Below are 57,303 nucleotides of genomic sequence, written 5' to 3' on the forward strand. Positions count from 1 at the left end.
GGTGGCTGTGTGATTTCAGGACAGGAGATAGGGTCTAGTACTTTAATGATATGAGAATTGCAATGTTGTGATTTTTCACATTCGTTGGATACAAGTAAATTGCTATTTCTGGGGGGAAAATGTAGCTTAAATAAAGAAACTTCACAAGGTTTGACTTGGATACTAGCTAACAGGGCATTGCATTTATGTTGTATTTAGAGGGGTCTACTATCTGAACTGCTGTACCTCTTCCCTCTGTGTGCAGGTGTTTAAAGTGAGGGGCCTCAGCTTGCCCATCTTTGTGACCTTTGCCCTGGCCTTCGCTGCAGTCTGATCCCCTGCCAGACAGTCACCATGGTGCTCGTTATCACACGTAAACATCATACTTCTTGTCTGATTAAAAGTATCCAGGAGGACTTGTCTAAGTGAGGTAGCCTTGATAGCAAAGAAGAAAACCACTTCAGAGATGATCTGTTAGGCACGCAGCCTGTTTTAACCCAAACCATGCTAAATGCTCTGCCCGTTGACCAAATCCGGTAAAATAGTAGTCTTGGACACTTGCTTCTTCCACTGAGACAGGTATTGGTCTTTCGAGGTACAAGGGACACAATTATAGTAATATGATTCATGCACTTTCACATCACTTGGCAGTATGAGGTTGTGTCCTAAATAGAACCCTATTCCCTATACAGTTTGAACTGGGTCCTATGGGTCCTGGTCAAAAGTAGTGCACTATAAAGGGAATAGGGTGCCACTTGGGATGCAATCTGTGCCAGCTGTAATGTATCCTAACCACAAGGGGTGTTCCAACCCTGCACTGGAAGAGAGCTCTTTGAAGGAAGTTGTTGGCCAGTAGGTTGTCTGGAGGCTTTATAACTGTTGCTCCTTGTGGTTCAGGTCTCTACTCAACCAGGAAGCAGAGTGACGAGTCTCTCTGTGTCCGAAAAATGCTGACTGTCAGTGGGCAACATTCTGACCAGTGGAGGTACTGTAGGGTCATGTACAGCTGAGAAAACACGCAGGTAGAGTTGCCCAGAAAAGCAGAGGTTTATTGGCGAACTCTAGTGAATGATAAACATGGTTTGTATTTACAGTACCAGTCAAAGGTTTGGACACACCTACTCATTCTTCAAAGTAGCCACCCTTTGCCTTGATGACAGCTTTGCACACTCTTGGCATTCTCTCAACCAACTTCATGAGGTAATCACCTGGAATGCATTTCAATTAACAGGTGTGCCTTGTTAAAAGTTAATTTGTGGAATTTCTTTCCTTAATGCATTGTGTTGTGACAAGGTAGGGGTGGAATACAGACGATAGCCCTATTTTGTAAAATACCAAGTCTATATTGTGGCAAGAACAGCTCAAATAAACAAAAATAAATGACAGTCCATCATTACTTTAAGACATGAAGGTCAGTCAATCCAGAAAATTTCAAGAAATGTTCAAGTTTCTTCAAGTGCAGATGCAAAAACCATCAAGTGCAATGATGAAGCTGGCTCTCATGAGGACCGCTACATGAAAGGAAGACCCAGAGTTACCTCTGCTGCAGAGGATAAGTTCATTACAGTTAACTGCACCTCAGAAATTGCAGCCCAAATAAATGCTTCACAGAGTTCAAGTAACAGACACCTCTCAACATCAACTGTTCAGAGGAGACTGTGTGAATCAGGCTTTCATAGTCGAATTGCTGCAAAGAAACCACTACTAAAGGACACCAATAATAAGAAGAGACTTGCTTGGGCCAAGAAACATGAGCAATGGACGTTAGACCGGTGGAAATCTGTCCTTTGGTCCGATGAGTCCAAATGTGAGATTTTTGCTTCTAACTGCTGTCTTAATGAGACGCAGAGTAGGTGAACGGATGATCTCTGCATGTGTGGTTCCCATCGTAAAACATGGCAGAGGAGGTGTGGGGGTGCTTTGCTATTGACTCTGCCAGTGATTTATTTAGAATTCAAGGCACACTTAACCAGCATGGCTACCACAGCATTCTGCAGTGATACGCCATCCCATCTGGTTTGCGCTTAGTGTGACTATCATTTTTTTTTCAACTGGACAATGACTCAACACACCTCCAGGCTGTGTAAGAACTATTTGACCAAGAAGTAGAGTGACGGAGAGCTGCATCAGATGAGCTGGCCTCCACAATCACCTGACCTCAACCCAATTAAGATGGTTTGGGATGAGTTGGACCATAGCGTGAAGGAAAAGCAGCCAACAAGTGCTCAGCATATGTGGGAACTCCTTCAAGACTGTTGGAAAGGCATTCTTTATGAAGCTGGTTGAGAGAATGCCAAGAGTGTGCAAAGCTGTCATAAAGCCAGAGGTTGGCTACTTTGAAGAATCTCAAATATAACATATATTTTGATTTGTTTAACACTTTTTTGGTTACTACATCTGTTATTTCATAGTTTTTATGTCTTCGCTAGTGTTCGTTTAAAATATATATATATATATATATATATATATATATATATATATATATATATATATATATATATTATTTAACCTGAGTAGGTGTGAGTCGGTGTGTCCAAACTTTTGACTGGTTCTGTATATACACCTGGCAGGAGCACATGCTGTGATTGGCTGTTTGTAAGATGTAAAGTTTTACACTGTCAGCAGGTCCTTAGCAGGGCCTGCCAAGAATCCGATCTCTCATTTCTGTATTAGTATGAGTGATGCCAGTTCAACTAAAATGTGACACGTACATCTCAATTCCAAATGCTTGTTTGATTCATTTACAAAATGTAAGCAGGAATGGCAAATTGCACCATTCATAAAATACTTATTGTTAAGCTGTCCACTGACCTAAACTTTCTATTGCTCAAAATAGAGTACAGAAACTCAGGCCCTTCAGCTCGCCAACTCAGGAAATACAGTATGTTCCATGCATGGATATTGTTTTCAAGAGCGCTCCAATTGGATGGGGAAAAGGGAAAAGCATGGTTTGTAGTTTATGTTTTTTCACATGGGCAGACTGCCCTGAAGGAAGCAAGAGTTCAATCCAGTAGCTCCTATCGTGGACCATCCCATCCCCGGTCCAGCACTGAGTAGTTGTTTCAGACCGGACCATTGCAGATTCAGAAGTGGTTACTCTGCTGTTCCATGCTGCCTAAGGCTGTGCAAAATTTCCCCCACCCACTTTGTGGCTCTGGTAACCAACAACTCCACATGAACAAATACAATAGTTTACTATGGTATAAATACTGTGGTATTTCTCCCTCACGACGCCAGGACAGCGGAGTCAATCACCACCTTCCGGAGACACCTGAAACCCCACCTCTTTAAGGAATACCTAGGATAGGTTAAGTAATCCCTCTCACCCCACCCCCCCTAAGTTTTAGATGCACTATTGTTAAGTGACTGTCCCACTGGATGTCATAAGGTGAATGCACCAATTTGTAAGTCGCTCTGGATAAGAGCGTCTGCTAAATGACTTAAATGTAAATGTATTACTATATTTATATACTGTAGTGTTCCCTGTAGTGTTTTTGCAGACATGACTGTAGTATGCTGTAGTATTTACTATAGTGTTTTTGTTTTATTATTTTTGAAATGGAAATGGTGTCTTTGTCCTTGAGGAAACCGACCTGACAAATACAAAAACAGCTAATTGTCCATAACCAGTAGGTAGGTCTGGAGTCTAAACAGGGAGTTTAGCACTTCTGGTCCTTTCAATGATCTTTAGGAAAAATACAAAAGATCAGTGTTGTCTATACTTAGCATGTATGTTTCTCATTCATGGGTGGCAGGAATTGGGGGAGGGAATGGGTGGGGTATATGCAAATTAAATACTGTAGCATTACTGTAGTAAAAAAAACTGGAGTGTTTTGAGGGAAACTGTACTGTTTTTGCAGACATTTCTGTAGTATTTACTACAGTCTTTTTGTGGATAATACTGTAGTATTTACTATAGTATTCTACAAAATTATGTAAGTACAACACATGATTAAGGGACACGACAGTGTGGAGTATAGCATTCTACAGTGTACTACAAAATTATATAGTGAATACCACACATGATTGAGGAATACTATAGTTTTTTTTACAGTATACTATGGTTCACTACAGAATTTGATAGAATTCTATAGTACGTACTATAGTATTTTATAGAAAACTGTAGTATTTTATTTTTCACTCTCAACTACTGTGCAACACCCATCATATCTGGAATGGATGCTGTGCATAATTTACTGACCACTTCGGTGAGCTAATTGCCATAGAAAAACGGGTGTCTGCAGTCTTTTCCTCAAATCACAAGGGACTGTCATGGACTGCTTAAGCGATGGCTCAAAAAACACATTTCATCTACAGTATATCCAGATCTCTTCTTTTGAACCTGTGATCCCATTTTTAGGTTAGAGAGACTGGAAATGCACTGTAGTGGAAATGCAGTGCACAGCTCCCACAGTGAGTGTGAGTGGGTACGAGAGGGTTGTAGGTCACACTGTCTGCCCGTTTTAGCATGAGTGTGCATTTTGCTCACATCGTTAAACTCTCTTAAACTCACATTTTCACAAAGACCCTACTGTCTATAAACGCGGAAATGCTCTCCATCCAAGAGAAACTCGCTGCACATTAAGGACCAGTTGAGGGCTAGGAAGTTCCCCTGTGAAATGTAAAATGGTAAACCAGATGTTGTTTTCTTTTTTTGCATTCATCCAGTCCCAGGTTCCACCCCAATTAGTGACAATAGAGAGGGATATATGGCACATATTTCCATCAAAGTGCATGTCCTCATCTGTCAGGAAAGTGTTGATCAGGAAATAACTGGGGTACTCAGTTAAAGGATTGGATCTCTTGCAGGCATCCTCTTTTACTGGGAGGCTATGTGAAAGAGTTTATTTAGAGGGGATATAAGAGCCTTTAATAGGTTTGAATTCTGCTGGCAAATGACCTTAGTGGCTTTTCAGGGAACATAATAGAATATAAGGGATCAGAATGGAGTAGAGTAGAATAGAATAGAATCAATAGAATAGAATAGAATAGAATAGAATAGAATAGAATAGAAGGGATCAGAATGGAGTAGAAGTCAACAGAGTAGAGTAGAATAGAAGTCAACAGAATAGAATAGAAGGGATCAGAAATAGAGTAGTATAGAAGTCAACAGAATAGAATGTAAGGGATCAGAAATGGAGTAGAATAGAATAGAAGTCAACATATTAGAATAGAATATACCAAATATGCTAAAGTATGATAGGTTTGAATGAATCTGTGCCATTAGAAGTTTGAAGTACGGTATATGCCATTCAACATTCAACAGACACTTTTTTTTATCCAAAGCGATTTACAGTTGAACTAAAGCAGTTGAATACAATTGAATAATGTGGCCTCACAGAGGTTGGCCTGCTGCATACAAATATTAATACTACTCCTACCATAATTCTTTGCGGCACCCAATTTTTTTTGTAATCGCTCTGCTCCACGCCCCTGCCCACTACCTAAGCATTGGGATATGTAGGAAATATCCGTGGAGAGATGGGCTGAAACTCCTTTCGGTTCATCCTAAAAGATCTCTCAAGCGACCGATAGGATTTCCGAAAGAACATAAATATGTAAGTATTCACAAATGTTCTTTATTGTGGGAGCATTCGATGTTGGGATACAATGTAGATTGGTATGCGCATGTAGCGCGCGCGAGGCACTATGAACGCAGCCTGAATGTAAATATTCTTAGCCACTTTTCCAGTAGCGGACTTCAGTCGATCATACACAGTATCAAGACACGTATCAGCAGAATATATCTTTAGAATTGAAGTTACTTCATAAATCATCATGTTACACTCATGTTTATTGAATGATATAAATCGATGTGTTGCTCGTCATATCAGGAAAGTGTTATGGTTGTGTGGAATGCTGAACTATCCTCCGTCTGTTATTGTTACGAACTGCTATAACAGTAGACTGACTATACATCCTACACATTCACAAACAACACGTTCATGCGCTGTAGCCTAGGCTATTTAGGCTACTATACTTACAGTATGATCTGTGTTAGCTTATCTGATGTCAATACCAGCCAGCCATACCTCAATCTGTATCAATATGCCAGATTCTCCCCCTTTTATATGTCAATTGGTAGATTTGTTTCTCATAACAAGAGTTTGATTAAATATCATGAGCTCCAGATGTTTCACTTGTGTAATAGCATAGTTAGGCCTATTGTAGCTAATATTATTATGTTAAACGTACAGGTAACTGCCAAAATAAAGGAAACACCAACATAAAGTGTCTTAATAGGACGTTGGGCCACCACGAGACGCCAGAACAGCTTCAATGTACCTCGTCATAGATTCTACAAGTGTCTGGAACTCTATTGGAGGGATGTGACACCCTTCTTCCTCGAGAAATTCCATAATTGGAGTGTTTTGTTGATGGTGGTGGAAAATGCTGTCTCGGGCGCCACTCCAAAATCTCCCATAAGTGTTCAATTGGGTTAAGATCTGGTGACTGAGACACACACGTGCACACACTCTTTAAAACCCCCCTATGCTCCTATGAGACGCCTCTTTCAAAGTCACTGTGACCTCTTCTAGCCATGCTAGCCAGAATAATGGGCAACTGGGGAATTGTATACATGATATGTTTTGATAACTTTTTTTTTTATACAGGTCTCATTAACAAGTGAACATGACCCTAAACATTATGGGATGTTTTAATTTGTTAATTAACTCAGGAACCACGACTGTGTGGAAGAACCTGCTTTAAATATACTTGGTATCCCTCATTTACTCAAGTGTTTGCTTTATTTTGGCAGTTACCTCTACTTGTGATGTTTTTTCTAGGTGATTGGCCTTTAATGTTTATGGTGACACCAACCACCCACTCATACAACTGGTTCACATTCAAGGATGTGTTATTTCCCTTTCCTGTCACCGAATACAATCATTGGCTTAGTTGACTGTATATGAAGACGTACTGCTACTGCTGGCTTTGGAAGGTTTGAATTACCTCTAGGTGCTCTCGGGGCAGTGTGCTATGTAGGCCTTCATAAAGGGATGCAAATTCTGTGGTTTTCATTTGCACCCAGCTCCATACAATGGCAGAGAACGTTAATCCGTTTCAGGTGATAGAGGATGGCTACACATAAGCCTTCTCATTGGTTGATTGCACACATTGTATGAATGTGTGTTTGTTTTATCTTCGTGCCTAGCAACTCACCGTTTAATGTCTCCTATTTGTCAGAATGATGAGATGGCCTTTAAAATGTATGACATCTATTTCCCTATTGCTGTCTTGTTGTCATACAGCTCAGAGTCAGACCCATGTTTATTTTGGGCTTGTGGTTGGTTTGCCTAAACTCCAAACACTCACACCCTCTCCCCATGTTTATAATGTCAATACGGGGGGTGCTACTTTTGACCAAACCCTAGTGCATAATGGGAAATAAGATGTCATTTGAGACAGGATTGCTGTCAGATTATTATTTTTATTATTTTTTAGCTCGCATTAGATTAGATCACATTAAATTAGGTCACACATTTTGCAGTCCATAGACTCGTGTTTTGCGGACATAACTGTAGTATACTATAGTATTCACTAGTGTTTTTGCTGTCTTTACTACAGTATTCACTGTAGTGTTTTTGCTGTCTTTACTGCAGTATTCACTGTAGTGTTTTTGCGGTCTTTACTACAGTATTCACTGTAGTGTTTTTGCGGTCTTTACTGCAGTATTCGCTGTAGTGTTTTGCAGACATGACTGTAGTACACTAGTATTCAATATAGGGTTTTTGCAGACATGACTGTAGTATATTGCAGTATTCACAAGTGTTTTTGAGGGGGTGAATGTAGTATACTGCAGTATTATTATTTTCTGGTCCACAGATGCCAGTACTTGTCTTTGTACCAGCAGTGCACAACTAGCTAGGCCTAAACAGCAATGTAATCTCTTCAACATTATAAGCCTCCTCCTCGGCCAGAGGTGTGAGGATTAGGTTAGCCTCAGCAGAATTCAGATGCATAGCGTGCCGTCTGTATGTAATTAACTACCAGTGTAGAATTGAACAGTATTAGAGCAGATATCCTTTTTCCTCTTTCTATTCTGTAACGGTATTTGGGGCAACCTCGCTCACAAGGAACGAACCAATGTGTTCAGCTCAAAAGACAAGACTTGAGTATTCTGTTGTTTGTCTCAATTCAGCATTTTGTCATCTGAGATTTTGGGTGAATTAGCATTTATTCGATTCCGAATTGTTCAATTGTTTGTTGTTTGTTGTATTTTAAAGACGCTTCCAGTTGATGTGGAAATACAAATCTTGAGGCACTATTCAGAGCAGAGGTGTCTTCTTCTAGACCCCAAACATGCACAATGCTATAACATAGTAGACGCACCACTGTTATGGTTTGGGGTTTTCAGTTATTCAAAGAGTCACTGTGTGTTTTTTGGCCAAAGAAATGAGCAACATACTAGTGCAGGTATGAAGTAAGAGGAAATGGAATTTGGCCGAAATACCCTCTTCACTCCCTTCAGTGTTGCATTGATTGGCCCTGAGCTTATAGTATATACTGTAATTCATAAACCACACCTTTTATTGCGCTGTAATTCCTTTTCCCTTATACTGTCCCTATCAGTGACAAGCCAAAGTAAGCATGTGACAATGTAGGAGTGTGTGTGTTGATAGGTATTGGTTACAGAGCGGTTGGAAACAAGAACATGAGTAAAAGTTCAGTGTGTGTGTGCCTTGTACGTGTGCTGTGGGTGCGTGCGTGTGTGTGTATGGTCGACTATGAAAATGTGGAAGGTCACCTCAGCCACATATTCAGGTTCTCTATTTTCTTTTTCGCTCTCTCTCTGTTTTCTGGTCCTAAAAATAATACCAAAAGCCCAATCCCCTAGAGGGCATGTGTTCAGGCAACCATGAGATTTGGGAGGCTAGGACTGAGTCACAGCTGTACACACACACACACACACACACACACACACACACACAGACAGACAGACAGACAGACAGACAGACAGACAGACAGACAGACAGACAGACAGACAGACAGACAGACAGACAGACAGACAGACAGACAGACAGACAGACAGACAGACAGACAGACAGACAGACAGACAGACAGACAGACAGACAGACAGACAGACAGACAGACAGACAGACAGACAGACAGACAGACAGACAGACAGACAGACAGACAGACAGACAGACAGACAGACAGACAGACAGACAGACAGACAGACAGACAGACAGACAGACAGACAGACAGACAGACAGACAGACAGACAGACAGACAGACAGACAGACAGACAGACAGACAGACAGACAGACAGAGGTGTAAGTAGGGATAAAGTCAGAGGGAGGAGGGAAGCAGATGGAGAGAGGGAAGAAGTGAGCTAGCCCTCTGAGTGTATTGCCAAGGGAATCCAGTGAATGGTCCATTAACACCCGAGCTGTAATGGATCTGTGCTGTTAGCATTCATCCCCATATCCAGAGACCCAGTCAAGGAGCATCATGTCACGACTGAATGGACACATGGAGTGGTTTTATGGTTTCACCTATCTGTCCAAAAGCCTCAGACCTGTCTTCTTGACACACTAACCCCGTAGAAATGTCTGGAGAATGAGAACGACTGAGCTCTGGGCAGTTCCATGTGAAGGAGCAATGAGCACCAACATGGGATGTTCATAGGAGCGTATCTAATTGAGTGTCAAATGAAAGCTAAGAATTTATTTTGAGGAAATTAAGACATTCTTCAACCATTATACATATTAAAAATGAGGCATAATTAATGGCTTTGATTTCTGGTTGAACAGATTGAAAAGGGTGTTGTGGAAAAATAGAAAGAGAACAAATGTGAACGAAGATGGTCACTGATTAAGATGAGTCCAACGACTTGCAGGTGCCGAGGCCCAGCGTGAGGGCTCAATCCCGATTTATGGCATTGTCTGGATGGCAGACCATATGATGGATATCATAAAAGTTTAACACAGCCTTATCCATGGCTTTCTCCGAGGCGGGAGGTTCCCATAGATCCCTGGGAGCACGGACACCTTCGGGTGTGTTAAGACCGATGAAAACTTGAATTGACTAAATGAATGTTACTTCGTGAATTAAATTGTCTTGTTTGGATTGTTTCAAGAGTTCATAAAGAGTTCATAAAGTGCTATGGATTTATTTTTGCAGTGTTACTGTGTTATTCTGCCCATCGGACAGTGGCAGTGGTGGAAACAGTACTCAATTGTCATACTTGACTAAAAGTTAAGGTATCTTAATAGAAAATGAAAGTCACCCAGTGAAATACTACTTGAGTAAAAGTCTAAAAGTATCTGGTTTTAAATGTAAAATAAGTATATTGGCAGAAAAAAGTAATGAAGTGTCATACTTGAGGGAAAGTAAATGGTAATCAAATTCCTTATATTAAGCAAACCAGATGGCAGTATTGTGTTATTTATTTTCATTAACGGACAGATGGGGGCACACTCCAACACGCAGACGTAATTTACAAAAGCAATATTTGAGTTTAGTGAGTCCACCAGATCAGATTCAGTAGGGATGACAACACGTTCTTTTAATAGGTGTGTGAATTGGACCATAATGCTATCCTGCCTGAGCATTCGAAATGTAACAAGTACTTTTAGGTGTCAGGGAAAATGTATGGAAGTAAAAAGAGGACATCTTTTCTTTAGGAATGTGGTGGAGTAAAAGTAAAAGTTGTCAAAAATATAAATAGTAAAGTATAGTAGATACTAGAGGTCGACCGATTAATCGATTTAAATAAAAAAAAATACAAATAAAATATTTTTAATACTTTTTATTTAACTAGGCAAGTCAGTTAAGAACACATTCTTATTTTCAATGACTGCCTAGGAACTGTGGGTTAACTGCCTTGTTCAGGGGCAGAATGACAGATTTTCACCTTGTCAGCTCAGGGGTTTCAATCTTGCAACCTTCACAGTTAACTAGTCCAACGCTCTAACCATTGCACTCCACGAGTAGCCTGTCTGTTACGTGAATGCAGTAGAAGCCAAGGTAAGGTTGCTAGCTAGCATTAAACTTATCTTATAAAAAACAATCAATCACAATCACTAGTTATAAATACTAATCCAGTTTAGCAGGCAATATTAACCAGGTGAAATTGTGTCATTTCTCTTGCGTTCATTGCACGCAGAGTCAGGGTATATGCAACAGTTTGGGCTGCCTGGCTCATTGCGAACTAATTTGCCAGAATTGTACGTAATTATGACATACATTGAAGGATGTGCAATGTAACAAGAATATTTAGACTTAGGGATGCCACCCGTTAGATAAAATACCGAACGGTTCCGTATTTCACTGAAATAATAAACGTTTTGTTTTCTAAATGATAGTTTCCGTATTCGATCATATTAATGACCAAAGGCTCGTATTTCAGTGTGTTATTATGTTATAATTAAGTCTGATTTGATAGAGCAGTCTGACTGAGCAGCAGCAGGCCCGTAATCATTCATTCAAACAGCACTTTTGTGCGTTTTGCCAGCAGCTCTTCGCAAGCACAGCGCTTTTTATGACTTCAAGCCTATCAGCCTAATTGCTGGTGTAACCAATGTGAAATGGCTAGCTAGTTAGCTGGGTGTGCGCTAATACTGTTTCAGACGTCACTCGCTTTTAGATTTGGAGTAGTTATTCCCCTTGCGCTACAAGGGCCGCGGCTTTTGTGGAGCGATGGGTAACGATGCATCGAGTGTGGCTGTTGTCGATGTGTTCCTGGTTCGAGCCCAGGTAGGGGCGAGGAGGGGGACGGAAGCTATACTGTTACACTGGCAATACTATAGTGCCTATAAGAACATCCAATAGTCAAAGGTATATGAAATACAAATGGTATAGAGAGAAATAGTCCTATAAATACTATATTAACTACAACCTAAAACCTCTTACCTTGGAATATTGAAGTCTCATGTTAAAAGGAACCACCAACTTTCTTATGTTCTCATGTTCTGAGCAAGGAACTTGGACATTAGCTTTTTTACATGGCACATATTTTACATGGCACATATTTTACATGGCACACATTTTTACATGGCACATATTACTTTCTTCTCCAACACTTTGTTCTTGCATTATTTAAACCAAATTGAACATGTTTCAATATTTATTTGAGGCTAAATTTATTTTATTGATGTTTTATGTTAAGTTAAAATAAGTGTTAATTCAGTATTGTTGTAATTGTCATTATTACAAACAAAACATTTTTATGAAAAATCGTCCGATTAATCGGCATCTGCTTTTTTGGCCCCCAATAATCGGTATCGGTGTTGAAAAATCATAATCGGTCGACCTCTAGTAGATACCACAAAAAAAATGTCTAAAGTAGTACTTGAAAGTATTTTTACTTAAGTACTTCACACCACTGAATGGCAGTCAGTTCAATGGGGGAGTGACAGAGATGTGCGCCCCTATCATTCAGATAAGAGTTCTGCTTATTGTTTTGGCCTAGCATAGTGATGTTATTTAGACAATGGGAGGTACTGAGATTTGGCGCTCTGGGGAAAATAAAAGATTGGTGGAAACTTTGTTCATGGAGTCATTCTAAACCAATCTCCAGTGTCTGCTAAATGACTAAAGAATATTTAGAATATTGTGTATTCTTTTGACATTGAAGACTTCTGTTATGCCATTGTATTCTTATTGCATAACTGTAATAAATCGGATTACTTTTAAATGGATACGAATGGTTGTCCTCATATTTCTGAGTAATATTCCTTGAATTATTATTTTATGTATGATGTAATGGTAAAAGACTACACATAGCATATATGCTCGGCCTCTAACTGTGAAGCTCTGAGCTGAGGTTAACTCAATCATTTAATGCTGGGACATTGATCGCAAGATATTAGCTCTTTGTCTCTCAGCCTGTTAATATTAGGGTTATCTTGGACACGTAACTTATAGTATTCCGAGTGGTGACGCAAGGCTCGCTACTTTGACTAGAACCTTCGGATTCGCTTATGGGCCTATAGCATTCACATGATAATGGAGTCCGATTGAATATTATATTATGGTCTTATTGCTCCTACACTCATCTCTGTCATCAGACGGAGTGGAAGTGCACTCTTTTACAGGGGTCTTAGAAAACATCGATCACAAAATGTCATAAAAAGTATTAGAAGTACATCAAAACACAATACTGTGGAAGTAAAGAACCCTGCTAACTAATATCAACACTTATTATTTCGTTTTGGAGAAGTGTTTTGGAATATGGGTTGGAATAATACACTATGGCCTTTCTCTTGCAGTTTTTGTTCTTCTTTGTATTATCTTTAACCAGATCTATTGTGTTACATTCTACTACATTCCTTTCACGTTTACACAAACCTCAAAGTGTTTCCTTTCAAATCGTACCAAGAATATATGTATATCCCTGCTTCAGGGCCTGAGGCTACAGGCAGTTAGATTTGGGTATGACGTTTTAGGCGAAAATTGAAAGAAAAGGGCGGATCCTTAAAGATGCAGTAGGCCCAGAACAAAGAGGCACGTTTTACTCTTCATTGTATTCAGAGGGTGAATATCAATAGTATGCATGCCAGTGTCTCTTGGCTAAGAGTTGAGGGAAGCCTGCATCGCTTCTTGTTTGTATTAGAAACATGAATGTGTTGGAAATTCCAAATAGTTTGCATAGTCAACTTACACACATCACTGACACACACACTTCCCCTACCAGACATGCCACCAGGGGTCTTTTTCACGGTCCCCGGGTCTAGAACAAATTCAAGGAAACGTACAATATTATAAAGAGCCATGGATCTCCATAACTGTTTTCTTTCTCTATCTGTCATCTGTCGGTCAAAGCAAAACTGGGAAAATGGGAAGCATAGAATAGATGAACAACCCCTCAGAAAAATCTGTAATGGAATTACTGCAATTGAATTGGCTAAATTGTTGTAGTCACAAACTACAGTTGGGTACCTGCTGTCCTCTCTTCCACTGGCATACTGTTATATTCAGCTCATAACTGTTTTCTTTCTCTATCTGTCATCTGTCGGTCAAAGCAAAACTGGGAAAACTGTATGAACAACCCCTTCCTCTCACTCTGCCTCTCTCTCTCTCTCCATTTAATGTTACCTCTCCAGACTCGTACTGACACCGACCCATGAGCCTCCTCTCTTTCCATTTACTGCATTTGTCCCCACTGAGCACCGACCAACACCGGACGTCCATGGACATTGAAAAATAGTTTACATTTGGTCAGTTTGCCTTGGCTTTGATTTCAACGACATCAGATGTTTTTTGGGTCAGATCGGCCTAGATTTCCATGTTCACCCATGTTGATTTTTGGTCCATTCCGGCCTTGATTTGGTGCGAATGTAGACCAAATCTGAACCAATCATAGATGTCTATGTTTCACCAGTTTAGACATTAAAGTACAGCACAGCACACTAGAGTAGAGTACAGATAATGTACTGTATTGTACTGTACTCTACTGTATTGTTTTGTACTGAACGATACTTTACTATACTCTACTCTACAGTACTGTCCAAACTTGTGAAACATAGACGTCTAGGACTGATTCAGATTTCCAAATTCGGTCTTGTTTAGGGGCGGAGCTCATTAGAATAATACCCAAATATGCAATGGAGGATATTGCATATTTTTACCTTTGTGGACCTATTCAGATACATAGCCATGAAGAGAATGACATTCAGATCCACAATTATACAGATCAGCGACCTATGATGTAATTCCTTTTCGGTAATTCAGTTACTGGGTGTAAATCCATTCCACTTACTGTAGTTCAATAACCAAAATATATTTTTTTAAGCTCAAGGTGTCATGTCATAGCTGACACCCCATTCCTTCTACAGAAATCTTTGAATCTTAATTCGGAGCAGATATGGCCAGATGGTGCCGACAGAAATTGTCACCTCGCTTCAAGTCCTGAGGAAACTATGCAGTAATTTGGTTTGTTTATGTATTATTTCTTACATTGTTAGCCCAGAAAATCTTAAGTGTTATTACATACAGCCGGGAAGAACTATTGGATATAGAGCAACGTCAATTTACCAACATTACGACCAGGAATACGACTTTCCCGAAGCGGATCCTTTGTTCGGACCTCCACCCTGGACACGGGGTCTAATCTCAGAGGCCGACCAAAAACAACGTTGTCACCGCAGGAGAAGCAGATCGAGCGGCCTCCTGGTCAGACTGAGAAGGCGAGCACACCAACCACCGCTTCCGAGCATATTAGTCGCCAATGTCCAGTCTCAAGACAACAAGGTGGACGAAATTAGGGCACGAGTTGCCTTCCAGAGAGACATCAGAGATTGTAACATTCTCTATTTCACGGAAACATGGCTCATCCGGGATATGTCGTCAGAGTCGGTACAGTCACCGGGGCTCTTCATGCGTTGCGCCGACAGAAACGAGGGGTGTGTGCCTCATGATTAACGACTCATGGTGTAACAATAACAACACACAGGAACTCAAGTCCTTTTGTTCACATGACCTAAAATTCCTTACAAATACATGCCGTCCACATTATCTCCCAAGAGAATTCTCTTCAATTATACTCACAGCCGTGTAGAACTTCACTGGACTCTATGTAAACTGGGTGCATTTGTTGTAGCTGGGGATTTTAGCAAAGCTATTTTGAGAACAAGGCTACCTAATTCTACCAGCACATTGACTGTTGTACCCGCTCAAGCAAAACAATGGACTACTTCTACTCTAACTTCCGCAATGCATACAAGGACCGCCCCCGCCCTCCCTTCGGCAAATCCGACCATGACTCCATCTTGCTCGTACTGTCCTGTAGGCAGAAACTCAAACAGGATGTACCCGTGACTAGAACCATTCAACGCTGGTCTGACCAATCGGAATCCACGCTTCAAGATTGTTTTGATCACGTGGACTGGAAAATGTGCCAGGAAGCCTCAGACAATAACATTGATTTATACACTGACTCTGTGAGTGAGTTTATTAGGAAGTGCATTTGAGATGTTGTACCCACTGTGACTATTAAAACCTACCCCAACCAGAAATCGTGGAAAGACGGCGGCATTCGCGGAAAACTGAAAGCGCAAACCACCGCATTCAACCATGGAAAGAGTTTGGGAATATGGCAGAATATAAACAGTGTAGCTATTCCCTCCGCAAGGCAATCAAACAAGCAAAATGTCAGTATAGGGACAAAATGGAGACGCAATTCAATGGCCCAGACATGAGACCTATGTGTCAGGGTCTACAGGCAATTACGGACTACAAAAAGAAAACCAGCCACGTCAAGGACACCAACGTCTTGCTTCTAGACAAACTTTCTTTGCCCCCTTTGAGGATAATACAGTGCATCCGACACGACCCGCTATCAAGGACTGTGGGCCCCCCTTCTCCTTCTCTGTGGCTGACGTGAGCAAGACATTTAAACGCGTTAACCCTCGCAAGGCTGCTGGCCCAGACGGCATCCCTTGCCGCGTTCTCAGAGCATGCGCAGACCAGCTGGCTGGTGTGTTTACGGACATATTCAATCACTCCCTATCCCAGTCTGCTGTCCCCACATGCTTCAAGATGGCCACCATTGTTCCTGTACCCAAGGCAATGATAACTGAACTTCTGTCATCATGAAGTGCTTTGAGAGACGAGTCAAGGATCATATCACCTCCAGCTTACCTGCCACCCTAGACCCACTTCAGTTTGCATACCGCCCCAACAGGTCCACAGACGATGCAATCGCCATCACACTGCTCACTGCCCTATCCCATCTGGACAAGAAGAATAACTATGTAAGTATGCTGTTCATTGACTACAGCTCAGCATTCAACACCATAGAGCCCTCCAAGCTCATCATTAAGCTTGAGATCCTGGTTCTCAACCCTGTGCAGTTGGGTCCTGGACTTTCTGACGGGCCGTCCCAAGGTGGTGAAGGTAGGAAACAACATCTCCACTTCACTGATCCTCAACACTGGGGCCCCACAAGGGTGCATGCACAGACCCCTCCTGTACTCCCTGTTCACCCATGACTGCGTGGTCATGCATGCCTCCAACTCAATCATCATGTTTGCAGACGACACAACAGTAGTGGGCTTGATTACCAACAACAACAAGACAGCCTACAGGGAGGAGGTGAGGGCACTCGGAGAGTGGTATCAGGAAAACAACCTCTCACTCAACATCAACCAAACAAAGAAAATGATCGTGGACTTCAGGAAACAGCAGAGGGAGCACCCCCCATCCACATCAATGAGACAGCAGTGGAGAATAAATTTTAAGTTCCTAGGCGTACACATCACGGACAAACTGAAATGGTCTAACCACACAGACAGCTTGGTGAAGAAGGCTCAACTTCACCTCTTCAACCTCAGGAGGCTGAAGAAATTTGGTTTGTCACCTAAAACCCTCACAAACTTTTACAGATGCACAATCGAGAGCATCCTGTTGGGCTGTATCGCCGCCTGGTACGGCAACTGCACCGCCCACAACCGCAAGGCTCTCCAGAGGGTAGTGCGGTCTGCACAATGCATCACCGGGGGCAAACTACCTGCCCTCCAGGACACCTACTGCACCCGATGTCACAGGAAGGCCAAAAAGATCATCAAGGACAACAACCACCCGAGCCACTGCCTGTTCACCTCGCTATCATCCAGAAGGCAAGGTCAGTATAGGTGCATCAAAGCTGGGACCGAGAGACTGAAACAGCTTCAATCTAAAGACCATCAGACTGTTAAAACAGCCATCACTAACATAGAGAGGCTGATGCCAACATAGAGACCCAAATCACTGGCCACTTTAATAAATTGATTTAATAAAGGTATCGATAATCACTTTAAATAATGCCACTTTAATAATGTTTACATATCCTACATTACTCATCTAATATGTGTGTATACTGTCTTTCATACCTTCTGTTGCATCTTGCCTATGCCGTACGACCATCGCTCATTCATATATTTATATGTACATATTCTTATTTCATCCCTTTAAGGTAGTTGTATAAGGTAGTTGTTGTGAATTTGTTAGATTACTTGTTAGATATTACTGTGCTGTCGGAACTAGAAGCACAAGCATTTAGCTACACTCGCATTAATACCTGCTAACCATGTGTATGTGACAAATACAATTTGATTTGATTTGATATTTAAGTTTTTGGAAAATGTGGTCGCATAAGAAACTGAGGGAGATTTTACCATAGTTCTCTTACCAAACTTTTTATCTGCACAGTTCTTCCAGTCAATGTGTTTTTATGAAATGTTCTGTGCATATTGTTCAAAATAGTCCTTGTGCATAGAGTTGTTAAACTTTGAAATCAATAGCTTTTGTTTGGAATGCATTTTAAAGTGGAATTGCCCTTCTCTTTCTCTTACCTCTTACTACACGTGCTTCTGCTTCCTCATCTCACACACACACACACACACACACACACACACACACACACACACACACACACACACACACACACACACACACACACACACACACACACACACACACACACACACACACACACACACACACACACACACACACACACACACACACACACACACACACACTGAGCTGCATTGTTTGTAACCTCACTGCAGACTCTTTCTTCCTCTTTTTCTTCATTAACTTCACCCAGTGGTGGAAAAAGTCCCCAATTGTCATACTTGCGTAAAATTAAAGATAACTTAGAAAATTACTCAAGTTAAAGTGAATGTTACTGTCACGTTCTGACCTTAGTTCCTTTGTTTTGTCTTTGTTTTAGTATGGTCAGGGCGTGAGTTGGCGTGGGCAGTCTATGTTCTTTTTTCTATAATTTGGGATTTCTGTGTTTGGCCTGGTATGGTTCTCCATCATAGGCAGCTGTCAATTGTTGTCCCTGATTGAGAACCATACTTAGGTAGCCTGGTTTCACCTTTGAGTTGTGGGTGATTGTTTTCTGTTGAGTGTTTGTGTATTCACCAGACAGAACTGTTTTGGTTGTGTTTGTTCACTTTGTTGTTTTTGTTCAGTGTTCTTTTACTTAATTAAAAAGATGGACACTTACCACGCTGCGCATTGTTCCTCACCTTCTTCCACCGACGACCGTTACAGTTACCCAGTAAAATACTACTTGAGTAAAAGTCTAAGAGTATTTGGTTTGAAATATACTTAGGTATCAACAGTAAATGTAATTGATGAAATATACTTAAGTATCAAAACTGAAAGTAAAAGCATAAATCATTTCAAATTCCTTTAAGCAAACCAGACAGCACTATTTTCCTGTTTTGTTATTTACGGATAGCCAGGTGCACACTCCAACACTTAGACATCCTTTACAAACAAATAAGTTGTGTTTAGTGAGTCCGCCAGATCAGAGGCAGTAGGGATGACCACTTCGCTCCGCAGGTAGTATAACTTTTTCATTACATTTCATTACATTTCATTATAGTACAACGGTTTGATTTGTCTAATCTTAGCAATTTCTTCTTAGCTAGCTACATAGCCGTCTTTGTATCAAAGATAATTGCGGAATTATCGTATTTCGTCGTCCTAACGTAGTCTTCACTGCTCTGCCCGGCAGCTAGCCAGCTAGCTAGCAAACGTCCACCGATTAGCAGCACTGTAGAAACTATTACACTCAACTGAACGACTTGATTAGTGTAGTGTTAGCTAGCTACTTAGCTGTCTTTGCTGTCTTCGTATCCAAGATAATTGTGTAGTTTAGAGTGTGTAGTCTTAGAGTGATTATCTTAATTTACCGAGGTTAGCTAGCCAGCTATTTGTCGTCCTTAACGTAGGAGACTCTGCTAGCTAGCCAACAGGTAGCCAACAGCTAGCCAACGTCTTCCGAATAGAACTCAACAACCCGGTCGCAATTCCGCTTCGCTCCACAGGTAGTATCACATTTTCACTTCATTTCATTACAGTACAACGGTTTGATTTGTTTGATCGTAGCTAGCTACATAGCTAGCTACATAGCCGTCTTTGTATCAAAGATAATTGTGTAGTCTAGAGCAATTTTCTAGGTTAGCTAGCCAGCTATTGTCGTTCTTTTAACGCAACGTAACGTAATCAACACTGCTAGCTAGCCAGCTAGCCCCCGAATAGCAGCACTGTAGAAACTATTACACTCAACGGAATGACTTGATTAGTGTAGTGTCAACAACGTAGTGTCAACAACGCAGCCACTGCCAGCTAGCCTACAAAGTCAACAACGCAGCCACTGCCAGCTAGCCTACTTCAGCAGTACTGTATCATTTTAATCATTTTAATCAATAAGATTCTTGCTACGTAAGCTTAACTTTCTGAACATTCGAGACGTGTAGTCCACTTGTCATTCTAATCTCCTTTGCATTAGCGTAGCCTCTTCTGTAGCCTGTCAACTATGTGTCTGTCTATCCCTGTTCTCTCCTCTCTGCACAGACCATACAAACGCTCCACACCGCGTGGCCGCGGCCACCCTAATCTGGTGGTCCCAGCGCGCACGACCCACGTGGAGTTCCAGGTCTCCGGTAGCCTCTGGAACTGCCGATCTGCGGCCAACAAGGCAGAGTTCATCTCAGCCTATGCCTCCCTCCAGTCCCTCGACTTCTTGGCACTGACGGAAACATGGATCACCACAGACAACACTGCTACTCCTACTGCTCTCTCTTCGTCCGCCCACGTGTTCTCGCACACCCCGAGAGCTTCTGGTCAGCGGGGTGGTGGCACCGGGATCCTCATCTCTCCCAAGTGGTCATTCTCTCTTTCTCCCCTTACCCATCTGTCTATCGCCTCCTTTGAATTCCATGCTGTCACAGTTACCAGCCCTTTCAAGCTTAACATCCTTATCATTTATCGCCCTCCAGGTTCCCTCGGAGAGTTCATCAATGAGCTTGATGCCTTGATAAGCTCCTTTCCTGAGGACGGCTCACCTCTCACAGTTCTGGGCGACTTTAACCTCCCCACGTCTAACTTTGACTCATTCCTCTCTGCCTCCTTCTTTCCACTCCTCTCCTCTTTTGACCTCACCCTCTCACCTTCCCCCCCTACTCACAAGGCAGGCAATACGCTCGACCTCATCTTTACTAGATGCTGTTCTTCCACTAACCTCATTGCAACTCCCCTCCAAGTCTCCGACCACTACCTTGTATCCTTTTGCCTCTCGCTCTCATCCAACACCTCCCACACTGCCCCTACTCGGATGGTATCGCGCCGTCCCAACCTTCGCTCTCTCTCCCCCGCTACTCTCTCCTCTTCCATCCTATCATCTCTTCCCTCTGCTCAAACCTTCTTCAACCTATCTCCTGATTCTGCCTCCTCAACCCTCCTCTCCTCCCTTTCTGCATCCTTTGACTCTCTATGTCCCCTATCCTCCAGGCCGGCTCGGTCCTCCCCTCCCGCTCCGTGGCTCGACGACTCATTGCGAGCTCACAGAACAGGGCTCCGGGCAGCCGAGCGGAAATGGAGGAAAACTCGCCTCCCTGCGGACCTGGCATCCTTTCACTCCCTCCTCTCTACATTTTCGTCCTCTGTCTCTGCTGCTAAAGCCACTTTCTACCACTCTAAATTCCAAGCATCTGCCTCTAACCCTAGGAAGCTCTTTGCCACCTTCTCCTCCCTCCTGAATCCTCCTCCCCCTCCCTCCCCCTCCTCCCTCTCTGCAGATGACTTCGTCAACCATTTTGAAAAGAAGGTCGACGACATCCGATCCTCGTTTGCTAAGTCAAACGACACCGCTGGTTCTGCTCACACTGCCCTACCCTGTGCTCTGACCTCTTTCTCCCCTCTCTCTCCAGATGTAATCTCGCGTCTTGTGACGGCCGGCCGCCCAACAACCTGCCCGCTTGACCCTATCCCCTCCTCTCTTCTCCAGACCATTTCCGGAGACCTTCTCCCTTACCTCACCTCGCTCATCAACTCATCCCTGACCGCTGGCTACGTCCCTTCCGTCTTCAAGAGAGCGAGAGTTGCACCCCTTCTGAAAAAACCTACACTCGATCCCTCCGATGTCAACAACTACAGACCAGTATCCCTTCTTTCTTTTCTCTCCAAAACTCTTGAACGTGCCGTCCTTGGCCAGCTCTCCCGCTATCTCTCTCTGAATTACCTTATTGATCCAAATCAGTCAGGTTTCAAGACTAGTCATTCAACTGAGACTGCTCTTCTCTGTATCACGGAGGCGCTCCGCACTGCTAAAGCTAACTCTCTCTCCTCTGCTCTCATCCTTCTAGACCTATCGGCTGCCTTCGATACTGTGAACCATCAGATCCTCCTCTCCACCCTCTCCGAGTTGGGCATCTCCGGCGCGGCCCACGCTTGGATTGCGTCCTACCTGACAGGTCGCTCCTACCAGGTGGCGTGGCGAGAATCTGTCTCCTCACCACGCGCTCTCACCACTGGTGTCCCCCAGGGCTCTGTTCTAGGCCCTCTCCTATTCTCGCTATACACCAAGTCACTTGGCTCTGTCATAACCTCACATGGTCTCTCCTATCATTGCTATGCAGACGACACACAATTAATCTTCTCCTTTCCCCCTTCTGATGACCAGGTGGCGAATCGCATCTCTGCATGTCTGGCAGACATATCAGTGTGGATGACGGATCACCACCTCAAGCTGAACCTCGGCAAGACGGAGCTGCTCTTCCTCCCGGGGAAGGACTGCCGGTTCCATGATCTCGCCATCACGGTTGACAACTCCATTGTGTCCTCCTCCCAGAGCGCTAAGAACCTTGGCGTGATCCTGGACAACACCCTGTCGTTCTCAACTAACATCAAGGCGGTGGCCCGTTCCTGTAGGTTCATGCTCTACAACATCCGCAGAGTACGACCCTGCCTCACACAGGAAGCGGCGCAGGTCCTAATCCAGGCACTTGTCATCTCCCGTCTGGATTACTGCAACTCGCTGTTGGCTGGGCTCCCTGCCTGTGCCATTAAACCCCTACAACTCATCCAGAACGCTGCAGCCCGTCTGGTGTTCAACCTTCCCAAGTTCTCTCACGTCACCCCGCTCCTCCGCTCTCTCCACTGGCTTCCAGTTGAAGCTCGCATCCGCTACAAGACCATGGTGCTTGCCTACGGAGCTGTGAGGGGAACAGCACCTCAGTACCTCCAGGCTCTGATCAGGCCCTACACCCAAGCAATGGCACTGCGTTCATCCACCTCTGGCCTGCTCGCCTCCCTACCACTGAGGAAGTACAGTTCCCGCTCAGCCCAGTCAAAACTGTTCGCTGCTCTGGCCCCCCAATGGTGGAACAAACTCCCTCACGACGCCAGGACAGCGGAATCAATCACCACCTTCCGGAGACACCTGAAACCCCACCTCTTTAAGGAATACCTAGGATAGGATAAAGTAATCCTTCTACCCCCCCCCATTAAAAGATTTAGATGCACTATTGTAAAGTGGCTGTTCCACTGGATGTCATAAGGTGAATGCACCAATTTGTAAGTCGCTCTGGATAAGAGCGTCTGCTAAATGACTTAAATGTAATGTAAATGTTCTCTCGATAAGTGTGTTAATTTGACCATTTTCCTGTCCTGCTAAGCATTCAAAATGTACTTTTGGGTGTCAGGGAAAATGTGTGGAGTAAAAAGTACATTTATTTTCATTTGGAATGTAGTGAAGTAAAAGTTGTCAAAAATATAAAAAGTAAAGTACAGATAACACAATTATTTTTTTTACTTACAGTGCATTCAGAAAGTATTCAGACCCCTTGACTTTTTCCACATTTTGTTACGTTACAGCCTTATTCTAAAATGGATAAAATATTTTTTTCCCCCCATCAATCTACACACAATAGCCCATAATGACAAACAAAAACAGTTTTTTTTAAATATCACATATACATAAGTATTCAGACCCTTTACTTAGTACTTTGTTGAAGCACCTTTGGCAACAATTACAGCCTAGAGTCTTCTTGGGTATGATTCTACAAGCTTGCCACACCTGTATTTGCTCTCCCGTTCTTCTCTCAAGCTCTGTCAGGTTGGATGGAGAGTGTAGCTGCACCTCTATTTATAGGTCTCTCCAGAGATGTTCGATTGGGTTCAAGTCCTGGCTCTGGCTGGGCCACTCAAGGACATTTAGATAGGCCACTCCTGCGTTTTCTTGGCAGTGTGCTTAGGGTCGTTTCTCCTGTTGGAAGGTGAACTTTCACCTCAGTCGGCGGTCCTGAGCGCTCTGGAGCAGGACCTTTGCTATGTATTTTGCTCCGTTCATCTTTCCCTCGATCCTGACTAGTCTCCCAGTCTCTGCCTCTGAAAAACATCCCCACAGCATGATGCTGTCACCACCATGCTTCACTGTAGTGATGGTGACAGGTTTCCTCCAGGCATGACACTTGACATTCAAGCCAATGAGTTCAATCTTGGTTTCATCAGACCAGAGAATCTTGTTTCTCATGGTCTGAGAGACTGAGGAGTGGCTTCTGTCAGGCCACTCTACCATAAAGGTCTGATTGGTGGAGTGCTGCGGAGATGGTTGTCTTGGAAGTTTCTCCCATCTCCACAGAGGAACTCTGGAGCTCTGTCAGAGTTACCATCTGGTTCTTGGTCACCTCCCTGACCAAGGCCCTTCTCCCCCGATTACTCAGTTTGGCCGTGTGGCCAGCTCTAGGTAGGGTCTTGGTGTTTCCAAACTTCTTCCATTGAAGAATGATGGAGGCCACTGTTCTTGGGAACCTTCAATGCTGAAGAAATGATTTGTGAATGGTGTTGTAGAATAATGTAATAAGATACTGTAGTATGATGCTGTAGTAGGATGGTGGTGTGTGTGTGTGTGTGTGTGTGTGTGTGTGTGTGTGTGTGTGTGTGTGTGTGTGTGTGTGTGTGTGTGTGTGTGTGTGTGTGTGTGTGTGTGTGTGTGTGTGTGTGTGTGTGTGTGTGTGTGTGTGTGTGTGTGTGTGTGTGGCATCTCCAGGGTGCCTGATCAGGATTCATTTGTTAATCCCAGTGTGTTAACTTACCAGAACTATACTGTTCCTGTCCATCAGCCTGAAACCTCAACCTTAACGCTGCATGTTAGTTATTCCCCCTGGACCAGAGGTCACGTCATTACCTAGCAGAACTTCTGAACACCAAACTCTCCTCCAATGTGGGGGGGCGACATGGGAAACTGGCCTTGGAGTGATCCCATGGAGTGGCTTGTTTGTATATAGGCCCAGGCCTTAGCCATGCTCACACTTCCTCCCCCTGGACGGACCAAGGCGGCAGGAAATGTGGACCGGTGGTCTGTGTGCCAACGTTGTGTGTGTGTGAGTGGGTGGCTGGGTGGCTGGGACTAGCTTTGAGTACCATTAACCTCTCAACACCACAAACAGGAGCTGGGGACTCAGGGGACTCAGGGGCCTGGGCCCTTTGATGTCTAAAGGCTTTGGATGGTTTGGCTATACAGGGCCACATTGGTACACAACACCACAGGGACACCATATAGCATTTTTTAAATAGTTTTAATCATTTTCGTTGTTGTACATAAAACACTGTAAAATCACCAGGAAATTAGCTGTGAAAGGAGATCTGAAGTGAAAGGAATTCTGTTCCCAAGTATTCCCACGCATAAATAGAGAGGCATATGTGATCGTATCCCAATGTAATCACTAATCAAGGTTAGAAATGATTCTGTTTTTGTTTCCGTTGTAATTGGGATTCTTGCAGTCAATTTTCAGTGTACCCTGCCAGTGTACCCTTTATCCCTGCCATAAAGGCTACCCCACCTGAATGGCCTCACTACAGCACCATGGTCATGTTCTTGGCCACATAAAATGTTAAAACGTTTTGCAACTAAAATGAGCATGTCTTATTGGACAGTTCCAGGTAGTCCCTCCCAGTTTGGTCTGTTTTCTTCCATTTGGTACCAAATGAACACGACCCTGGTTTGGACAGCCTCTGGTATTCAGAGTGTCATTTTAAAACCAATGCATTTTTGGGGAATCTAATCGCCAACATATCATCAAGATCATTAGCAGATGCACTTCTTAAATCTTTACACAGTGAGACAAGGACAAGGACTGTGCCGGGAGAAGTTGGGCCGTAGTTCGTTCGACTAACCTAAGGGGGAAAGTGGAGAAGGTCACTGAATGTTACCACATTAACATTTAGATGACCTGTTTTTCCTGCACTTCCTCTATACTTTATGGACAGAAACCATTTTTTCCAGAGAGGAAATTATAAAGATAGTTGGGCTTAGCCTTTGTTGAACTCATCAGTGGGGTGGAGTGATGGAGGGAGGTAGAGTCTGATGGAAGTGAAGGAGGGAGGGAATGTTGACTGTGCATGTTCCATAAAGAGTAGGAATGATGTAGTAGAATGGTGTAGTAGGATGGTGTTGTAGAATGATGTAGTAGGATGGTGTTGTAGGATGGTGTTGTAGGATGGTGTTGTAGAATGATGTAGTAGGATGGTGTTGTAGGATGGTGTTGTAGAATGATGTAGTAGGAATGATGTAGTAGGATGGTGTTGTAGAATGATGTAGTAGGATGGTGTTGTAGAATGATGTAGTAGGATGGTGTTGTAGAAGGCGGTTGTAGAATGATGTAGTAGGATGGTGTTGTAGAAGGCGGTTGTAGAATGATGTAGTAGGATGGTGTTGTAGAAGGCGGTTGTAGAATGATGTAGTAGGATGGTGTTGTAGGATGGTGTTGTAGGATGGTGTTGTAGGATGGTGTTGTAGAATGATGTAGTAGGATGGTGTTGTAGAATGATGTAGTAGGATGGTGTTGTAGGATGGTGTTGTAGAATGATGTAGTAGGATGGTGTTGTAGAATGATGTAGTAGGATGGTGTTGTAGAATGATGTAGTAGGAATGATGTAGTAGGATGGTGTTGTAGAATGATGTAGTAGGAATGATGTAGTAGGATGGTGTTGTAGAATGATGTAGTAGGATGGTGTTGTAGAATGATGTAGTAGGATGGTGTTGTAGAAGGCGGTTGTAGAATGATGTAGTAGGATGGTGTTGTAGAAGGCGGTTGTAGAATGATGTAGTAGGATGGTGTTGTAGAAGGCGGTTGTAGAATGATGTAGTAGGATGGTGTTGTAGAATGATGTAGTAGGATGGTGTTGTAGAATGATGTAGTAGGATGGTGTTGTAGAATGATGTAGTAGGAATGATGTAGTAGGATGGTGTTGTAGAATGATGTAGTAGGAATGATGTAGTAGGATGGTGTTGTAGAATGATGTAGTAGGATGGTGTTGTAGAATGATGTAGTAGGATGGTGTTGTAGAAGGCGGTTGTAGAATGATGTAGTAGGATGGTGTTGTAGAAGGCGGTTGTAGAATGATGTAGTAGGATGGTGTTGTAGAAGGCGGTTGTAGAATGATGTAGTAGGATGGTGTTGTAGAAGGCGGTTGTAGAATGATGTAGTAGGATGGTCTTGTAGAAGGCGGTTGTAGAATGATGTAGTAGGATGGTGTTGTAGAAGGCGGTTGTAGAATGATGTAGTAGGATGGTGTTGTAGAAGGCGGTTGTAGAATGATGTAGTAGGATGGTCTTGTAGAAGGCGGTTGTAGAATGATGTAGTAGGATGGTGTTGTAGAAGGCGGTTGTAGAATGATGTAGTAGGATGGTCTTGTAGAAGGCGGTTGTAGAAGGCGGTTGTAGAATGATGTTGTAGGATGGTGTTGTAGAAGGCGGTTGCAGAATGATGTAGTAGAATGATGTAGTAGGATGGTGTTGTAGAAGGCGGTTGTAGAATGATGTAGTAGGATGGTATTGTAGAAGGCGGTTGTAGAATTATGTAGTAGGATGGTCTTGTAGAAGGCGGTTGTAGAATGATGTAGTAGGATGGTGTTGTAGAAGGCGGTTGTAGAATGATGTAGTAGGATGGTCTTGTAGAAGGCGGTTGTAGAATGATGTTGTAGAATGATGTAGTAGGATGGTGTTGTAGAAGGCGGTTGTAGAATGATGTAGTAGAAGGCGGTTGTAGAATGATGTAGTAGGATGGTGTTGTAGGATGGTGTTGTAGAATGATGTAGTAGGATGGTCTTGTAGAAGGCGGTTGTAGAATGATGTAGTAGGATGATGTAGTAGAATGATGTAGTAGGATGGTGTTGTAGAAGGCGGTTGTAGAATGATGTAGTAGGATGGTGTTGTAGAAGGCGGTTGTAGAATGATGTAGTAGGATGGTGTTGTAGAAGGCGGTTGTAGAATGATGTAGTAGGATGGTATTGTAGAAGGCGGTTGTAGAATGATGTAGTAGGATGGTGTTGTAGAAGGCGGTTGTAGAATGATGTAGTATAAGGCGGTTGTAGAAGGATGTAGTAGGATGGTGTTGTAGAAGGCGGTTGTAGAATGATGTCGTAGAATGATGTAGCAAGATGGTGTTGTAGAATGATGTAGTAGGATGGTGTTGTAGAATGATGTAGTAGAAGACGGTTGTAGAATGGTGTTGTAGAAGGGTGTTGTAGAAGGCGGTTGTAGAATGATGTAGTAGGATGGTGTTGTAGAAGGCGGTTGTAGAATGATGTAGTAGGATGGTGTTGTAGAAGGCGGTTGTAGAATAATGTAGTAGGATGGTGTTGTAGAAGGCGGTTGTAGAATGATGTAGTAGGATGGTGTTGTAGAAGGCGGTTGTAGAATGATGTAGTAGAATGATGTAGTAGGATGGTGTTGTAGAATGATGTAGTAGAAGACGGTTGTAGAATGATGTAGTAGGATGGTGTTGTAGAATGATGTAGTAGAAGACGGTTGTAGAATGATGTAGTAGGATGGTGTTGTAGAAGGCGGTTGTAGAATGATGTAAATCAAATCAAATTTTTATTTGTCACATACACATGGTTAGCAGATGTGGTTAGCAGATGTTAATGTAGCGAAATGCTTGTGCTTCTAGTTCCGACAATGCAGTGATAACCAACAAGTAATCTAACTAACAATTCCAAAACTACTGTCTTATACACAGTGTAAGGGGATAAAGAATATGTACATAAGGATATATGAATGAGTGATGGTACAGAGCAGCATACAGTAGATGGTATCGAGTACAGTATATACATATGAGATGAGTATGTAGACAAAGTAAACAAAGTGGCATAGTTATAAAGTGGCTAGTGATACATGTATTACATAAGGATGCAGTCGATGATGTAGAGTACAGTATATACGTATGCATATGAGATTAATAATGTAGGGTAAGTAACATTATATAAGGTAGCATTGTTTAAAGTGGCTAGTGATATACTTACATCATTTCCCATCAATTCCCATTATTAAAGTGGCTGGAGTTGGGTCAGTGTCAATGACAGTGTGTTGGCAGCAGCCACTCAATGTTAGTGGTGGCTGTTTAACAGTCTGATGGCCTTGAGATAGAAGCTGTTTTTCAGTCTCTCGGTCCCAGCTTTGATGCACCTGTACTGACCTCGCCTTCTGGATGATAGCGGGGTGAACAGGCAGTGGTTCGGGTGGTTGATGTCCTTGATGATCGTTATGGCCTTCCTGTAACATCGGGTGGTGTAGGTGTCCTGGAGGGCAGGTAGTTTGCCCCCGGTGATGCGTTGTGCAGACCTCACTACCCTCTGGAGAGCCTTACGGTTGAGGGCGGAGCAGTTGCCGTACCAGACGGTGATACAGCCCGCCAGGATGCTCTCGATTGTGCATCTGTAGAAGTTTGTGAGTGCTTTTGGTGACAAGCCGAATTTCTTCAGCCTCCTGAGGTTGAAGAGGCGCTGCTGCGCCTTCTTCACGACGCTGTCAGTGTGAGTGGACCAATTCAGTTTGTCTGTGATGTGTATGCCGAGGAACTTAAAACTTGCTACCTTCTCCACTACTGTTCCATCGATGTGGATAGGGGGGTGTTCCCTCTGCTGTTTCCTGAAGTCCACAATCATCTCCTTAGTTTTGTTGACGTTGAGTGTGAGGTTATTTTCCTGACACCACACTCCGAGAGCCCTCACCTCCTCCCTGTAGGCCGTCTCGTCGTTGTTGGTAATCAAGCCTACCACTGTTGTGTCGTCCGCAAACTTGATGATTGAGTTGGAGGCGTGCGTGGCCACGCAGTCGTGGGTGAACAGGGAGTACAGGAGAGGGCTCAGAACGCACCCTTGTGGGGCCCCCGTGTTGAGGATCAGCGGGGAGGAGATGTTGTTGCCTACCCTCACAACCTGGGGGCGGCCCGTCAGGAAGTCCAGTACCCAGTTGCGCAGGGCGGGGTCGAGACCCAGGGTCTGATGACGAGCTGTAGTAGGATGATGTAGTAGAATGATGTAGTAGGATGGTGTTGTAGAAGGCGGTTGTAGAAGGCGGTTGTAGAATGATGTTGTAGAATGGCGTTGTAGGACGGCGTAGTAATCGTGTACCCCTGACAAAAACTGTAGACGACTCACTCATCTCTTCTTTGGCTGCTTAGCTGAGAGACAGACTCTCACTCCTGCTCGCTCTCTTGTCTCTCTCTGGCTCTCGTCTATCTTTCTTCCACCCCCCACCCCCCTCTCTCTCTATCACCCCCACTCCTCTTACACTTATCGTCTCATCTCTCTCTCTTTCTCCACGTCCACTTCTCTTTCTCTCATCTATTTATCTCTCTCTCTCGTCCTCTCCTTATGTCCTCAGCATACAGTGGAATGAGCAGGCTGAGGTGGGGAGATGCCTTACGTGGATCGGCAGAACCGGATCTGTGGCTTCCTGGACATTGAGGAGAATGAGAACAGTGGCAAGTTCCTCAGACGCTACTTTATCCTGGACACCAAGGAGGGTAGCCTGGTGTGGTACATGGACAACCCACAGGTAGGACAGCAGGGTGGTAAACACACACGCACACACGCACACACGCACACACACACACACACACACACACACACACACACACACACACACACACACACACACACACACACACACACACACACACACACACACACACACACACACACACACACACACACACACACAGAAGCTGACAGAAGCACACGCACAAATATGCAGAACAGACATAGTGTAGTTATTGACTACATACAGTACCAGTCAAAAGTTTGGGCACACCTTTATTTTTACTATTTTCTACATTGTAGAATAATAGTGAAGACATCAAAACTATGAAATAACACATGGAATCATGTAGTAACTAAAAATGTGTTAAACAAATCCAAATATATTTTATATTTGAGATTCTTCAAAGTAGCCACCCTCTGGCTTGATGACAGCTTTGTACACTCTTGGCAGTCTCTCATCCAGCTTTATGAGGTAGTCACCTGGAATCCATTTCAATTAACAGTTGTGCCTTGTTAAAAGTTAATTTGAGGAATTTATTTCCTTCTTTTTGCATTTAAGCCAATCAGTTGTGTTGTGACAAGGTAGGGGTGGTATGTGGAAGATAGCACTATTTGGTAGAAGACCAAGTCTATATTGTGCCAAGAACAGCTCAAATAAGCAATTACTTTAAGACATCAATACTTTAAGACATAAAGGTCAGTCAATCCGGAAAATTTCAAAAACGTTGAAAGTTTCTTCAAGTGCAGTCACAAAAACCATCAAGTACTATGATGAAACTGGCTCTCATGAAGACCACCACAGGAAAGGAAGACCCAGAGTTACCTCTGCTGCAAAGGATAAGTTCATCAGAGTTACTGGCCTCTGAAATTGCAGCCCAAATAAATGCTTCTCAGAGTTCAAGTAACAGACACATCTCAACAATCAACTGTTCAGAGGAGACAGCGTGAATTAGACCTTCATGGTTGATTTGCTGCGAAGAAACCACTACTAAAGGACACCAATAATAATAAGATAATTGCTTGGGCCAAGAAACACGAGCAATGGACATTAGACTGGTGGTAATCTGTCCTTTGGTCTGATGAGTCCAAATTTGAGATTTTTGGTTCCAACCACTGCGTCTTTGTGAGTAGCATAGTAGGTCAACGGATGATCTCAGCATGTGTGGTTCCCATCGTGAAGCATGGCAGAGGATGTGTGATGGTGTGGGGGTCCTTTGCTAGTGACACTGTCTGTGATTTATTTAGAATTCAAGGCACACTTAACCAGCATGGCGACCACAGCATTCTGCAGCGATACGCCATCCCATCTGGTTTGCATTTAGTGGGACTACCAGTTGTTTTTCAACAGGACAATGACCCAACACACCTCCAGGCTGTGTAAGGGCTATTTGACCAAGACGGAGCATGATGGAGTGCTGCATCAGATGACCTGGCCTCCACAATCACCCGACCTCAACCTATTTGAGATGGTTTGGGATGAGTTGAACCTCAGTGTGAAGGAAAAGCAGCCAACAAGTGCTCAGCACATGTGGAACTCCTTCAAGACTGTTGGAAAAGCATTCCAGGTGAAGCTGGTTGAGAGAATGCCAAGAGTGTGCAAAGCTGTCATCAAGGCAGAGGGTGGCTACTTTCAAGAATCTAAAATATTAAATATATTTTGATTTGTTTAACACTTTTTGGGGGGTTTACTACATGATTGCAAATGTGTTATTTCATAGTTTTGATGTCTTCGCTATAATTCTACAATGTAGAAAATAAAGAAAAAACATTGAATGAGTGGGTGTGTCCAAACTTTTGACTGCTACTGTACATTTCACGGAGGAGATCATGAGTTAGGCTGTGATGCTCTCACCTCCCTCAAGTCATCAGTCTCTCATGTCTGTGTGTTTAATCAACGCATGCATTTAGGCTGATGTCATTTCTTGAGTGGGCAGCAGCTGACGCGGCCCTATGTACTTACAGTATGCACTGGAGTAGAACATTAGCGGTAGGATGAATTTAATAGTTGCTTCTGTTTGGACTGACCTAATCTCATAAAGTATTGCACTGGATTGATCCGTCTGGTCTGGCCAGACCACTCTGGGCCATCAAGAGGAAGTGTGTGTGTGTCGTCGGCTGGGGAGATGATGCTACGTCTGGGGAAACCGAGTCGAGTTACACGTCTGCCCAGACGTCCGTCCGTCCGTCTGTCTGTCTTTCCCTCCCCCAGATATTGGTGTGAACAGAAACAATCAGACTTAATGTTTTACAGGTCTATTAAATGCATGCAATCTGTTTGGTGGGGAGTGGGAGCTCAGTGAGGAATACCTGTACAAAGACAGACTTGGTTATGCCCTCAAAAATGATATCATTTTTTGCTGCTGCCCTGGGCTCTGAATTAATCATTTCAGTTTAGTTTCCATCTCCTTCTCCAAGACTTGAAAATCATTTAATGTCTTTATCACTGTTGAATCCTCTGTTTAGAACCTGCCCAAAGGAGCTGAAAATGTTGGCTCCCTCAAACTCACCTACATCTCCAAGGTCAGTCAATTTGTCCAATAATGTTATTGAATTAAATCCTGTCTGACAGACACAGACATGGCCAACCACAGTCTTAGGTGTGAACATCTGTCTCATTCTCTCTCTCTCTCTCTCTCTCTCTCTCTCTCTCTCTCTCTCTCTCTCTCTCGCTCTCGCTCTCGCTCTCGCTCTCTCTCTTCCCCCCTCTAGGTGAGTGATGCCACAAAGCTGCGACCAAAGGCGGAGTTCTGCTTCGGTAAGTCCTAAAACCTTTGGATTTGATTCAGTGTTTGTAAAACATTACTGCTAGTTGTGTATATGAGTATGTTTATGTATTGTCCCTCTAGGAGTGTGCTGTCTGCTGGGTTCTGCATTGGGAGGAAAGTGGGGGGGCACTGGGCAGGGAGTGTGGGGGGGGGGGGAGTAGGGGAGTAGGGGGCAGCTTGTAACAAAGACACCGTTGACCTTTAGCTATTGAACTAGAATGATTTTATTTAGTTCACTAAGGTCGATGATGTGAGCCCCTCGTCAGTAATTGTTTCACTGTTCACCTGTCCCCTCTTTCCATAGATTCCCTCCCCCCTCCCTCCCTCGCGGGGGTTTGAAAGGGACCATTTTCTGTATGACGTGCTGTTGTTCAACAGGCCCTTTGTCCCTCAGCGGCCCCAGTCAGGAGTATACAGTAGCTCCCCCACTCAATAGAAGGAAGCAGTAGGATGACCCACCGGTGACCGCCAAGAGCTGGCTCGACCCAACCATGTTGTTCAATGAGCGGGGGTGTCGAGTTTGGGGCATGGGTGGGGGTCTTTCCTGCATGACAGGATGCTGGAGTCCAAATCGGAACCCCCCTCTCTAAAACTCTGGGATATTTTTAACCTAGGTATTTGCATGATCCAGGTCCACTTTTGGATAGTCTCATCAATCTATTCCAGTACTGTAGTTTTAGGATTACCTGACTGTTCAAGTATGAGGAAAACCTACCTCAGCCCTGACTGAGTCTAGTGTGTGTATACATGTGCATTTGCATTTGAGTGTGTGGGTTGGTGCGCTTTGGTGAATCATTGTGAGGATCACAAAACTGAGACTTTGAATAGGACGGTGGAAGACAGTCCACTGGTATTATGTCTCCTTGAATAGGACGGTAGAAGACGGTCCACTGGTATTATGTCTCCTTGAATAGGACGGTGGAAGACAGTCCACTGGTATTATGTCTCCTTGAATAGGACGGTGGAAGACAGTCCACTGGTATTATGTCTCCTTGAATAGGACGGTGGAAGACAGTCCACTGGTATTATGTCTCCTTGAATAGGACGGTAGAAGACGGTCCACTGTAGAAGACGGTCCACTGGTATTATGTCTCCTTGAATAGGACGGTGGAAGACAGTCCACTGGTATTATGTCTCCTTGAATAGGACGGTGGAAGACAGTCCACTGGTATTATGTCTCCTTGAATAGGACGGTGGAAGACAGTCCACTGGTATTATGTCTCCTTGAATAGGACGGTAGAAGACGGTCCACTGGTATTATGTCTCCTTGAATAGGACGGTAGAAGACGGTCCACTGGTATTATGTCTCCTTGAATAGGACGGTAGAAGACGGTCCACTGGTATTATGTCTCCTTGAATAGGACGGTGGAAGACAGTCCACTGGTATTATGTCTCCTTGAATAGGACGGTGGAAGACAGTCCACTGGTATTATGTCTCCTTGAATAGGACGGTGGAAGACAGTCCACTGGTATTATGTCTCCTTGAATAGGACGGTGGAAGACAGTCCACTGGTATTATGTCTCCTTGAATAGGACGGTGTCTCCTTGAATAGGACGGTGGAAGAAGACAGTCCACTGGTATTATGTCTCCTTGAATAGGACGGTAGAAGACGGTCCACTGGTATTATGTCTCCTTGAATAGGACGGTGGAAGACAGTCCACTGGTATTATGTCTCCTTGAATAGGACGGTGGAAGACAGTCCACTGGTATTATGTCTCTGTTAGGGAGGGGAAATATAATACTGCCGGACAAAGGTTGTGCTCCAAATGCCACCATATTCCTGATGGGGAAAATGGAAATGTCTCTCTCTGGATTCTGAACATGGGACTCAGCCGAGCACTCTAAACAGCATGTGTCAGACTACTTAGCAGAAATATGTTACTGAAATACAGTGGTGCATAATTAAACTCTGCTAATGGGCCTAACTGACAGAACTGCTGCTGTGGCGCTTAAAGGCGCTGCATGATCAATCCAACGTCTGCATTGGCCATGCATCGTTTACAGTGATAGTGCCTCTGCAGAAGGCAGGGCAGAGGTGTTGTGAAGGAAGTTGTCAGGGAAGTGAGGCTGTGTTTATACAGGACCTCCCACCCCACCTACCGCCCCACCTACCGTCAACCAGTCATGTCAATGCGGAGCTATTGATTTGGGAGGCAATGCAGTACAGAGCACAATTTGGCCATCCATATGGCGGCCCGAACACATTTTGGGACACACACCTTGACATTTCTCAAATTTAGATACATCTCTGCCCCTCATCTCTGCCCCTCTCTCCCCCTCCCTCTCTCTGCCCCCCCCCTCTCTCTCTCCCCAGTCATCAATGCTGGTATGAGGAAGTTCTACCTCCAGGCCAATGATCAGCAGGATCTGGTAGAGTGGGTCAACGTGCTCAACAACGCCACCAAGATCACAGTGAGTCCCCTGCCCTGTCTCTTGTCATAAGTCTCCCGTAGTACAAGACCGCTTCCATCTCAACGCCGGCTAGGAAAGGACCTGTGATTCAGAATTAGGGTGTGTTATCCCAGTTCAGCTGGCGTGAGTGAGTGGGATGGAGGAGGATGACAAGGCCGGCATACCTCACATGCATCTACTGTCAAGTCAACAGTGGAGAGAAAGACATTATGAAGCACTCATCTGCTGGGCCCAAGAACCCCTATTTGTTTCCTACAGGGCATCCAAACCCCTCTGGGCGGGGGATCTTTTCTCTTACTGTGTCACTGAGGGCCCATCTGACTGGCCCTCACAGATACAGACACACACACGGACACACACACAGGCAGGCACGTACATACACACACACTCGCCTTGCACGAATGTAAACACAAACACACACACAGGCAGGCACGTACATACACACACACTCGCCTTGCACGAATGTAAACACAAACACACACACAGGCAAGCAAGCACACAGGCACGCACACACACACACACACACACACCAAAGCACACAGGACAAAGGGGAAGGCGAGTGCTCTGAGTCACGGACTGTTGCTACAGAAAAGGAAGTAATGGGACAGAACAGAACAGGGCAGAACAGAACGGGGGAGAACAGGACAGAACAAGACAGGACAGGACAGGACAGGACAGAAGAGAACAGTGTGCTTTCACTGGGATTCACTGGAGAGGATGCTCCTCTCTAATTCCTCTTATAAACTGGGTGGTTTGAGGCCTGAATGTTGATTGGCTGACAGCCAAGGTTTATCAGACTGTATACCACGGGTATGACAAAACATTTTTTTTATTACTCTAATTATGTTGGTAACCAGTTTATAATAGCAATAAGGTACCTTGGGAGTTGCGTCGTGCCTAAGAACAGCCCTTAGCCTTGGTATATTGGCCATCTACCACACCCCCCCGTGCCTTATTGCTTAATTAAACCACATCCATGTATGGAACATGGACTGGGCGTTAAGTATAAAGTAACATAATAATAAGTTATGTAATAACTTTACAATATACGCACTGTATTGAAGTTTCATCAAACTCTGTTGACTCATGTTCTCTTTACTGAGTTTAGTCCTGCCGCTGACACTGCAACACAGTCTCACAGTCCACTCAACAAGGTCACGCACACAGACGCACACACACTCACACATATTGTACCACACACTTCTACAGACGGCTGTCAATGTTTGACTGTGTGTGTGTGTGTGTGTGCACTGGAGTGTGATACCTGGCCTGAGCACACACACACACACACACACACACACACACACACACACACACACACACACACACACACACACACACACACACACACACACACACACACACGCACACACACCAATCGATTACCCCAGTCACCACTCAGTGTAGCAGTTTCTCTCTTGAGCCCCCAGGCTAGAGTTGATGGAAAATAGACTAACGAGCAGGCAGGGAGTACATCATCATGTCACTACAGAGACCGCTGAGGGACACATCTAACAAGGTTTTGGGGCATGTTGGCCCGATGCACTCTGGGAGTTGATGTTTATTTGACATGTTCCAGGTGCCAAAGTCGGGGGATGGCCAGGCCAGTGCAGAGATGACCCAGGAGGGGCTGGGTGCCACAAAGCAGATCTCCTATAAGACAGAGATCATAGGTGGAGTACCCATCATTACTGCCACACAGGTAAGGAAGATGCATCAGTCTGGCCCAGCACTAACCAGGCCCTAACCAAACATCAGTAAGGTTGCAAACATTCAGGAAACTTTACCAACATTCTCAGATTTTCCAGATGTCCCGGTTGAGATATTCCTGGAATCAAGAAGGAATAAGCAGGATATCCTGGATCCCCTCACCTGGGATTTCTGGAAAACCTGGGGGAGTTTCTGAAAATCTGCAACCCTTAACACGAGTAAATAGACATATCTGACATCTGTTTGAAGGCCATTTGCTCAGCTGTGGCTTGGAACAGTTCAGTCAAATCTGTCAAATTGGGACAGTAACAAGCAACATTCCATAACTGAGTTTTTGTTCCCTTAGTAACTTGATTTCAACCATGTTAATCAGCTATATCAATAGATGGTCTGACTGAATAGAAATGTCCATGGATCATGCGATCTTTTAGATAGTGACAGACATTGAACTTAATGTTCCTCTGAGGAGGAGGAGGCCTCTTAAAAAACACGGGCTGAAAGTGAAAAGTTACATCCACAAGCTATGATATCACTTCCTGTGTGGGCAGTGGCGGTGCAGTGGTCTGGCCTCAACTTCAGATTATGGAACAGCCAGTGAATTCGCTATCATTATTGTTTACTGTAAACACACATTTATAGTCACTGGAGATGAAGATATGGTGGGGGGCTTGCCACACACACGTATGGGATTGTGTGTGTGTGTATTTGTGTCTGTCTGTCGTGTGTGTGTGTGTGTGTGTGTGTGTGTGTGTGTGTGTGTGTGTGTGTGTGTGTGTGTGTGTGTGTGTGTGTGTGTGTGTGTGTGTGTGTGTGTGTGTGTGTGTGTGTGTGTGTGTGTGTGTGTGTGTGTGTGTGTTTGTGTGTGTGTGTCCGATATACTCCCATGCGTGCGTGTGTGTGTGTGTGTGTGTGGGTGTGTTTGTACACTTACCTGTGTGTGTGTCCTGCGGTGCAGGAGCAGGGCGACGGGGGGCAGAACGGAGCAGAGCGTGGGGGCCAGCGGAAGGCCCACAGCCAGCTGCCCTACTTCCTGGGGCGAGGGGCGCAGGACCAGGCGCTCATCAAGGCTGGATACTGTGTGAAGCAGGGAGCCGTGGTGAGTAGAGACGGTACAGACAGTGGGAGAACTCTTCCCGGTGCTGTAGCACTAGAAGCCCGCACTAGGACCATGGTCGCGTTCGTAACGGAACGCAATGGAATACGTTTCTGCCGTGTGGTTCCTAATGAGTACACCACAAGCTCAGAGGGATTCTCCCTCAGCTACAAGCTTTTTATACTAGCTGCATTCCTGGCTGTGTGTGTTTGTCGACCTATAGGATTATGATGTGTTGGAGTTGAATAGCAGCAGGCATCTGACCAGCTGTTTCATAGGGTGAATTATATCCCTCATCGTTGTCCTGCCTTTGACCTAACTTCTCTTAGCTAATCTATTAATGGAACATATTAACCACAATAATCCAGACATTCTAAAGCAACCAGTGGCCCTATACAATGTCGGAATAGCTATCAATTAGCAGAATTCTTAGCAAGTCAAAAGGATTTGGAGGAGCTGGAAATGTTGCCAGCCATCTGTAATGTTTTCCTTTCTCTTCCGCAGATGAAGAACTGGAAGAGGAGATACTTCTTACTGGAGGAGAACGCAGTCAGCTACTTTAAGTCAGACCTGGTTAGTGGGAATGTGTCTCTGTCCTCTCCTCCTTCTGTGGGCGGCTGTGAGCAAGGTGACACACACTCCACACAAAATTACCTTGAGCCGCCCATGCCAACACACAATTCAAAGGAGCTGCCTGACCCCGTTGGCTAGCAGTTCGTCTTTGTTTTGCACCTGTGTTTCACAGACCCCTAGAGCTCCGGACAGACACACACAGATTAGATAAGAGCCGACTCCAGGTCTGTGCATTGTTGCAGGCTCCCGAAGCTCTTGGCACAGCTACTAATAAATCGGACTTCCAAATGGACAAGCTGGGTTTTGATTCATCATCCATGCTGGCCCAGATTCTCAGCATTTCTATTCTGTACTGTAGCTAGATGAATGCAAGATTGTTGATAAATGTGTTTGTCCCACTCACATTCTGCACCTCCTCTCTCATGGTCTGAGAGGTAGAGAACGAGTTCAGACAAGAGGGACAAGTTTTCTCCCTCCTTTACTCCCTACGTTTTTAGGATAAGGAGTGGCTTGTGTAGTGAATGAGCTTGTCTCCCATTGGCCCTAACAGATTTTTGGACAATTTAGAATGTTACACACCACGTATAGCCACGGGTATGCAGCATTTTAAATGTATAAGGGCATAAGGTGAGACCCAGATGCAGACATGGGAGGCAAATGGTTTGAGTCTTTGATATTTATTATAATCCAAAAGGGTAGGCAAGAGAATGGTGATGGATAGGCAAAAGGTCAAAACCAGTTCAGAGTCCAGGAGGTACAGAGTTGCAGGCAGGCTCGACATCAAGGCAGGCAGGTACAGAGTCCAGAAACAGGCAAGGGTCAAAACCGGCAGGACTAGCAAAAAAGAGAATAGGAAAAGTAGGAACACGAGACAGGAAACACAGGGATAAATACACCGGGGAAAATAAGCGACACCTGGAGGAGGTGGAGACAACCACAAGGACAGGCGAAACAGATCAGGGCGTGACAGTACCCCCCTCTAGGGATGCCACCAGGAGTCCTACCTGGGTGCATACCTGGCTGACCGGGGTGTCTGCGATTAGGGCCGGGTCCAGAATGTCTTTAGCAGGAACCCAGCACCTCTCCTCCGAGCCATAACCCTCCCAGTCAACCAGGTACTGGAAACCCCCGTGGTCGAACCCTCAGGAGGCGTCTCACCGTGTACGCTGGCTGGCCATCGATGACTCGGGGGGAGCGATGGGCCTAGAAACAGAACACTGTGAGACAAGGGCTTAATCCAGGACACATGAAAAGTAGGGTGAACACGGAGGGTACAGGGCAACAGCAGTTGGACATCCGTGGGACTAATGACTCTAGAAATGGGGAAAGGACCAATGAGATGGGGGGAAGTTTATGGGCTTTTACCCAGGTAGGTCAACCATACCATACCCCCGAGTGGAAAACCATACCCTCTGCCTGACAGCGAGGAGCCAGAGTCCGGTGGCGGTCCGCTTGTTGACAATACCTGGAGATGGTCTTGAGAAGAGCCGCCCAAGCACTTTTCCAGGTACGCCGACAGCGGACGAACTTCTGGGCTGGAGGTATGTTGACCTCAACTTCTTGCTCTTTGAAGAGTGGAGGCTGATACCCCATGGAGCATTCGAAGGGTGATAGTCCAGTGGTGGAGCAGGGGAGAGTGTTCCTGGCATATTCCACCCAGACCAGTTGCTGACTCCAGGTGGTGGAATTACTGACAACGAGACACCGGAGTGCCATCTCCATATCTTGATTGGCTCACTCCGACTCGCCGTTAGATTGGGGATGAAACCCAGAGGACAGGCTGGCTGACGACCAGATAAGAGTACAGAACACCTTCCAGAACTTGGACGAGAACTGAGGACCCCGGTCCGAGACAATCTCAACTGGGAGTCCATGGATTCGGCAGACGTGCTGCACCATAAGCTGGGCCGTCTCCTTGACTGAAGGTCACTTCGGAAGAGGGATGAAATGGGCGCCCTTGGAGAATCTGTCAACCACCATCAGGATGATGGTGTTGCCATCTGACGGAGGAAGCCCAGTGACAAAATCCAGAGAAATATGGGACCAGGGGTGATGAGGGACAGGGAGTGGCTGTAGGAGGCCAGACGGAGCTTGCCGCGGAGTCTTGCTTTGCGTGCACACCATGCATGCGGCGATGAAGGCCGAGACATCAGGAACCATGGTGGGCCACTAGAAGCGTTGACGAAGGAAAGCCAGGGTTCGACGAGTACCAAGATAACAGGTAAGCCTGGAGGAGTGAGCCCGTTCCAGGACCTGAGACCGGTGCATTGCGGAACAGAGCCTCAATTCCCCAAACAATAGAAGCCGTCAAATAAGAGGCCTGGGAGGATGGTCTCAGATTCAGAGGGTGTGGCAGTGGAACTGTACAGACTGGATAGAGCTTCCGGCTTCACGGTTTTTGACCCTGGGCGGTAGGAGATGGTGAAATTGGTGAAAATGACCTGGTAATTAACAGAGCCCAACGAGCTTGCCTTGGGTTGAGGCGCTTGGCAGGGCAGAGGTATTCTAAATTCTTAGGATCCGTCCACCCAGAAATGGATGTTCCGCCCCTTCCAGCCAGTCTCTCCACTCCTCCAGAGCCATCTTAACTGCTAGGAGTTCCCGGTTCCCAACGTCATAGTTCCTCTCCGCAGAGTTGAGGTGATGGGACATGAAGGCACAGGGAAGGTGATTTTGGTCCTGGACGGATTGTTGGGAAAGAACGGCCCCTACTCCCACATCGGAAGCATCAATCTCAACCACAAACTGGCAAGTCGGGTCCGGGTGGATGAGGATGGGAGCAGTAGTAAATCGCTGCTTTAGATCCCCAAAGCCTTGTCCGCTGCTGGAGACAATGTGAACGGTACCTTGGGAGAGGTGAGTGCAGAGAGGGGAGCCGCCAGGTTGCTGTAGCCCCGAATTAAACGGCGGTGGAATATGCAAATCCCAGAAACCGTTGTAGCTGCACCCTGGACGTGGGCTGGGGCCAATCCACCACCGCTCTCACTTTCTCCGGATCCATCTGAACAATACCCTCAACAATAATGTATCCCAGAAAGGAGATAGTGGAGCGTTGGAACTCACACTTCTCAGCTTTTACAAACAACTGATTCTCCAGGAGGCGATGAAGGACCGGATACAGCCGGCCTTGAGGAGGTGTGGTTCCCGGAAGAAGGTCAATAGCACGATCGTAAGGACGATGTGGAGTAAGGGAGGTAGCACGAGCCTTGCTGAAAACCTCCAGGAATTCATGATACTCTGCGGGCACGGCAGAAAGATCCAAGACCGTACTTAACCCTGGAGGCAGACGTTTCGGAGAAGGCTGTGCCGCCTTTAGGCAGTGTTAATGGCAGAACGAGCTCCAACCCAGGATGGAACCTATAGTCCAGTAAATATCTGGGTTGTGCTTCTGAAGCCAAGAAAACTCCAAAACAACAGGTAGGTGAGGGTACTCAATGAGGAGGAGCTGAATTGACCCACTGTGATTTCCAGATACTCGCATATTAATGGCAACTGTGCTGTTTGTGACGCTACCAATGCAGCGGCTCTCTAGTGCCCTGGCATCCATGGGAACAGAGAGGAGTTGAGTAGGGATACTTAGTTCTGATACCAAGGTAGTGTCCATGAAACTCTCATCTCCCCCAGAGTCAATAAACACCCGGAGAGACTGAGACTAGTCTCCCCACAGCAAGCTCACATAAGGAGTTTGGGTAATGGGACTTAGAGGGTTCCCAGTCAGAGTCACCAGAGTAGTTGTACCTACTAAGGCTTCAGGTCGCTTTACTGGGCAGGTGGCTATGTAATGCCCTACAGCTCCACAATACAGACAACAATTGTAGCTTAGCCTGCGGGAATGTTCCCTAGGCGATAACCTAGCCCTTCCCAGTTGCATAGGTTCTGGTGTATCAAGCTCACCCGTCATCGATGATTCTTGAGGGAGCTTGGGGGGCTTCGGATCCTCTCTGAAAAATAGCCTTCGGGGACATCCGGATTCCTTTGAAGATGAGCGAGCCACTGCGGATGAACGATTGTGACCTAAGCCAGACCTCCTCTCACTCCTGCATTCCCTTAGATGTCCATCAATTCTAATGATGAGGGGCGATGAGGGAATCGAGGTCCACCGGTAATTCCTGAGCAGCTCGCTCATCTTTTATCACCTCAGATAGTCCGTGAAGGAAGGTATCGAAAACGGACTCCGGATTCCAGGCACTCTCAGCGGCCAACGTGCGAAAATCAACAGCCTAGTCTGCCACACTACGGGAGTCTTGAAGTAATTCAATAAGATTTCGGGCCGTCTCTCTCCCGGATACCGGAGAATCGAATACCTTCCTCACCTCTGCCATGAAATTCTCCAGATGACAACAAATGGCGGATTGCTGCTCCCAAACTGCCGTAGTCCAGGAGAGCGCCCTTCTTGACATTAGCTGAATAATATACGGTATCTTCGAAAGTTCTGAAGGAAACGAAGATGGTAGCTCAAAAATAAGGGAGCAGTGAGAAAGAAAACCCTGGCAGGTACCAGAATATCCTTCCGGAAGAGGTAAGCGGGGTTCTCAGGGAGCAGGGGGATGCTGTACAAACTCACCACTAAAGAGAATAGAAAAAGCAGGAACACGGGATAAACACACTGGTTGACTTGAACATACAAGACGAACTGGCACAGAGAGACAGGAAACACAGGGATAAATACACCGGGGAAAATAAGCGACACCTGAAGGAGGTGGAGACAATCACAAGGACAGGTGAAACAGATCAGGACGTGACAAAATTGTCAGAAAATCTGAAAATGGTGGTGGAAAATGGTGTTTTATTAAGACATAGTGGTGGGAAAGTATCCAATTGTCATACTTGAGTAAAAGTAAAGATACTTGAGTAAAAGTCTAAAAGTATTTGGTTTTAATATACTTAAATATCAAAAGTAAATGTAATTGCTAAAATATACTTAAGTGTTAAAAGTAAAAGTATTAATCATTAATTAAATAATTCATAATATAAGTAAACCAGATGGCACCATTTAAAAAAATACATTTTTACGGATAGCCAGGGCACACTCCAACACTCAGGCATCATTTATAAATGAAGCTTTTTTTTTAGTGGGTCCCCCAGATCAGAGCCAATAGGGATGACCAGGGATGTTCTCTTGATAAGTGCATGAATTGGACCATTTTCCTGTTGTGCCAAGCATTAGAAAGGTAACAAGTAATTATGGGTGTCAGGGAAAGGCCAAAACGGCATCCCCAGCCGCGTCCTCAGAGAATGCGCAGACCAGCTGGCTGGTGTGTTTACGGACATATTCAATCAATCCTTATCCCAGTCTGCTGTTCCCACATGCTTCAAGAGGGCCACCATTGTTCCTGTTCCCAAGAAAGCTAAGGTAACTGAGCTAAACGACTACCGCCCCGTAGCACTCACTTCCGTCATCATGAAGTGCTTTGAGAGACTAGTCAAGGACCATATCACCTTCACCCTACCTGACACCCTAGACCCACTACAATTTGCTTACCGCCCCAATAGGTCCACAGACGACGCAATCGCAACCACACTGCACACTGCCCTAACCCATCTGGGCAAGAGGAATACCTATGTGAGAATGCTGTTCATCGACTACAGCTCAGCATTTAATACCATAGTACCCTCCAAACTCGTCATCAAGCTCGAGACCCTGGGTCTCGACCCCGCCCTGTGCAACTGGGTACTGGACTTCCTGATGGGCCGCCCCCAGGTGGTGAGGGTAGGTAACAACATCTCCACCCCGCTGATCCTCAATACTGGGGCCCCACAAGGGTGCGTTCTGAACCCTTTACTGTTTCCCTGTTCACCCACGACTGTGTGGCCATGCACGCATCCAACTCAATCATCAAGTTTGCGGATGACACTACAGTGGTAGGCTTGATTACCAACAATGACGAGACGGCCTACAGGGACGAGGTAAGGGCCCTTGGAGTGTGGGGCCAGGAAAATAACCTCACACTCAACCTCAACAAAACAAAGGACATGATTGTGGACTTCAGGAAACAGCAGAGGGAGCACCCCCCTATCCACATCGACAGGACAGTAGTGGAGAGGGTAGTAAGTTTTAAGTTCCTCGGCGTACACATCACGGACAAACTGAATTGGTCCACCCAACAGACAGCGTTGTGGAGAAGGCGCAGCAGCGCCTCTTCAACCTCAGGAGGCTGAAGGAATTTGGCTTGTCACCAAAAGCACTCAGCATTTGTGGGTTCGATTACAGGCTCAAAATGGCCAGAAACAAAGACCTTTCTTCTGAAACTCGTCGTCAGTCTATTCTTATTCTGAGAAATGAAGGCTATTCCATGTGAGAAATTGCCAAGAAACTGAAGATCTCGTACAACGCTGTGTACTACTCCCTTCACAGAACAGCACAAACTGGCTCTAACCAGAATAGAAAGAGGATTGGGAGTCCCCGGTGCACAACTAAGCAAGAGGACAAGTACATTAGAGTGTCTAGTTTGAGAAACAGATGCATCACAAGTCCTCAACTGGCAGCTTCATTAAATAGTCCTCAACTTTTTATATTCTGGTTAGAGCCAGTTTACAACATTAACAATGTCTACACTGTATTTCTGATCAATTTGATGTTATTATAATGGACAAAAAAAATGTGCTTTTCTTTCAAAAACAAGGACATTTCTAAGTGTGTGTGCGTGTGTGTGTGTGCGTGCTGCCGTTGTGCCAGAGCCCCTGTGTTACTCTACCCTGCTTTATGGTTTATCAGGATGAGAGAAATAATTGCATACAGTTATTAGGCTTCAATCTGGACAGGGATCCTATTAGTATAGCATAATGCCAATGATCATGAATACTCCCCTTCTACCTTCTCTGTGTCCTCTCTATTCAATGAACATCAGGAACTAGCACTTAGGTTGTCATGCTCCATTAGGCTTTACTTTTAGTTGTTGCCATGTTGTCAGGGGAATTACGTCTTGTATAAATGTTCTGTCTCTCGCTCTCTCTCGCTCTCTCTCAGGAGAGGGAGCCTCTGCGTGTGATCCCGCTGAAAGAGGTTCACAAAGTTCAGGAGTGCAAACAGAGGTCAGTGTCTTTTTCACGTTAGTCACTGAGCTGAACAGGTTGGCTATTGACGTTGACAGGCATAGTGCCAAAGTGAACGGACATGGCATGTCTCCCAAATGGCACCCTATTCCTTATTTAGAACACTGCTTTTGACCAGGAATAGAGTGCCATTTGGGACACAGACATGGCTAACAACTGTAGCGTGCTCACCGATAGGAATACATGTTGGACATGGACCAACAGAGTGGGCTTACCGTCGCCCTTTGATGGCGATGCACTCTTGCATTCACTGGGATGTTGGAATATTATTGAAAGTGATGTCATCTCTTTCCATCCAGTGACTTAATGCAGAGGGACAATCTATTTGAAGTCGTCACAAGCTCAAGGACCTTCTACATGCAGGTGGGACATGTTCTTTCTCAGGGTAATAGATGAACATATATATTTCATTCCAGCAAAACTGACGAAGAGATACAGTCAGTGTTCCTTGCCATTGTCACTCAGTTACCTCCTCCTTTTCTCTCTGTTTCCTACGTGTCTCCTCTTCTTCCTCCCCCTCCTCCCTTTCTAGTCGGACAGTCCAGAGGAGATGCACAGCTGGATCAAGGCCATCTCAGGAGCCATTGTGGCCCAGCGGGGACCAGGACGCTCAGCTGCCTCTGTACGTATTCAGTCTGGGACTGGGCTTGAGCCACTGGTCCTGCATACTGGTTCTGCATGACCAATGGAGTGTCGACACTTTAGTTGTAGCCAAGGGCTTGATGGTTAGTTGGATCAGTTGTGTTTGTGCTGGGTCAGAATAAAAGCCTGCACCTCCTGTAGACCAGTATTGGAAATCTCTGCTCGGAGGGGAGATACTTTCCTGTCTTTGGAGGAAATCCATGTTTGAGTCTACATCCGTGTCTCTAGTTTCCAGATGTTTCTGTCTGTTGAAGAGCAAACATTAAAATCCGGTTTGGATGTAAGCCATCACAGTTAGATTTCTGTACCTGTGTGCCGCCTTGATTTTCCTAATTGTTTTGTTGGTTTCCATGTGCTATATTCTTGCATTGACATAATTATAGTACACAAGGCAGTATTCGATCTCTACTCACAACCAGGTGATGCCGCTAGATCCACACTTCAAACCCCCAACCAACGGGTACCCTAACTCACACACACACACACACACCCCAGCCCCTCTCCTGTTCTCTCTCTAATCCCTTCCTCTCTCAGTCGGAGTGTCCTCCCCCTCCTCCTCCCATTCTTTCTCTTCTAATGAAGATGTGCACTACTGTGTTCTTGCAGATGCGTCAGGCCCGTCGGCTGTCGAACCCTTGTATACAGAGGTATACATTCCGCAATGGTGAATGCAGCACGTATGTGAGCCCCCGTGTCAGTCAAGCAGCTTCTTCTGTTTGTTTTGCAGATGTAGTGCTAGGTTGCATCTGAAATGGCACCCTTTTCCCTATTTAGTGTACTGCTTTTGACCAGGACCCAAAATAAGTGCACTATATACGGGATAGGGTGCCATTTCGGACACAGCCCTAGTCTAATGTAGTGGAATGGAGCTTTGATGATTGCTTAATCCCCTCTGAAACTCTCAAGCAAGCCCATTTAATAGATAACTTCCATATCATGCTTGAGTGCTGATCATTAGCCCCTCCCCCTTCTCCATCCTAACCTGTCTGGACAGGCATAATCTAATCTGCCATTGATTGGTCAGACTAACTCGCCTGGTCCACATGACCTCACTCCTCCTCCTCCTTCCGGAGCTTAGTATGGTCTGGTCCTGACCAGGCTTCTTTGAAAACCCCCTCTATGTCATTGTTGGTTTTCAGTACCTTCTGCCTCTTCTTCCTCCATCCTCATCCGGCAGGTAGCCTAGTGGTTAGAGCGTTGGGCCAGTAACCGAAAGGTTGCTACTTTGAATCCCCGAGTTGACAGGGTAAAAATCTGTCGTTCTGCCCCTGAACAAGGCAGTTAACACACTGTTCCTAGGCTGTCATTGTAAATAAGAATTTGTTCTTAACTGACTTGCCTAGTTGAATAGAAAAATCCCACTTTAATGCATTTATAACTGATTTTGTGACCTCCAGTCTGCATGTCTGTTCCTTTATACAGATAATACAGTCATCTGGCCTCCTTGTGCAAGAAATTATTCCATATAGAACCGTCTTGCGTCACTGGGTTCCAATGTAGCTTGGGAAGCTGTAGTGAAGTAGCCTGTAGTACAGTTACCGGTAGCTGCTAGCTAGGTCTGGTAGCTGCTAACTAGGTCTAATAGCTGCTAGCTAGGTCTGGTAGCTGCTAGCTAGGTCTGGTAGCTGCTAGCTAGGTCTAATAGCTGCTAGCTAGGTCTGGTAGCTGCTAGCTCGGTCTGGTGATGCATGTTCCCCCACCTCTCCTAGAAACACACACAGCAATCCTCAAGGTTGACCATTATATATTCATTCATTCATTCATTCATTCATTCATTGGCTTCAACATCTTACACTTGCCAACTTTGAGACTTTTTAACATTGCCACATTGCTTTTAGAGTCTCTTGTTACTAGCACTGGCTGCTAAGGGGAGGACGGCTCATAGTATTGGCTGAAATGAAGTGAATAGAATGGCAACAGACACATGGAAACCACATGGAGTTCGATTCCATTGATTCCGTTCCAGCCATTACTATACCATTCCGTATAGCCCGTGCTCCCCATTTAAGGTGCCACCAGCCTCCTGTGATGTCTAGTAGTTTGAAGCCTCTCATGTTCTCTAATGACCCAGTAATACTGTGACTTCATGTCAACATGTCCTCATGCACCCCACCCCTTCAACACATACTTATGTTCTCTGAGCTCTACCCATCTATTCTAAATGTCATCCCTCTGCCCATTTTTCCTGGATTCTCGTGCTGTGTCACTTTTTCCATCTATCACTTCCTCATCATCTACTATTTTCACGCCCTTGCTAAAACTAGATACTCCTAAACAGTTTTTTCGCTCGCTGTAACTGGTCATCTTTTCACTAACTTTTGGGCGTCTGTTTTCGTTGTTGTGTCTTTTCTCCCTGTCGTGTTTTTCAGAGATTAAAATGTGACAGTGAGTTACTAACATTCCCCAAGTGAGCTCTACTGTACCATCCCTTCTGCTGCTGCTGCTATTCTGCTTCCTCTTCCTCCAACTACATCTGCTGCCTTTGTTTCACTCCTGCTTCCACTACTGTAACCCTTTGCACCAGCACCACTGTAGATACTACTACTATTACTACTATTACTACTGCTGCTGCTGCCCTGCCCTGCCACCCTGTGCCACTGCCCTCACTACAGCACTGTGACTGACCTGACTGAGTCCCCTGCGTCCAGTGCTTCTGAATCTGAGTGACTTTGTCCCCGTCCTCCGTCTGTTCCCTCAACCCCTCCCTCTCCTACACTATGCAGGAGCACAGCGACCACTCTACCACCAGCATCCCTTCCAGCTTCTACTGCAGCAGCAACCACGGGGGACCACCCGCCCCTCGCTCGCCAGTCCAGGCAGAGCCACCCTACCCCCAGCCCCAGGGGGGCCCGGGCCCTTACCTGGGACAGCCAGGACTTCATGGGCCTGCTGCCCTGGCGAGGCCACCCGGGGGCACCACCCCGCTCCCGCCTCTCCCTCCAGGAGACCCCCCGCCTGTCCAAGTGAGCGCCTCGTCCCTGTACCACACCAACGCCGACCGGGAGGACCTGTCGCCATGGAGACGGCGCAGCGAAGTAGAGGGCGACCAACCGGAAATCTCCACCCTCAGCTTCGAGGACTCAGACCTGCATGTCAGCCAGGTGTGAGCCTCTAGTCTAACTCCTGACCTTTGACCCCTAACCCCTGCCTCATAGGACACCGCAAGCTCTCACCCATAACCCCACTCCCCTATTCCCTCCACCACCTGACCTTCACTCCCCATGCACAGAACCTGCTCATTGGATGTGGATGCAGGTGGATTCATACTGACACAAAGCGGACTGGACAGTTATCACCAACGACAATTGGAAAGCCAATCAGAAGTTACCAAAAAATGGAGCTGAACCAATCAGAACCGACCTGGCCCTCAGGAAGACGGGAAGTGGTCCCTGGTTGTGATTGGTGATCGTCTACTCTACCCCTGTATCGAGAGCTTCTCTTAACACAGCCAATGGTGTGATGTGTCAGGGCAAGGAGACCTCGTCAGGTGTTTGGTTTTAGTTCAGTGTCTTTCGTTGTTGATATTTCTGTTGGGTGTTGCTCTTTCTCTTTCGTTGTTGATATTTCTGTTGGGTGTTGCTCTTTCTCTCTTGTTGGCATTGTGTGGTATGATTCAATAACATCATTCCCTGTCCATTGGCTAAAGAGGATACTGATTTGACTTCCTCTGCTGAGAAACTCACTGCTCACGTTTCTCCACCTTCTCCTCCTCCTCCCTGACATCACGTGATTTACTGTTATCAGGGTTGTTGGGCCTCATTTAAAGAGGCGCTAGATGTTATTTTTATTGACAGTTATGTAAACTAAAAATGTGTTAACTGTCGACAATGAGACAACCCCACTCATACACACAATGGTTTAAATTTGTATGTACTTTTAAGATGTTAAATATATTTGATTTTAAGCAGACCATTTAGTTTTTATCCAAAGCATGCCGTTATGGAAGCACCCGATGAAATATGGAACCAGAATCTTAAAAATAACCTGTCGAAATTCCATGCGCCATTCTTGCTTTCAGGTGTTTTTTGGAGTGAGTGGGTCTTGTGTATATTTATGTTTTCAGTAATCCTTTAGAAATGCTCTGAGTCCTTATGTTCTAATGAAAGTTACACCTGTTGTGTTCGTTCAGACTCTCTCTTTCTCTCTCAATCAGTCATACACACACACACACACACACACACACACACACACACACACACACACACACACACACACACACACACACACACACACACACACACACACACACACACACACACACACACACACACACACACACACTGTCACACCTATGTGTTTTGCCAAATGTAAGTCCTGAACTGTAATGTTATGTGCCTGTCAACGTGAGCATGCATTTGTATAGTTACTTCTCCCTCAGGAGGACAGATATGCACAGTTACAGTACATTTATAGGCCTGTGGGTAGGGCCTTTTAACTGGCACTTTGTGGATACAATTTGGGCAGATAGTCTGCCCACTACACTTGATCTGTTTTATGGGTGTTTCTTCAACATCCTCTTCTCTTTTCTACTGTATGAGTACTGTACTACTTTTCTCAATGCTGTGACGGTTTGTTTGTGTGTCTGTGGGGGAGACATAGGGTACCTGCATTGCCAATATGGTGGAAGACGGGAGGAGGGTTTGACCTTTGGCCTCAGCTGTGTGCTCTTCCTGTTTTTACTGTGTTGCGCAACTCTTACTGTAACAGCTGCTAAAGTGCCTGCGTTCTTTCTATAGAGGAAAAAAAACAACAAGAAGCTATTTTAACCCTTTTAATTGTGTACCTGATGTTCTTAAATCGTGTGCATTATTTATTAAGTGGAGTTTGAAAATAAATCAATGGATTCAAGTTGGTGTGACTGTTTGCTTCATGTTTGATTTGACTCAAGTCATGTAAATAGTGTAATTTTTGTGTTGGCTGTAGATTGACACCATGTGCTGCTGAAGGAAATAACTACATGTCCTTATTTGATCAAATATTTTTATTGCATTCAATACAATGTCTGCTATGTTCTTTTGTAACTCCACATTTTCAAGTGTGTAACTAGATTGCATTTAGAGGTGTCACCAATTTACAGCGTCAACAGTTGCCATTTCAATGCCTGGTAAGACCATAGGAAAGAACCCGGCAAAGCAGGGTTCTAGCGCCATCTATTGGCATTGTTTATAGGCATCTATGGTCAACTGAGATGGTTGATAGAGGTTTACTGTCAGTTGGAAATATTTGTATTATTAATACATCTTAACCTAACGCAGCAGACTTTTTTAAAAACGCCTGAGCGGCATCCCGACATCCGTTTTTTAGGAGAAACGGAAGTAAGGTTGAAAATACTGTATCCCTGAAAACCGGAAGAATCCGCTTTCTACCGACCCCATGGAGAGTGAATACATCTAAATATTTAGTAAATATCTATCTCATTCACCACTGTTTGGTCTTCTGAACTACACACTGTGGTCTTAATGTGAATCCTATCGGTATGAATGATTACGGCGACATCATTACCCCTAAGGTTGCATCCAGAATGGCAGCCCATTCGCGGTGGCAGGTAGCCTAGTGGTTAGAGCGTTGGGCCAGTAACTGAAAGGTTGCTTGATCGAATCCCTGAGCTGACAAGGTGAAAATATTTTGTTCTTCCCCTGAACAAGGCAGTTAACCCACTGTTCCTAGACTATCATTGTAAATAAGAATTTGTTCTCAACTGACTTCCCTAGTTAAATAAAAGTTCTATTTAAAAATAAAAAAATGCCCTATATAGTTTGACAAGGGCCCATAGAGATCTGAGGGAAAGTCGTCCACAAAACTTTGCCTAAACCTGGAGATGGCCTGTCCCTCACACTGAGCAGTTGGCGAGAGCTGTCTGTTGTGACTGAGAGGCCCCTGGTTTCTCGTAGGAAAAACCAGCTGGAATACATTGTGCCCTCGGAGCAGGCCAGGCATGACTCATGGTCACAATGTTATGATGCGTAGGTATAATGAAAGAAATCCTGCTCTGAAGCTCTTGTTTGGATTGGGAACAAAATGGCACTCCTCTTCTGCTCCCATTTGAGTCTCGTTAAACAAACATACTTCCAATAAAAACACAGAAATAACAAACTGCTTAAACATATTGGAACAGGTTTCCGAGAGTTTGGATGTTACTGGGAGGGAATGAGTTCAGCCAGTGCTTGTTGTTGCAGCAAATTAGATTCAGGACCTAACCATTGGTATCTGTCTCCATTGTTGAGTTCATGTTTAAATAACTCTGACTTTGATTCAAAGGGACATTCGTAGTGCTTCATTCGATCTCGTAAGTTCACACTTAATGGGCTTGTATTGTCAGATAGTGTCACTCTGAAGAACACAAACTGGAAAGAAACCTCTGGGAAATCTATCTATATTGATGACTGCAGTGAATACAGTTGACCTTGGTCAGGACATGGGGAACTAGGGACCTAGACATGCAGGCTGGACACCACAGTGTAATGATGCTGCGAAGACCGCAGGTCTCTGACCACTGATCCCAGGTCTGTTCTGCTGGCCCTTGGCTGTCAGGGTCAGTTGTACGCATCAGGTGTGTTCTGATCCCAGGGCCTGTGCCGGGAAGTGATGATGTCAGCAATGATGACATGGCCCCTAACGGAGGCCTCTAAGTGAGTTGAGGATAACATAAACAGCTGGAAGAACTCTGTAACCAAAGCAGAGCCTCCATGGTCCAACCCAGTGCCTATCAATGGCTGGGTCCAGCTCTAGATCATCCTCATTTTTCTGGGGTGCTGAGGCTTTCTCCACACTGGTTCTGGGTGCCTAATGGAGACCTCACTGAGGGAGTGGTTTGAGCCTAACATCTGCACAGCCAGAGAACACAGGAAGCTTCCCTCCCTCCCTCATCGATTCATCGCTGTGCCAGAATATGTTGAGTAACCACAGTTATTTGTGTGTGTGTGTGTGTGTGTGTGTGTGTGTGTGTGTGTGTGTGTGTGTGTGTGTGTGTGTGTGTGTGTGTGTGTGTGTGTGTGTGTGTGTGTGTGTGTGTGTGTGTGTGTGTGTGTGTGTGTGTGTGTGTGTGTGTGTGTGTGTGTGTGTTGTGTGTGTGTGTGTGTGTGTGTGTGTGTGTGTGTGTGTGTGTGTGTGTGTGTGTGTGTGTGTGTGTGTGTGTGTGTGTGTGTGTGTGTGTGTGTGTGTGTGTGTGTGTGTGTGTGTTCCAATGTAATGGTGCAAAAGTGCAACTGAATATTATAGATATACTTCTACATCTTTTTCAGAAATATATGCATTAGACTGGTTCTGAGAAACTCCATGCATTACAGTATATGTGACATAAGCAACTGTGGATCCTTGATAAGCACTATATAAAGTGTGTTATTATGTTATTAAATGTGTTATTATTATCATCATTATTATTAGACGTTTCCTGCTCAACCAATCACTGCTTTGCATGCCTGGCTTCCAGTTTCTTTTTTCACATCTCCCATGATTCAAATTAGGAGAAAGACACAAACAGCCCAAATCCCCCACCACCAAAATAATGTATAAAACAAAACAGAGTAGTTCAATTATCCTGAAATGGTAAACTCTCCACTCTGTCATTGCATTGCTGCAATTAACTTAATTCCCCCCACATGTATTACTTATTTCCTGCTGTAAAAATAATAAGCACTCCCAGATTAAATTGAAAGTGAACAATAAATGTTACAAGAGATGATGTAAGTTTGGCAACAATGTCAGGTAGTCTAGCGGGTGGGTAGTTAGCCTTGTGGGTAGTTAGCCTATTGGGTGGCAGGTAGCCTAGCAGGTGGTAGGTAGCCTAGCGGGTGGGTAGTTAGCCTTGTGGGTAGTTAGCCTATTGGGTGGCAGGTAGCCTAGCAGGTGGTAGGTAGCCTAGTGGGTAGCAGGTAGCCTAGCGGGTAGCAGGTAGCCTAGTGGGTAGCAGGTAGCCTATTGGGTGGCAGGTAGCCTAGCGGGTGGGTAGTTAGCCTATTGGGTGGCAGGTAGCCTATTGGGTGGCAGGTAGCCTAGCAGGTGGTAGGTAGCCTAGCGGGTGGGTAGTTAGCCTAGCGGATGGGTAGTTAGACTAGCGGGTAGCAGGTAGCCTAGCGGGTAGCAGGTAGCCTAGCGGGTAGCAGGTAGCCTAGCGGGTAGCAGGTAGCCTAGCAGTTAAGAGCTTTGGGGTAGTAAACAAAAAGGTCACTGGTTCGAATCCCAAAGCCAACTCAGTGAAAAATCTGTTTGTGCCCATGAGCAAGGCACTTAACCCTAATTGCTCTGGCTAAGAGCAACACAAACTTATAAACTTCCAACTGCACTGCTGTCTCCCTGTGCAACTTTAGACTCACTTCCATAAGAAATAACTACATTTGCTTCGTCAGCACTTGGTAGAAGCTTCTTAATCAATTTAATAGACCAGCAACACTTCAGCACCTAATAAGATAAATGGTAGAGCTCAGCTGGATCTTTTGCCCACTAGTACGGTTCAGGATCAAGAACAATGTGTTCCCACAGAAAGATGGCTCTCTACAGCCAGCTGTGGTTAACCAACACCCCCAACCACTGCCAATATATTTTGGGGACAGGACAATGACGATTAGGAGTGTTGTGGTCAGATTTTAATCAAGTAAAGAACATTGTCTCTTGTGGCTAATGTGGCTTTCTTTGACATCCAGCACCTGGATGCAGTATTACTGTACATCTTTCTCCCTCAAACTGCTGGTGGTTCTTGTTTCTCAGCTGTAATGGGGATGTACTGTAGCACTTGCAGCAGCATGGCATGCATCAGGAACGTGGAGGGTGAACAGGATATGTCCTGGACAAGGGTGGGGAACGAGATAACTGTTTTTGACACCACACTCCAAAAAGCAAGGCAGGCTCTAGTTTAGTCTAATATTGATTATTGTCCAGTCATGTGGTCCAGTGCTGCAAGGAAAGACCTAGTTAAGCTGCAGCTGGCCCAGGACAGAGAGGCACATTTTGCTCTTAATTGTAATCAGAGGGCTGATATAAATACTATGCTGCCAGTGTCTCTTGGCTAAGAGTTGAGGAGAGACTGACTGCATCACTTCTTCTTTTTATAAGAAGCATTGTGTTGAAAATCCTAAATTGTTTGCATAGTCAACTTACACACAGCTCTGACACACACACTTATCTCACCAGACATGCCACCAGGGGTCTTTTCATTGTCCCCAAATCCAGAAACAAATTCAAGAAAATGTACAGTATTATATAGAGTCCTTTTTGCATGGAACTTCCTTCTATCTCATATTGCTCAAATAAACAGCAAACCTGGTTTTAAAAAGCAGATAAAGCAACACCTCGCGGCACAACGCCTCTCCCCTATTTGACCTAGATAGTTTGTGGGTATGCATTGATATGTAGGCTACGTGTGTCTTTTTAAAAATGTATGTAGTTCTGTCCTTGAGCTGTTCTTGTCTAATGATGTTCTGTATTATGTTTCATGTTTTGTGTGGACCTCAGGAAGAGTAGCTGCTGCTACTGGGGATTCTAGTAAAATACCAAATACTTCAAGTCAAAACCCTGTTTGTTCTGCTTGTGGTGTCTCGGCTGGCAGAAATATCATTATAAACTGGATGGTTTGAGCCCTGAATTCTGATTGGCTGAAAACAGTGGTATATTGGCCATATACCACACCCCCTCTGGCCGTATTACTTAATTATAGAGAATTGCAATTTAACCATGCTGAAATGACCTCCCCCTGGCTGATATAAGACATTCATAGTGTCTTGTCCCTCCAATGAACACAAATGTTCTTACTGATGAACATCCACAGTATTACATAAGCTACAGTAAAGTAATGTTTCTGCTGGTGGTAGTCAAAACCACAAATAGAGCAGAGCTGTGCTGATGGGAATGGGTTGAGACTCATTCGTTTTGTGGGCCATTTGGAGTGTGTCTATGTGTTGATGATGGGGCTGTGAAAGGCGAGCGGGTGTGACTCATACATGCTGGAACAGCCAGGTTCGGAAGACATGGATGAGGGGATGGAGAGGGGGATAGAGAGGAGTGGAGGGGAGGATGTTTCCCGGAGCTCAGTTTGACTCCCCTCCAGCATCACTCACATCGTAAACTGTGATGAGATGTCGAGGGTCCCATAAACGATCCCTGAACATGCCAGTGGGTCAGAATCACTTTTCTCAGACCAGCAGCACTGTGTGAGTTCTCTTAAGCTAGGCCCTTAAGGACGCTCCGATTCAGTCAACTCTGACACTCGCTTATGTTAGTTGTTTTCTGCAGTGGCATCCTCGAGAATCTAATTGTGATTATACTTAACAATGTCCTGTCATAATCTGTCAGATTAGATTTATAACAAAATGATAATTCATATTTTTCCATTTAGTTATTCAGATCCTACAAGTGATCAACACAGCTCCCAAACACTCCCAACGCTCTCACTCCCAGTGGCGATGAGAAAAGTGAAGAGTGGGCGGTTTCTCCAGCATAACTGCCTGGGATTTAGTGTTACATTCACTGTAGCTGTCGACACTTAAAACAACATGAGCAAGCTCTTGTTGTTCCTGTTGCCTTGGGGCAGC

The 57,303-nt window shown here is 44.9% G+C and overlaps 2 protein-coding genes across 5 annotated transcripts in view; both read left to right on the plus strand.

Annotated features, from left to right (window-relative positions):
- btbd16 (BTB (POZ) domain containing 16) overlaps positions 1-1,123 on the plus strand; it is an 18,874-nt gene extending 17,751 nt beyond the window's left edge. The window contains exon 17 of the mRNA XM_046290737.1: positions 245-1,123. Coding sequence (XP_046146693.1) covers positions 245-313 — 69 coding nt within the window. The 3' untranslated portion in view covers positions 314-1,123. The remainder of the gene's footprint in view (positions 1-244) is intronic.
- Positions 1,124-5,388: 4,265 nt separating this feature from the next.
- On the plus strand, positions 5,389-51,628 carry LOC124048190 (pleckstrin homology domain-containing family A member 1-like). Of its 4 annotated transcripts, none has more exons than XM_046368715.1 (13): positions 5,389-5,537; positions 30,374-30,547; positions 32,995-33,051; positions 33,241-33,286; positions 35,612-35,709; positions 37,289-37,411; positions 38,375-38,515; positions 39,017-39,085; positions 46,053-46,117; positions 46,438-46,501; positions 46,671-46,760; positions 47,387-47,457; positions 49,504-51,628. In XM_046368715.1, exons 2-13 carry the CDS (start codon positions 30,407-30,409, stop codon positions 49,745-49,747), a joined length of 1,209 nt encoding a protein of 402 aa, XP_046224671.1. In that variant the 5' UTR covers positions 5,389-5,537; positions 30,374-30,406; the 3' UTR covers positions 49,748-51,628. The 4 variants fall into 4 exon arrangements, with proteins under 4 accessions (XP_046224671.1, XP_046224672.1, XP_046224669.1 ...); XM_046368716.1 differs by having other exon boundaries at positions 47,387-47,427; positions 49,504-49,893; XM_046368713.1 differs by lacking the exon at positions 47,387-47,457.
- Positions 51,629-57,303: the final 5,675 nt, after the last annotated feature.

The sequence above is a fragment of the Oncorhynchus gorbuscha genome, linkage group LG11, assembly GCF_021184085.1.
Source record: "Oncorhynchus gorbuscha isolate QuinsamMale2020 ecotype Even-year linkage group LG11, OgorEven_v1.0, whole genome shotgun sequence".
Taxonomy (NCBI): domain Eukaryota; kingdom Metazoa; phylum Chordata; class Actinopteri; order Salmoniformes; family Salmonidae; genus Oncorhynchus; species Oncorhynchus gorbuscha.

Coding starts and splice junctions, on each gene's coding strand:
- LOC124048190 (XM_046368713.1), top strand. CDS start 30,407: ATGCCTTACGTGGATCGGCAGAACCGGATCTGTGGCTTCCTGGACATT. Junction 37,412..38,374: donor CCATCATTACTGCCACACAG/GTAAGGAAGATG, acceptor CCTGCGGTGCAG/GAGCAGGGCGACGGGGGGCA. Junction 39,086..46,052: donor GCTACTTTAAGTCAGACCTG/GTTAGTGGGAAT, acceptor GCTCTCTCTCAG/GAGAGGGAGCCTCTGCGTGT.